The sequence below is a fragment of the Carassius carassius genome, chromosome 20, assembly GCF_963082965.1.
Source record: "Carassius carassius chromosome 20, fCarCar2.1, whole genome shotgun sequence".
NCBI classification, from domain to species: Eukaryota; Metazoa; Chordata; class Actinopteri; order Cypriniformes; family Cyprinidae; genus Carassius; species Carassius carassius.
Window position 1 is genome coordinate 10,691,763 of NC_081774.1, and position 50,575 is coordinate 10,742,337.

The 50,575-nt window shown below is 37.9% G+C and overlaps 4 protein-coding genes across 6 annotated transcripts; 1 reads left to right on the plus strand and 3 right to left on the minus strand.

Moving 5' to 3' along the window:
- The first annotated feature begins 3,967 nt into the window (after positions 1-3,967).
- Positions 3,968-10,049, plus strand: LOC132096318 (cyclin-L1-like). Of its 2 annotated transcripts, none has more exons than XM_059501612.1 (11): positions 3,968-4,303; positions 4,580-4,654; positions 4,738-4,847; positions 5,184-5,301; positions 5,408-5,472; positions 6,499-6,598; positions 6,678-6,782; positions 6,881-7,022; positions 7,405-7,504; positions 9,134-9,229; positions 9,346-10,049. In XM_059501612.1, exons 1-11 carry the CDS (start codon positions 4,064-4,066, stop codon positions 9,686-9,688), a joined length of 1,494 nt encoding a protein of 497 aa, XP_059357595.1. In that variant the 5' UTR covers positions 3,968-4,063; the 3' UTR covers positions 9,689-10,049. The 2 variants fall into 2 exon arrangements, with proteins under 2 accessions (XP_059357595.1, XP_059357594.1); XM_059501611.1 differs by having other exon boundaries at positions 3,969-4,303; positions 9,131-9,229.
- Positions 10,050-11,064: 1,015 nt separating this feature from the next.
- On the minus strand, positions 11,065-16,363 carry LOC132096319 (kelch-like protein 6). 2 transcript variants are annotated; one of them, XM_059501613.1, is made up of 7 exons: positions 15,948-16,360; positions 15,623-15,788; positions 14,251-14,700; positions 13,421-13,658; positions 13,082-13,284; positions 11,688-11,901; positions 11,065-11,577 (listed from the first exon to the last, which is right to left on the minus strand). In XM_059501613.1, the coding sequence occupies exons 1-7, from the start codon at positions 16,217-16,219 to the stop codon at positions 11,276-11,278; spliced, it is 1,845 nt and encodes a 614-aa protein (XP_059357596.1). In that variant the 5' UTR covers positions 16,220-16,360; the 3' UTR covers positions 11,065-11,275. The 2 variants fall into 2 exon arrangements, 1 of the variants encoding a protein (XP_059357596.1); XR_009422569.1 differs by having other exon boundaries at positions 11,438-11,577; positions 11,688-11,831; positions 15,948-16,363.
- A 399-nt stretch (positions 16,364-16,762) lies between these two features.
- Positions 16,763-32,788, minus strand: LOC132096321 (serine/threonine-protein kinase PAK 2-like). The gene is made up of 15 exons (XM_059501614.1): positions 32,670-32,788; positions 32,132-32,150; positions 25,436-25,662; positions 23,253-23,356; positions 22,868-23,012; positions 22,663-22,784; positions 22,405-22,537; positions 22,212-22,275; positions 22,030-22,078; positions 21,436-21,548; positions 21,178-21,295; positions 20,990-21,089; positions 20,711-20,907; positions 20,429-20,566; positions 16,763-17,843 (listed from the first exon to the last, which is right to left on the minus strand). The coding sequence occupies exons 3-15, from the start codon at positions 25,614-25,616 to the stop codon at positions 17,757-17,759; spliced, it is 1,551 nt and encodes a 516-aa protein (XP_059357597.1). The 5' UTR covers positions 25,617-25,662; positions 32,132-32,150; positions 32,670-32,788; the 3' UTR covers positions 16,763-17,756.
- ing5b (inhibitor of growth family, member 5b) lies at positions 32,670-35,266 on the minus strand. The gene is made up of 8 exons (XM_059501615.1): positions 35,058-35,266; positions 34,797-34,868; positions 34,537-34,703; positions 34,344-34,455; positions 34,135-34,228; positions 33,868-34,003; positions 33,657-33,718; positions 32,670-33,544 (listed from the first exon to the last, which is right to left on the minus strand). Exons 1-8 carry the CDS (start codon positions 35,092-35,094, stop codon positions 33,505-33,507), a joined length of 720 nt encoding a protein of 239 aa, XP_059357598.1. The 5' UTR covers positions 35,095-35,266; the 3' UTR covers positions 32,670-33,504.
- Between the last annotated feature and the right edge of the window lie 15,309 nt (positions 35,267-50,575).

The following is a 50,575-nucleotide window of genomic DNA, read 5'->3' on the forward strand; positions in this document are numbered from 1 at the left end:
CATCAGATAACCAAGGGGCAGAAGGGGTGTTACGGGCTGGTCTGGAAGATAAGGAACAAACGGTGTCTAAACAAGATGTAAGAGTGGAGCAGAAAGTATCAGTTGCACTGTTAGCATCCAACGATGCAAACAGTTTAGGGGAAGGAAGTAAAGATGAAACCATTGCAGAAAGCCGGGAGGGTGAAAGTGTGCGTAGGTTACGTCGAAAGATGACATGTGGAGGGGTAAGTGATGTGGCAGGGACCATGTTGAGGTTAAGAGTGAGGAGGAAGTGATCCGACGTGTGCAGTGGTGTGCAAATATCTGCTCATTATAATGGCCAGATCTATCTACATCAAGTCTTTTAGAAAACAGTAAACAACAAAGACAGAAATTCTGAGAAGCAATCATTAATCTGAACAATTATGAAATCTCTCCTCCAGTGGTTTATCAATACTGGCAAAGGGTTTCATTCCATTCTTGTTTTTACTATTTGTGGGGAATTTACAGACATGCCGCATACTATGTGTCACATAGAAACAGAAAAATTTGATCACATGTGATTTTGTTTTGCACTTATAGTTCAGCATTCAGTTCAGAAAACCGCACACTCTCAGTCAGAATAAAATTGAGAACATGTGGAGATGGAAATATTTACACTTCTGGGCCTTCTGGGGGGTGAGGTGGGAATTAGACCCAGCGTAAACCAGGCAACAGATCTAGCCTGTTTCTAAAAAATGCGTTTCGGATTGTGAGGTAAACAGGAACTGAACTTTCTGCAGGTGTCCTGTGATGCTTTTTTTCAATAAAGCACTGCAGCTGGTTTGTTGGCCAGCCAGGTCAATAACCGTGCAACAAGGCACCTGTAGTGTATAGGCTACCATATACCAGAGGGGATATAATATATTTACAATTGGGGAAAAAAAAACACACATTTGCTTCCCTCCACTGACATTCAATCAGGAATGGAAAATGACCTTAAGACCTGTAGGTCTTAAAAAGCAGAAAGGTGAGAGGTTGAAAATGTTTCATAGAACAGCAGTTTGTATGTTAAACCATTGGTTGCCAGGTCTCTGCTGTATGTCACTGCCACATGCTTTGGGAAATCATTAGCATTTAAAAAGAAAATGTAGCTGACTCTGCTTTCTAAAAGTAACACAGTTAGACTCACTGGCGTACAAGCAGCCAATCAGTATTACTTGGGGTAATGGCAGATGGAGATGTCTAGAAACAAAAAATTCCTCCGGTGAAAGGAACATTCACCATGAAGTCAGTCAAAGAAACATGCTGATTTATGTCACCCGTCTGTCCATGCCGAACTCACTACAGGTGACAACTTTATATTCCCAATCTTTGGGGGCTACTTCAAACCTGCCTTATAAAACACTGTATTGTTCATTTTTAACTGTGCGGTACTGCTGATGATATTTCCTTCCTGTGGACTTAAGGGTTTTAGATATTCATTTCACTCAAGGATGTTTTGTTCATAATGATGGTACCTCCCGGGTCTATGAAGCTCCTGCACTGTGAAATAAAGCACTCGTAGAAAATTGAGAGCATACACAGACATCATTTTTTGCTTTTAAACATCACATTTTCACTCCTAGCAAAAATGCAGTGTGTACTTTTCTGAACCTGTGAGATGAAACATTACAGCTCTGTAACCAGATCCCAGCAGTGCCATTGAAGGGACCAGCAGAATCTGGAGTACATTATGAATCCCCAGTCACTGACAGAAAGAATGAATAATTACCTGATTAAAATGTCTCAGTGAGTGATTTATGCAAGAAGAAGCTGCAAGATGTTCCTCCTCTGGGACATTTGGTTAATTCAGTGCTACTCAGCTGCCAGTAATACCTTGTACGTATAAGAGAATATGACGCTTTGCACTTGCATGACTGACATGCAATGTAATTTAAATGGCTTTCCAACTGAGCTAATTTTCAGTTTTTTGAAAGCCACAGCATAGTCACAAACATATTGTGTAACAAACTGAAGTAAAGGGGATGGGGCTTCCTTTTATACAACTGAAAAAGCAGCTTGTGTGCAAGGTGTTATTTGCATGGCTTATTGACATGCTGGCATGCACAGAAACTTCACTGGAGGAAACCTCATGAGAAAGGCTCCCAACAGTGAAACATTTGAAAATAATGCATATAACTGTGGTGATATAATGCATATAGTAATGCATATGCATAGGAAACAGGCTATATTAAGTAAGTTTCACAGCATATAATGGAACTGCTGCAGCAGGATATTTTGTCTATAGTAGGTCTTGTTTACTCTTTCTTTCAGTAACTTTGAATGTGCTTTTCACAAAAACAACCACAGGCCAAGAGGGCGGAATACTGTGAAAATACATGGATTTAAAAAAAAAAAGTTTTACTGTTCGCTGGCAGTGACATCAAAATGTTTTTACTTGGACTGAGAAAACAGCATTTGCACAACTTCTCTATAAAAAATAATTCCTTCCCGTAAATTTCTCTTAACTATTTAGTAATAGATTTATGTAAAGTGCAGTAATAAGAGATCAAATTGGATTTGGATCTTTTACAAAACATTTGTTTATTGAAATCAGTGGTGTTTTGGGAAAATCAACTGTGACACTAATGAATGCCTTGTGTTCTTTAATTCTTTTGGACACATCTCATAAGGATATTGGTTGATAAATGAGAGGGGCAAGGGGGTTAATGCAATTAGGTCAAAATGAGTATCAGTGACAGCTGGCATCTCTCCTACTTCTTGCTTGGTGCACAGCAAAGACAGAGGCTATCATTTACCCTCTCAGCAAATGTAGCCAATTAGTATAATCAGTGCTGATGAAAACATTAAAGAGGAAAAGTTCATCACAGTTTTCTGTTCACAAACAGTAGGCTACCAAATTATCCTGTATCTATAATCTTAAGTATAAGTATATTTTAAAACAGTATATTGAATGGGAAATTGTTATGTTAAAAAGAAAATTCAAAAATAGAAGTATCATTCTTTATTGCAGTTTAATTGTTTTTTATTATACAAGTCAATTTTTTTTCTCCTGGGTATGTAACTAATGGTGTTGTTGATATGAAGAGGGAAGCAAAAGATTTCCTTAAGTCAACAACTATCTCTATGTCTTGTTGACCAAGTGTCTAGGCATATCACATCCCCTCTGTAAGCTGTCTCATCAGTTTCAGTGATGAGCCCCTCACCGTGTAGGTCTCAAACATGATGATGTGATTACTTTGGTACTTGGCAACACAGCACATCTCTGCAAGGGACCTGGTGCACAGCATGGTATAGCAAGAAATCTGACCTTGTACTTTTTTTTTATCTGTTTGTCTGTCTGTCTGTCTGTCTATCTATCTATCTTTCTATCATGTTGTTCTATGGTGGCATAAAGTTGTTTTATTCCATTTCTTTTCATTATTACACAAACGTGTGTGTACATATATATTTTATATATATATATATATATATAAATCACAGGGGATACAAAGCAATAAGGTTAATACATAACCAGAATACAAAACAATAAATACATAAAGAATAATACAAATTAATGTAAACAGAAAAAACTAATAAATAAAAAGTTTTCAAAAAATTCTTAAATAAATTAATCGTAAATAAATGAAAATAAAAAATAAATTCAATTACAAATTGCACAAAATGTCAGCTTCAAAGAATACACAGGGGGCAACCCTTACATCAAATTCACTATTTTATTTCCATCAATACAGTAGTTTTAGCAGCTTTCTTATAAAGTGATTAGCAGAGAGATTCATAAAATAATTTCAAATCAATACAAAAAATCCTAAAGTTGGGCATACAATCGGTAACTTTACATTTGTGAAAATGAAATAGGCCACAGAGAGTTAACAGTTTTACAAACGTATATATTATTAAAAGATGTACTGTCCTTTAATAAAGAATAGCACGACCCACACGGCGCACATACACAATATCGCGGTATTCTACGGGAATTCAACCGTCCAGCAGAGTCACTGACGTCACGTCCGTTGTTCTATTGCGTCAATCACGAAACGTTGCCATTTCCGCCTGGCGGACGAAAGGTCTACATTTTGTGAAACCGATTTACCCGATCACGATGTCTCTGGGTGTTGTATCTCCTCATATAAACACTCCACCGAACAGCCAAGGCATACTAATCGGCGATAAAGTGTATTCGAAGGTGTTTCTGGCCATCGATAGCTCGTTAGTACCCGAGGAGACGCTCTCCACGACACCGTCCATGCTGGATGGCCTCGGTCGTGAGACTGAGACAGACCTAAGGATCCTGGGCTGCGAGCTCATCCAGGCCGCCGGGATTCTTCTGCGTCTGCCACAGGTTACTATATATGTGAATGTATATGTGAATTAGTCCGACAGTATGTTAGAATTTAATTTCTAATGATCTTAAGGTAACGTATAAGACACTTCAAACCGGCGGCCTTTTGTCTTCCTTCAGCTAATGTAACGTTAAGCCGTACAAATATATTTTGTAATGTTTTTAAAACAGATTATTTGTTGTATACTTTTAACTGTTTAACAACCATGTGCTGTTTTCATGTAAGTCAAGTGACATAAATGTTGTTTTTGATCTGTTCTTTGTTCATTTGAATAGGTGGCGATGGCGACCGGACAAGTCCTTTTTCAACGATTCTTTTACTCGAAGTCCTTCATCAAGCACAGCTTTGAGGTAAGTCAGACATACAAAATGGAAAAAGAAAATGATTAAAACCCCAGATGATGAAAATAATTGTGGTTGTCACTTTAAATCAGATTGTTGCCATGGCCTGCGTCAACTTGGCCTCAAAGATCGAGGAATCGCCGAGAAGAGTGAGGGATGTGATAAATGTTTTCCATCACTTAAATCAAGGAAAGGGCAAAAAGTAAGTCAATTATGGGTTTTTATTCTTAGTTAAAGGGTTAATCATTTAGCATGAAATGTAGTAGCTAAACCCCTGTAGAATTCAATAGCCATTAATTACTTACTGTGCTTAGCTTACATTTTGGATTGTGCATGTAATGATGATTTGTTTACTTAAAACCATTTAAAAAATTTGGTTAATTTTTGTATTAACTTTTTTTTTCTAACCCTGTATCATCTGTGAAAAGAATATGAAATAAATCAGAGAACATAGACCATAGAAATGTAGTTTTTCTAATAATATATCATGTCCAACATATATTTACAAAGGCCGTTTTTGCTTTTCGTGTTGAACCAGGAACACCCCTCTTGTCCTTGATCAAAACTACATTAACACCAAGAACCAACTGATCAAAGCGGAGCGCCGTGTCCTCAAGGAACTGGGCTTCTGTGTTCATGTCAAACATCCACACAAGGTAAGTTTTCAATTGCTATCCAGAATATATTTTGCTGCTGTGATCTATTTTTGTGTTTGAAAATCCTGCTAGTGTCCATAATTAATTTTCAGTTTTTAACTTTCAGATTATAGTCATGTACCTACAAGTTCTTGAATGTGAGAAGAATCAGATGCTGGTTCAAACAGCATGGTAAGTGTGTTTGTTTTTGGATGTCATAAAAATGCCATATAAATTATGACTTGGAATTTCTTCCCCTTATAGAGGAGACATTGCCTCAGGTTTATGGTTGGACTCATGCCGTGTTTCCACTAGTAACATTTGCTGATAAGACCTTGAACTTGTTTGAAAGAGCTTGGTACTTATCTACCAAGTACTATGGTACTAAGTATGAACAGGAACTAGTGCAAACACTGCATTATAAAGCATGAATTGCATTTGTAGCTTGGTATTCCTAAAGGTAAGATAGGTTCACATCATTCTGGCATCACACGTTTTTTTTTGTAATAAAAATGCAGAAGCGTTCTTTACGTCACATGTTTGTTGATTTCATGCAGATCATTGAGGTTAAGGCTTTTGGAGAGCTCTGTTTAACTTTGTCCTTTCTCTACTCTTTGATTAAAGGGTAGCCCATGGTGGTAAGTGTCACAGAAAACACCCGAACTCCTCAGGCACAAGACCCAGGAGCCCCTCCCACCTCATTGGCTGGCCTTTTCGAGACTGCCAGCCAATCCAGTGAGAGCTCTCAGCGGAGGTTCTCTGAATGGAAGGCCTTGGCTTTGCTGGGGGGTCCAGGATTTGCTTTTTTTTTTTTTTTCTCCTCACACAGTGCTTGAGTGCTAGTTCTTAGTTATGCACTTTATGCTCTCTAAATCCAAAATATTTTTTTTTTTAGCAGTGAAAACGGTATGTTCCTTTTTTCATATGAATCATGTTCATGTGAATTTTGTTACAGTAAGTTGTCCCTGATAATCCACCTTGAAGTGATTCTTGCCTCTCCTCACAACGTTTTGATATGGGGTTTGAAAGATTTCGAATTCGCAAAGATATGCTTCAGGTAGCTATTTGTCATTCAAATTTAAGAGTCTAGTTTTACCACCATCTTTGCGACATTTAAAAAGTGAGGGAAAGGACATGAAGTTAAGAGTCTCCAGAAGCCATATGAGGGAGAGCGAGAGCATGGCAGGTGTTGCATAGGTGTTTCTTTATGTGTTTCAGGAATTATATGAATGATGCCCTCAGAACCAATGTATTTGTGCGGTTTGAACCTGAGACCATTGCGTGTGCCTGTATTTACCTCGCTGCTCGAGTACTTCAGGTACATCTTTAGATTTATCTGTGTATCTTTATCGATTTCATTATTTTTATTTCATTAGGTCTTTTTCTATTGTCTTCAGATTCCTCTTCCTTCCAAGCCGTACTGGTATCTTGTTTTTGGCGCTTCTAAGGAGGACATCAAAGAAATCTGTATTAGCACGATGAAGCTTTATTCTAGAGAAAAGGTAGAGTTTGTTTATTTGCTTGGGACATTTCTTTGACAATCTGTTTCTACTAATTGTTGTTACTTCATGCTGTTGTTAATACTCCATCCATCTCTCAGCCTAACAGAGAACAGCTTGAAAAACAGGTGGAAAAGAGGAAGGTGGCCCTGGAAGAGGCAAGACTAAAAGCCAAAGGACAGAATCCCGGTGGCACACCAGCTCTCGCTGCCATTGGTGGATTTTCCCCAGCATCAAAACCCTGTACGTTTTTGTTTGTTTGCTTTTACCGTATTTTCCGCACTATAAGTCGCACTTTTTTTCATAGTTTGGCTGGTCCTGCGACTTATAGTCAGGTGCGACTTATTTATCAAAATTAATTTGAAATGAACCAATAGAAAACATTACCGTCTACAGCCGCGAGAGGGCGCTCTATGCTGCTCAGTGCTCCTGTAGTCTACACTGAAAACATAGAGCGCCCTCTCGCGGCTGTAGACGGTAATGTTTTCTCTTGGGTCTTGGTTCTAAATGAATGTGACTTATGTTTTTTTCCTCGTTTTTTCCTCGAAAAATACGGTACTTACAAGGCAAGCTGTTTGCAAGTACTTGTCAGTTCACAGGCAGCTAAAATGTTTTCCTTTTCCAGCTTCTCCACGAGAAGTGAAGGTGGAAGAAAAATCGGCAAACTCTAAACTAGTGAAGGAGTCCGAGAAGAGGCTGTTGTTTCCAAAAAGCCCCTTAAATGGGTAAGTTTTCAAATACAGCGATCAAATGTTAGTTTTGTCAAAAGTACAGACCATGATACAAGGCTGTACTGAAATTGAAAAAAATATTTTGAGCGCTGTTGAGCGGATTCTTAAATGCAGCCGATTTATGAGATATAACTGAACAGATATGACTGTGTTTGGCTACAATGATCATGCCTTCACGCTCTTCACCGAGCGCTTGCACAGAAGCACACAGGAGCGTTTGAAAGACATAAACGGATCCACTGACAGACGTGGCTTTCATTGTAAAAAATCACGATTGATACTTTTGACAACACTATACTATATATATACTGTGAAATGTCTATTACAAATAATAGATTTGTCTTTTGATAAGAGATGGTTATATCAGTTATTCTGGTATATCAACATTTTGTAAAGTTCTAAAATTATTCCGGTTTCTTTTAACTGTTGTATTAAAGCGGTTTCTGTACTGATGCCAAATTCCATCATTCACAAGTAATTTTTCATTTTGGGGTAGGGCTGTGCAATCTCCTCAGTAAAGGCACTCCTGTGATTAGTAGTATATCTACAGCAAGCGTGTTTAAATCAGGATTGCCAGGTTTTCAAAACAAAACCTGGCCAATTGCTTCTCAAAACTAGTCCAATCGCGTTAATAATACACGTTTTTGGCAGGATTGCCTTGGTAAAATTAGCATTTTAGGGGCTAAAAATCATGTTATTGGAATTGGGGTCACTTCAACCCGCGGACATGAAAAACAACCGCAGACTTGGCAACATTGGTTGGCCTTTACTACACAGAACCGTAATTCACTGACAGTCTACACAAAATCGATTTCAAAATCAAAGGCGATTCTTTGTCGATTTTGAAAGCGATTTTGTCTAGCTTGTCCGTGAACTATGGCTCTGTGTAGTAAATGCGCCTCCACCTGAACCAGTGTTGCCAAGTCCGCGGTTGTTTTTCCATGTCCACTGGTCAAAGCGACCCCAATCTCAAGTGATATTTAGCCCCTAAAATGCGAATTTTACCAAGGCAACCCTTCCAAAATGTGTGTATTGTATACCCGGGACACAATTTTTATCGGGAAACCTCATGGAAACACGATTGGGCTAGTTTTGGACTAGTTTTGAGAAGAAACTTTGGAAGAAACAGGATTTGTTGTGAAAACCTGGCAATCCTGATCTGAATGCACGTGCTGGAGATACACTACTAATTACAGGAGCGCCTTTACTGAGGAGATGCGCATTCGATTTTTTGCATTTTGGGGTAAAGAAATAAAAATAAAATGAGGTCTCTTTTCAATTTTGAATGCAATGTTGGTTATTGCAAAAAAAATTTGGTAAATTTCAAACAAAAACAACTATTATGGAATTTTTTTATCGTTATTTATTATTTTATATGGTCTTAATGCATATTTAATTTTTTATAAGTAGCTAATTTTAAAAAATTTAATACTTTTTTTAATTTATCGTTAGCACATTTTAATTTTGTACATCAGCTTAGTACTTTTTAAATCATATTAATTTTAATTGACCTAAACTATGAAATATTTTTGGGGGGTTAATAGCAACACTGCTGTTTTGTTGTTCTGTACTGTACTATATTGATTACTGTTTTTTGCTTATTTTATCTTTCTTGTATAGCAGCATGAAAAAAGAGGAGAGCAAAGTGTTTCAGAATGGCAAGAAACACAGCCGGTCTCGCTCACGATCTTGCTCGCCGTCCCGTTCTCCACACAGACAGTAAGTTTCAACATACTCTTTCACTTCAAGTGATATATTTCATACATGTACACCAGGTTGATGTTTAAAATAGATTAGTTTTTTCTGCTGCTGACATGCTGTGCTCTTATCTGTAGTCAGAGGAGCCACTCAGGAACATACAGCTCTCAGAGCAGCCACAGTCCATCGCCACGGCCACACAAAGGTCGCAGAGCTTCACCGATCAAGCAGCTGAGGACGGAGCGAGACAGACTAAGTGAGTCTAGTCGGCACAGCAACAAAAGGAGGCGATCGCAGAGCCCATCTCACAGCAATTCCCGCAAACAAGCCCGTGACCGTGACTATGTGAAACACAAGCACGATCGTGGTCACCACTGGGACCATCGTGAACATGACCGTGACAGATCACATGATCACAGACGAAGCAAGCATCAGAGCAGGTCACATTCTGGACACAGCCACAGCAGACACAGAAGATGAGACATGCGGCACTGCTGAATGAAATTGAGGGAACTGCGATGGCATTGGACAACAGGACTTGCTTACTTCATGCAATGTTTCCTCAGAGTTAACCTTGTTAAGAAGTGGATGTTCTCTTAATGTTTTTGTTCTTGCATCTGATTGGCTCAGATAGTGTTCGGTGAGGCAAGGTAGTGGTGCCTTTTATATATTTGACAATTGTGTTTTTATGTTAAACTTGAAAGTGATCAACATACTGCTAATAATCTGCCTATATCAGGGATCACAGTTGCACAGGAAAGAACAGACAAGACCTGTGTGTGATGAATATTTTCTAAATGCACAGCTGTTTTTTTGGACTGTACAAATAAAGCTTATTTTTGACAACTTCTTTGTATTCATCTCTCTTCACTAAATAAAAATGCTTTAATCAGATTATGAGATCCTTTATTTTACGGTATATGGTGTTTATTAAAGGACTAGCTCACCCAAAAATGTAAATTCTCATTACTCATGTCTTACTTGAATAAAATCATAATTTTAGTTTTTTTTTTTACACAAAGTATTCTTGTAGTTTCAGAAAATTACGGTAGAGCCAATGATGTCTTGCTGTATATAGATTTCATAAAAAAAAAAAAAAAATTGTGTTCTGAACATGATCAAAGGTCTTACGGGTTAGGAACGATGTGAGGGTTAGTAATTAATGACAATTAACATTTTTGGGTGAACATTCCCTTTAAGTTACTTCAAATTAATGAAATAAAACTGCAGAAAACCAAACACTCCTTGGATCTTTTAACAAAGCTGCTGGTGTTTTCAGTGGCTGATAGTTTTTCAGATAGCTGGTTTTATATCTTGACAACATGAGCAGAATAAATGGTAACTTGGGTTAAGTGAACTAGCATTTATTTATTTTATCTAGGTAAATGTTTATGAATGTACTAGTGTTATTCATGTTCGTTCATAACTAACACATTAAAGTCATGATTTAATGGAAGTAGTGACAAGTATATCTAGATAAAACATGATCAAAACATAAATCTAAGGCGGGAACTTTTATTTATTGTTCTATTCATAGAATAGAGCTTGCAAGAAAAAGGTGATTGGACAAATCTTGCAAATATCAGAAGTATGTCATTTTACCTAAGGATTGAGTAATATTTGTATGAAATTTACATGGTCAAAAATGACTTTAATAAATTAGATAGAATCATAAATTAATTGTTCACAATAAGCTGTAAACAGTGAATTTAGATTTTGTCCAAAATATTTTATTGTGTTCATGATACAGATTGTGTCAATATTAACAAATTTAATATTATTGTGAAGTGCTACAGAATAAATATTAATGTTGTACTGTAAATGTGTAACTTTTAATGTGCAAGCATTTTTTTTTTTGCATTGTCAAATTGAACACACCGGTAACACTTTGTGTAGTTGTGTATCCAACAGCACAGTTAAATGTAAAAAGAAAGCACTTTCAGTATCAGAGTAACAGAGGACACTGTTATAATGCTTAGACTTGATCGAATGGACCTGAAACAATTCATATATAAAGGAAAAACATGTAGTAAAATAAAATTGCAGTCTCTGAAGCGGCTGAATTTGTCATCCGGTGACTGTTCCAGGATTTATCCTGCGTATATGTGTGTAGGACTTCCTGAGAGTCACACTGCCATGGTGGGATACTCCCCGTGGAAGCACACACTCCTCAGTCAACTTGTTTTTCTCTGGGTTCCAGCAGAGAACAGTAGCAATCACTTCGTTCTTGTCATCACGACCACCAGTAATGAAGAGCTTGTTATTGCAGGCAGCAATGCCACAGCTGGCCCTCTCACAACCCAGCTGGATTATTAGCGTCCAGGAGTCTTCCAGAGGACTGTAGGAATACAAGGCCTTCATCGCACCACCTTTATTTGAGAGGAAAATACACATTTAATCATCAGAGCAAGGCAGTTATCTCTGGTGAGTGGTTTGTTTCATTTAAGCAAAAAAAAGAAAAAATTAAAAAGGCACAAACCAACAACAAAAATGGCGTCCTTAAAGGTCACTGCGTTTGTGCATTTGGCCTCGGTTGGCATCGGGCATTTTAAACTCCATTTGTTTGACAGGGAATCAAAGCACTGCATGTTGTTTGTGGCTAGTTTGCCATTGGGGCCTCCACCTATCACAAAGATGTATTTGTCATAGCTGGCAGCAGAGAAGGAGCTTACGCTCAGCATGAGCGGTGCTGCCTGAAAGGTGGATAAAAATATTAAATTGTGAATTGTTATCAAAATATATGATCAGATTAAATACTGTAAAGGCACAGAAAAGTTATTAAAGGTGCCGATTTCAGCATTTTAATGTTAGAGACAAGTGGAAAATGGAAGGACATTTTTATATCTCAGATGAGGATTGGAGTGGAATTTGTAAACCACAGCAGAAATCTACAATCATCTTTTTCCTTCAGAAGATTTGAATTGAATTGTAAAAAAAAAAATATTTGAGTATAACTTTTAGTATAAGTGTAAGGAATAGCCCCCCAGGTTCTGTGGTATATAGTTGCTGTTTAGAGGAAGAAAACAATGTTTTTAGAACATTTGAGAAATGTGTTTTCAAGAGTGAGGGCATACAAACTCAGTAAACACAATATCCATAGCAGCAATAATGTGTATGTTTGTATTTTCATTTATGTATTTTTATTTAATGTTTTTCTCCTTCTCTCTTGAGAAGTAATGTATGTCCTGATCTCCCTATTTTCCCACTTATCTAAGTGCCGATTTCTTTTATTAACCTATCTATCTATCCATCCATCTTTCATTTTGTAGGTTTTTGAAAGAATTCTCTTATGCTCAACAAAGCTGCATTTATTTGATAAAAAAAAGAGTCAGCATTATTGTGAAATAAGTTCATAATTTTAAAATATATTTTTTTATCAATATATTTTGAAATATATATTTTTTTCAACAGAAATTTCAGCAGCCATTATGCTAATCTTGACTGTCACATGATTTGGTGATCAATTATTAATAATGGTTCTCATTATTATTAATGTCAAAATCTTTTGTAACATTATAAATGTCTTTACTGTCACCTTTGACCCATTTAATGCATCGTGGCTGAATAAATGTATTATTTCGTTTTTTATTATTTTTTTTTCTTACCCCAAACTTTTAAATGGTACTGTGTCATAGTTTACAATAAATTTTTTCAATACATATTTTCATTATATACATTTTTCATACCTGTACTTCACAGATGTTTTTAGCAAACAAACACTCTTTCAGTTAGATATTTGTTAACAGAAAAAGAAAAAGGTATTTATCTCTCTCTCTCATTTTTTATTGATTTTATTTCATTTTATTTTTTACTGTTGGGACTGCAAAGGGCCCAAAGTTTCTATAGCGGATACCAGATATTTACAGGACTCACCTCTGTCCAGCAGTTGTGAAATGGATCGTAGGTTTCAACACTGTTCAATCTCTGGGTTCCATCAAAGCCACCTAAAACATACACCTTTCCTCCAACAACTGCCATCTTGTGTCTCCAGCGGCCTGTGTTGAGATACTCTATCTGGATCCATTTGTTTAGTGATGCATTATACTTCCACACATCATGCAATGTTTCCTTGCCACCTGTTTCAAAATATAAAACAGTGAGGTTTACACATTTCTTTGATCTTGCACATCAGCGTCCATGCAAATAAACAGAATACAGTTACTGTCACTTTATCTCTATCTCAGTGTGTCAGTGTGATGTACTGGTGCTCACCCGATATGTAGACTTCATTTCTGAAGGTGACACATGCAAACTCCACCCACTTCTTATTTTCATTCTCAGATTCCATGTCGGTGTTGGGCAGTTTTGCCACCTCTAAGCGACTCCTGCGTAGTGGGTCCAGACAGGTCACCTCAGAAACAAACTTCTCATCCTTTGTGCATCCTCCAATGATCATAAACACCTCAGACTGGAACTCCCGCACTCTAGGTTTGGTGCGCTCTGAGATCACCTATAAACCAGTTTCACAAAAATGTCTAAATGTCTTTGTTCTGTTGAACACAAAAGAAAACGTCTTGAAGAATATTGGTAACCAAACAGTTGATGGTAGCCATTGACTTCCACAGTATGAAAAAACAACAACAACAACAACAACAATTGAAGACAGTGGCTACCGTCAACAGTTTGGTTACCAGCATTCAAAGTCAGAATTCATTGTTAACCTTTTGAAATTCAGATCTGCAAGAAATTAACTCAAGCTGTTTGTGAGAAAAGTTGGAATTACCGACTTTTATTATTATTTATTCTGTGCCAGAAATTAGCTCCCATAGTTTAATCACTGAAGGGTTTGTGAATAATATAATTTCCATTTAATTTTTTGCAATGGTCAAAGTTGGAAGTTCCATGTATACTTTTTACAGCATTCCCTTACAGACAGTCTCTTTCAAAAGTAAGCAAAGTGGACATTATGAATACACTTGTCATGTCATTATGACGCACGGTCAAAATTCCTAAGCTTGGATTTCACTTCCTGTATTTGAATGTCTTGTGACCACTTCAACATGACATCAAGCATTAAGAAAGTTCACCTTTGTAAAACTGACCTCTTTGCCTGAGAGATGATAAACCCGGGCCTCCTGCAGCAGTGGGAACACCTCGGCACACTGGCGGATCAAAGGGTCTCCTTCCACCCTCTCTACAAAGTACCATGGGTCCAACAAGGGCAGCCTCACATGTGTGAGGACACGGGTCAGCTGAGCTAATCTTTCATCCTGTCGGGCCTTCAGCCAACGCATAACCACCTCAAACACCTGCTCCTCTTCTGTTACCCCCAAGTCATCATGCTGGAGCAGACTGACCAACACATCTGCAGGAAGCTCAAGGATCTCATCATGGTCCACCACTTGAGAGAAGTTTTGGATAATGTAGGAGTAAACTTGGGCTTTCAAAGTCTCCAGCGAATGCACATCAGCTAGATGTAAGATTCCCACACAGTTTTCCGGGTGAAGGGCTTTTGCTAAGTAACTGGCACAGGCATCCACTATACGTGGAAACTGCAAACATAGATTAGATTTGAGGTCATAACAGAGCATTCAGTTATGGCTTTGCATTTAGACATTTAGGGATTTAAAAAAAAATAAATGTATACTTTTATGCAGCAAAAATGCATTACATTGTTCAAAAGTGACAGTATTACAATATTACAAAAACTTACAATCCTAAAAAAAAAGTGTTTATAATAAATGTTTTTGAGTGCCAAATCAGCATATTAAAAATAGTGGCATGTGGTTTGCATCAAAGGAATAAGTTATATTTTAAATTGTAATAATATTTTACAATATTACTGTTGTTACTGTATTTTTATCAAATATATCAGCATTTGTGAGCACAAAAGACGTCCTCTTGAAAACTATCAATAAAGAATCTTACAGACACCAAACTTTTAAAGAGTAGTGTTTATATATAGTATATATCTCCTTAAAATTGTTTTAAAAGGTGCTATATATGCTTTAATAATGTGAAATAGCCTGATAACATATTTGGCCTTGGTAAAACATGTATTGTTATTTTGATTATACTTAAAAGTTTATGATTTGATGTAAATAAGCTACATCAACTATATTTAGCAAACACGTGACCCCAGCTACAGTACCTTAACCCAGATGTGACTACTACAACTGACTGTTATAAAAAATATCCCCACTGTAAATTACATACAGTTTCACTTCCCTGTTATGTTGAGGTGATTTTGATGTCCTTACCTCCAACAAAAATAAACAAACACAGCAAAAATACCACAGATGTACCACTGGGGAAGTGAAAGCGGTCTTGTGTACCTAGCAAAAACATCCTGCTGAAAAATGAAACTATCATAGTCGACAGAGACCGCTTTACATCATACTAGACGCTCTGCTGGTAAAAAGTCAAAATATTGCCCATAAACGAGAAGTTTGGTATAAAGCTGATATTACAAACCTGAAATAGACTGGCTGCCTCAAGCATTCTCTGAACATTGTCCTTGGTTATGATGACTTTGCTGGTGTAAGTGTATTCTAACAGGATTCCCATGGTGTCAGCATCAATGCCTTTAATATTTACGCTTTCTTCGTGTTTTTCTCTCAAGTCATTACAAAACATTGCTCTGTAAAATATATATGAATTAAAAATTATATTAATATTTATATTAACTTAAATGTTATCTAAAATTAAATCACTGCTCTTACTTTTTTTTCAATAAAAATAAATGTTACATGAAACAAGCAAGCTCATTTCTTCAGATGTGAATGTGCTACTAGCTAACCTGAAATAATGACTGGCTGCAGCAAGTACCACTCGATGGCACTGGAAGCTCTGACCCTGTACGTGGAGGCTGACGTCGGTTAAGCTGTCCTCGAGCCGGAGACTGTGTAGTCCATCCTGCAAATAACCAGCAAACACAGAGTCTTCAAACACGACCTGCCCATCTGGTCGGTTCTCCTGCACCGAGCTCTCTAGCATGCTCAGACCGCCTTCTGAAGCTTCACTCTTGGCAGATGGAGGGCACTCAGAGTTATTCTCTAAAGTGTCAGCCATGATCTGGAGACCCAAAAAGTTCCAGATTCCTACTCTGAATCAAGTTCAACACCATGTGATGTCTAGATATTGGCGAAACACTAGAGCCGAAAGCTGAACTGTTCTTTCCCAACACTCAAAGCTTCCTGTTTTCAAAGCGGACAACAAAGAGGAAGTGTGAGCGAGGCCTCTAAAATTTGGTTTTGCAACTTCTCGAGACATTTAATTTATTGCTATTCTTCTTTGCTACCTGTAAACTAAAAACTGTATTTTTAGAGGAAATAATTTCACATGCTCAGGCCATTCGTCAGACATCACAGCTTCATCAAAAATAGTGTCTTAATTATACCTTCTGATAAAAAATAAATAAAAAAATAGAAAGAGAAACAATGAAGAGACATCATTTCCAAGTATAGAGATTATTAAACACTACAGTCTGACTAAATGGGATTCACAGCGATATTAATGTGAATTTCATTTAGATTTCATCAAGTACTGTAGTCAACTATATCATTTAAGAGTCATAACAGAATGATGCAAGCTCTAGAAATGTACAGGCCAATGTTATTGGTTCAACCATGTTTGCTCCAAGTCTGTTGTAATAATATTTTACAAAACATATTTTTAAGATGGTTTCATCATTTACAAAAACTTTGTATCTCGTAAGAAACGAGCAGAAAACAGACAAAGTGTATTTACTTATCTGGAATGTCTGAAAATGTTTCTCATTGAATTGTAATGTTAAAAACAAGTTAGACTTAACATGCAAAGAATATACCAAATTATTAGTTTCTATGACTACCTTTGGAGATCCATTAAGGTCTGGTATTCTGTCAGAATGTTAGTTAAAATATAAAATATTGTATACATACACATAAATACAAAACATGTAAAAATTTCCTGATTTCCGTTTTTTTTTTTTTTTTTCATTTCGGCATGCTAATCAGAATACATAATATACACAACGATTAAATAAACTTAAGGTTTTGCAATAAAAATTTAAAAACAGGAATGGTTCATTTAATTTCATACAGCAAAATTGTTCCATTTTGTAAAGACAGGTGAAGGCAAATAGGTAGTAGGCACAAGTGACAGGTCATTAAGAGAGGATGGGACATTTCAAGTATTATAATACTTCTCTGGAATGTAAAAAAATGGGGGAAAGTTCTTTGTTAGGCCAGAGTTCAACAATACTCAAAATACAAGAGAATTTTGACAGAAATGCATGAAATTTTCAGGTACACACTGACCGATGCAACGATGTCTGAACAGCGTACATTAAACAAATACAATGAGAGACATCAGTAGAAAACAAGAGAGATCTACAGTCAGTGGCTCCTCTGGCTTTGTAGCCTTTTTAAGGCACATTAAAGGAGAGTTTGGTGTGAGGAGGCAAGACATTGTGATTGTGCAAGTTAGTCGCCCAGGTGGAGATGACTAGGGTCCTCAGGGCTGAATAGCAAAGGTCCTAGAAGGGAGACTCTGCTGGAGTTATGGAGGTTCTCACAGGAATCGGTCATGAGAAGGAATTTGGCAACTGGCACATAGTGACAAATGGCTAGCGGTTACTCTTCATTGCCTCCTTGGCAGCAAGTATAAGCGGAGTGAGGCTGGAAAGAGGCTTCGCCAGCTTCAGGAAGGGATGCTGCAAGAGACAGAGGGTCATTAGCACATTTTACAGAAAGTTACCTAGTCATGAACACCTCCACAGTCTATTCCAGAGGTTCCCAAACCTTTTTGTTCAGCAAAACCCATTAGATGTAAAACATTTACTTTAAGTATCTCCAAAAAATGTAAGTTAAAGGGGTCATATGATTTAATAAAATTTTTTCCTATCTTTTTGGAGTGTTACAAGCTCTTATTACACAAAGAAGATCTGTAAAGTTGCAAAGACTAAAGTCTCAAATCCAAAGAGATATTCTTTATAAAAGTTAAGACGCTGCAACACCCCCCTATAACGGCTCATTCAAACATGCACCCAACATGTCTATGTCACTACATGGAAATATTTGTGTAATGCCGCCCAAATGTTCATGCAAAGAAAGAAGGCGTGGTTTCAGTAAGGACATTTTTAACTGTCTTTACATTTATTTAGAAAGATGAAGCGAGTGCTTGCAGTGTACAGGTCTTCACAGTGCACCCAAGACCCGTCGACCCGGACCCGTCTATATTTTAAATGATCAGCCGGGTCCGGGTCGGGTCCTAATCTATTACTTCGGGTCCCGGTCTGTTTAACATTGTGTGTAATACCCATGCGATCGGAGTCATCGGACTCGGAGAACACCTGGCCGTGATCAGACACTGCTTGTGTTTTTTGTAACTAGCAACTTGTAAAATTAGGAAAAGAACAGAGTGAGCAAAAAAAAAGGAAAAAAAAGAAAAACAGCGATCTCTCTCTCTCTCTTTCTCTGCCGTTAGAAGCAGAGCGCACAGAATGCAAGTGCATGCACAGTAATAATTGCAGACTTGACACACTCATATTTAATATATTTCAAATCAGCAACAAAATCGGAGGTGAACTGTCACATGAATGTTTTCTATGACGCTCAAATTGCGTTAAATCATATTTTAGGATGATCCAGCTAACACGCATGTGCAGTCTCGAGCGCGTGTCATGTTTCTATGGCAACCAGTGAGGGACAAACCGCGCTTTACATTTTCTCCCATTTTTATACTAATATAAATAAACCGTTTAATCTTAAAGTTTTAGTGGTCAGATTCAGACTCGACACAGAGCAGAGAGCACAGAGATGATAGCGTAAGCGGCCATGGCACTGAAGGAGCGTTCGTTATTATAGTTCAAAAGGGCAAACAGTCGAAGTTATGCGAGTTAACTCGAGTCAGAATGTACATGTGCACAGTTGCATGTGTCATCCGTCACCGTGACATCAAGTGGAACTTTGAAGCTGAAATAATGAGTGGATTAAGCTTGGACTTAATGGACTTAATAACATGGATAACTTTCTTGTCTGAGGATTATAATGAATCACAGGCAGTCAGGTACAAGGACGAGAGACTACGGCTCCTTAAATTAAAATATAGGTTTTTTTTCTCGTAACATGTTTATTGACTTGTAATAGCAATTTAAAGTGGAATATGTGACAATCGGGTCCAGTCGGGTCTGCGTCTTCACGACGGGTTCGGGTCCAGCTTTCAAATAATATACGGGTCCGGGTCGGGTCCAGGTTGGCATTTCTCGGATCTACACGGGTCCGGGTCCAGCTTTTGAAATATTAGACGGGTCCGGGTCGGTTCGGTGTAGTACATTACGGGTCTCTTTCGGGTTCGGGCACAAATTTTTGGACCCGTGAAGACCTCTATTGCAGTGTTCGACCAATCACAATGCACTGGGGGTCAGTTGGCCAATCAGAGCAGACTGCGCTTGTCAGAAGGAGGGACTTTGTAGAAAACGATGCATTTGAGAGAGGCGGGGCATAGAGGACCTACAATAATGTACAGTATTTGAAAAATAATGTGTTTTTTGAACATTAAAGCATGTCAACAATCTGTTACTCAAAATACACAAAAGAATAATCTTTAAAAAAGCAACATATGACCCCATTAATATTACAATAAATTAAAAACACATTCATATATTCACGGCTCTCTGGTGATGGTTGATAGTCACAAGACTGGCAAATAAACAAAAATAATTTTTCTTTTTAGTGTCTTTTTTACATGAATGTAAATTATTATTTTAATGAAATATTCATTTTTATTCATTTTAACTACAAAAATTAAGGCAAAGGCAATTTAACTGTACTTCAAACTTTACTTCTGACAATAAGAAATTTTACACAACAAGCGGCATCTACTAATAAGGGTTGTGTAAAACATTCTTTATTTTCAAATGTCAAACCGTCACGCATAGAACATTTAAAACCTCAAGATTTTGGCAGAATACTGTCTAAATGCTGCAAACATTTGTCCACAAAAATGTTGGAAATTATGTGAATGTAAATAAAGAGAACCTAGTGCACATTGCAGTCCCAAATGCACTCATCTAAATAGGGATTACCAATTTATTTTGATTAATCTTGTAGCCCTATTTATTTATTGTAATTTGAAATTAAATTTGATTAATTATTCGCTTTTCATCCCCTGACAAAGCCATCGCTAATTTCCTCACAAACTGTGAGGAACACAATAACCCTGACATGTTCAAACAGAGTAATGGACTGACAAAACTCATTTGTTGAGGCATTTTTGGGATTCAGTTTTGCTCCTTACCTGCAAGAGTTCTTTTCCTCCACCTCTCTTCTCCACATCCATCTCGAGGCAGCGGTTTAGGAAGTCTCTAAAAATGGGTGACAGTTTCTCTGGGTTCTGGAGCTCTGGGGTGCCATTAGTAGCGATGAGGTACAGCGCCTGGAGATGAACATTAAGCATTAATGCCATAAATCTTTTCTTTAAAGTTAAACAGATCGCTTAAACCACCGTCATTAATTACAAAAAGACTTATCAAATGAATCAGTGACAAAGTAATAAACGTATAAGACAGGAAAGGCTCACCCTCAGAGGATTCTCGTTGAGATAAGGAGGTTCGCCCTCTACCATCTCAATGGCCATGATACCCAGGGACCATATGTCCACTTTGGGCCCATAGGCTTTACGTGTGACCACTTCAGGGGCCATCCAGTAGGGTGTTCCTACCATGGTGCTTCTCTTACTTTGCTCAGGCGTGATTTGAGCACAGAACCCAAAATCAGCTGAAAAGAGAAGAGCAAACAATTCATTCAGACTGTTCTGATATAATGAATCCAGAACTTGACAGTGGGATCATGGACTCACTTAGTTTGACAGATCCATCCATCCCTAATAGAACATTGTCACTTTTGATGTCTCGATGAATGACCTGGTTTGCATGCAGGAACTCTAGAGCTTGTAAACACTGTAGAGGAAAGAGTCAATATTCATGTGGTGATGGGAAAAAACAAACGGCTTTTGAGCTCATACCTACTATGCCAGTAATACTGTACCTCTCTGCAGACACCAGCAATTTGTGCCTCATCCATACATGTTTCTGTAACCACATCAGTCAGAGAGCCTCCAGCAAGATACTCCATTACCACAAAGAGCTCATCTCCTACCAAGAAGCTGCACATAAAAAAACAAAACAAAAAAAAAAAACAAGAAAAAATACAGAACGTAGATGTTACAGTAGATGACTGAAAACATATTATGAGATACAATGCACAAAATAATCAAGTTTAAATAGCGTTAAGGGATGTAACTACCTGTCTACGTAGTTGACGATGTTTGGGTTCTTCAGCTCCTTCATCACCAGGATCTCATTGATGATCAGCTCCTTCTTGGGCTGCTTCTGTAGGTTAATCTGCTTGATAGCTACCTACAGAAACACATCACTGTCAGCATAACCTATGACAACTAACTGTAAAAGCACAAAATAAAGCTCAAACAATTATAGTATGGAAGTCCATTTAATGTTAAGTTAATGTAATAAAAAATTTGGGGTCTGTAATATTTTTTAAAGAAGTCTCTTATGCTCAGAATTTATTTGATCAAAAATACAGCAAAATAGTAATATTATGAATTTTTCCTGCAATTTAAAACTCAGTTTTTATACAGTTTAAAATGTGTCACATGATTTGCTGATGTGGTGTTCAAGAAATATTTCTTTTTAATGTAGAAATGTGAATTTATTTGAAATAAAAAACCTATGAATGTCTTTACAATAATTCTTTATTACGTTAACAGTAGTATGCATCAAGCGATCGTCTTAGACCCATATGTAAATTACATTTTTATTCAAGGACTTTTCTCAGGAAACATGAATTAAAATTAGATTAAGAACTGAATAGAGAAAATACCTCTTGGCCAGTAGCAATGTCAATGGCTGTATACACCGTACCAGAAGCACTGTAAAGAGACAAAATTTAATTGAAGCAATCTTAGATTATAGTTAATATAAATTCAGTTTACTGGCTAACTGTTTTTGTGATACAGACTGACATATTGAAAAAAATAACCAAGAATCATAGAATATATTTACCCTTGTCCAATTTTTTCGTATCTTGTGTATTTTTTCTTGGGGTCTCCAATACTGACGATAGTTCCTGAGATTAGTCACAACAACACAGTTAGGATCTTGTCATACAGAATCACTTTCACATGTTGCAGTGCATATAATAATAGTATTGCTACAGTGAGCATCTATAATGTTTAGTAACCACCCTATGACTTACTAAGTTTCTCCATAATCTCCTCATCTGTCATCTTGCCCTTGCCCTTCTTCTGTTTATCTGCAGCTTTGCAACCATCTGTGTCTGCAACGGCAGCAGGTGCCGGAATAGGATCGATGACAGAACGAGTGTATACCTATCCAGACAACAAAGACACCAACAATATGGTGTTCACTCAAGAACCAGTATAAAAAAAAAGGAAAAAAGAACAGGTAATATACCTATTTGACATGATAAATATGAAAATAAATCTTCACTCACAGATATGGTATGCTGTGGACGTGGTGCTACAACAGGGGGCGGGGCTTCATCATCGTCATCATCATCGGGATCCTTGACTGGTGATTGCTCTGAGCCTTTTTTTGCTGGTGGTGCGTCTTTATCTGAAATCATGAGGAGGAACATAGACATTAGAGGATGACTTCAACTACAGTTGGAGTTGTGGTATGTATATGTACCCATTTACCTGTAAAACTGAGGTATTTCTGCCTGCTGTTGCCAGTAGAGTCGTAGAATTTGAGCACATCCAGTACAGCCTGAGGGTTTTTCTTCTGCTCAGATTTCGTGATGTTGGAGGTCTGCAGCAGCCGAGCCCACTGCTCTGGCATTCCCTGAGACACAGAAACGGGAATGAAAATAAGAAAGTGAGTTAGGGCCCATCTGATTATTTGATTAATTAAACTTCAGCAAATTAAATCAGTGCACTAAGACAGACGGGAGACAAATGGTCACAGAAGTCAATCTAGGCAATTGAATTGGCAATTCTTTCTACCATCTGATGGATTAGGACAGATCAGGGGCAGCATGGGTAAACTGCACCAGAGGAAAGTAGGAAAGTATGTCTGACTCACAGTGAACTCCCCCGTGACCGAATCGAAGCCCACGTGTATGGTGTGCTCAAAGTCAGAAGGATTTGAAATCTCTGGACGCTCCTTATCCTTGTCTTTTTTTCTTCCTTCAACAGAAAGAAGGATTGTGGTTACATGCTGCTGGTCACTGGCAAAATGACAGATTCCAGTGGACAATTTTACAATCAATGATCCCAAGTCTGAGATGAGCATCTGTGTCCAAAAATGTGATCAATTACAGCATACTATAGAAGGGTCAGTTAAAGGAATGCGCTGAGTTCAATTCAAGTTGAGCCTTATTGTCACCATTTGTGGTATTTGTAGCAGAAATCTGGGTTATAGTAAGTCATTAACAATGAAAGAACACAGGACAACTCAAATGTTGAAAAAACACAATTTAAATTGAACATCAAATCTTATATATTACAGTTTCATTCAAGGTGAAAGAGGAGAAAAAAGCTTTTTTTAATAGGGAAGAACAAAAGATTTTTTGCTAGGTTATATATTTAGGGCCATTCATTGATTAAAAAGTGAATCAAATCAAAATGTTACGCCAATATTTTATCAAATTAATCACAATAATATTTTTTTAAAGAAAATTAAAAAATCTTTATACCGTATTTTCCGGACTACAAGTCGCACTTCTTTTCATAGTTTGGCTGGTCCTGCGACTTATATTCAGGTGCGACTTATCAAAATTAATTTGACATGAACCATGAGAAATGAACCAAGAGAAATGAACCAAGAGAAAACATTACCATCTACAGCCGTGAGAGGGCGCTCTATGCTGCTCAATGCTCCTGTAGCCTACACCTGAAAACATTAACTGAAAACTGTTAACTGAATTATTAACTTAAAGACAACTGAGAAAGACTGAATGCAAACAAAACGCCCCCAAAAAGAAAAGCCTATTCTGCAGATTACAGTTTGCAGGTAGTAAAATATGCAGCCGAAAACGGTAATCGAGCAGCAGAAAGAAAGTTTGGAGTGAGTGAGAAACTTGTGAGGGACTGGGGTAAAACAGAGGTTACTTGAGAACGAGTCAATCTTTTGTTCGTTATCTGGCTCGGCTCGGTGTTCATCTTCAGTTCTCTCTTCACAGCAGTTCAGTCAGTGTACTGTTTGAGTACATGAATTACTCAGGGATATTTTTAACTCAGAGGGAGTGTCAGCCACATTAAAAAAGTTAACAGCTTAAGTCATTTGTGGATTAATGCTTATGCGAACCGTTTAAAATGATTCAGTTCGATTCGGTGAACTGGTTGAAGAAGATCCGGTTACATCGAATGATTTGTTCGCGAACCGGATATCACTACACTTCAGTGTTTTGAAATCTCACAACAGATCGGAAGAGAAGACAATGCCGAATAAAGTCATAGTTTTTGCTATTTTTGGACCAAAATGTATTTTCGATGCTTCAAAAAATTCTAACTGACCCTCTGTTTTTATTACCTTTCTGGACATGGACAGTATAAAGTGCACACAATTCAATGGAGGGACTGAGAGCTCTCGGACTAAATCTAAAATATCTTAAACTGTGTTCCGAAGATGAACGGAGGTCTCAAGGGTTTGGAACGACATGAGGGTGAGTTATTAATGACATAATTTTGATTATTGGGTGAACTAACCCTTTAATGTTTTCAGGGGTAGGCTACAGGAGCACTGAGCAGCAATAAGCACCCTCTCGCAGCTGTAGACGGTAATGTTTTCTCTTGGTTCTAAATAAATGCGACTTATAGTCCAGTGTGACTTATATATGTTTTTTTCCTCGTCATGACATATTTTTGGACTGATGCGACTTACAGTACAGACCAAAAGTTTGGACACACCTTCTCATTCAAAGAGTTTTCTTTATTTTCATGACTATGAAAATTGTAGAGTCACACTGAAGGCATCAAGGGCTATTTGACCAACCAGACTTTTGGTCTGTACTGTATACTTAGGTGCCACTTATAGTCCGAAAAATACGGTAAAAAAATACACCTAACCACCATACTGCCAATTGCTAAGTGCACGGATAAGTTGTTTATAATAAAGACTACAGTATTCCATTAAAAAAATAAGTCAATTTTGATATCATGCCAACTTTAAAGAAAATCCTAATTTTCTGTGGTATTCCACACAATTGGCGTTTTGTATTGACACAAAATAATGATTTGTATTCACCCTGGGTCCTCTGGCCTTACCTTTCTCTGCTGAGAAAATCGATATGATCTTGTTGCGTGGTTTGTCCCTCTTCTCCTCTGGGACGGAGGGCAGGGGTTTAGAACTGGGGTTTGTTGACATACTGTCCTTGATGCCGAAGTTGCTGCTCATTCTGACTGGTGGGGCAGGGGGTTTGTCCTCCAGCTCTCCGTTGTCAGACATGACAGGGAAACACACTCAGAAGGGTAATAGGGTTTCAGAGATCAACCTGCAGAGGGTGGCAGAGTAACAAACAACATGGCTGATAATGAATTGCTGCACTAAAGCAAATTAAGATACAACAAATGACGAGAATGACAGATAACAGGCCATTTTAGGGCATATCAGATCCATCACTAGAAGAATGCAAGCAAAATAAACAAGGTTATTCATCCAGTAAAACTTTGTTTTGAAATTACCATAAAACAATGTAACTATTTCAGTAAAATCTTAGAGGAGCAATTTCAGAATTTTATCGTACAGACCTTTTATGAAAGCTTTCCAACCACCACAACATCCACACCAAAAGTCTGTTAAAACGGTGCAAAACTTACTAACCACTTGCTACCAGCTGCTACTGTGCTACAAAACAGCCAGTCAACAGCATAGACAGAGAGACTCTGTCTCATGTTCTGCTAGCTGCCAATTCTGCTTTAAAATATGCCAACAATGTCCTCCCCTGTGCAAAAGCAACTGATACATTTTGGAGTGTTCACTGTCTATCTGTAATACAGAGAGCTGTCAGTTAGCCTAGCAATGCAGTCCTCTGAGAGTAACAGTTCTAGCAGGTCATCAATTCAACTGAAAGTGCTGAGGTGTTCAGGCCAGACTGCACAACAGGATGTCTTGCTAAAGATGGCTGTGACGTAGCTTTGCTACATTTTCTTTCTAGTGGCTATGATAGCATTTTAACCAAAAAAAGAACCTAATACGTAACTGATGCACTCTTTATAGGCAGTAACTACAAAAGACCTCTTCTCATGTGAAATATTTCAGAAACTAGACAAATAAAAATACAAGGCACATGGAAATTTTTTTTACTTTTCTGTTCTGAATTACATATATACGGTATAAATGTATATATTTTTCCTCTCTGTACATTTTTCTTGGATAAGAATATGGACTATGGGATTATATTCTTTGTAACCGGTACATGCAATGATGATTAGGTCTTCAGCGGAGCCACAAAAGAGTTTAGGGAAAATTTGAGAGTATTTCTTTTTGTTTGTTATTGTTATGTATTTTAAGAGCTGTCATATTTTATTGTAAAACTGCAATGGAACAATATTAAGCTGAAAATGCTATACAAGTATATCTGAATGGAATAGCAAATAGTTATCTTAGTAATTGAACAGTTTCAGTAACAAAGATGTGCAGTTTTGTTAAATTTTGTCCAAGAGTTTTGAACGGCCAAAAGATTTTTCACTTATGTGTTTTGAATACACATAGTGCAGATAAGCTACAACAGGTAAAAATGTCAACAATGTGTCCACATTTCACCATGGGCAAAAATTATGATAGAATAGCAACAAGTTTAGCTGAAATACTGAGATGCAGAAGAAATTTACCACATCTTGTTCATTGTGAGGTCCTCAACAGCATTTGTTGTTCAATTACCAAAACTTTATTTCAGTTTTGGCTAAAAACTATTTACTGATTGTTTGGTGGAAGCACATTTATACTGCTTCAAATTTCTATCTAAAAGTAATTTTTCCATTTTTTTTTTTAATTTAATATTGGAATATCAAATCTGGTGGCATCATGCATTTGTCTGCATCCTCTCCATCTCCGCCCCTGTCATCAACATGTCCAAATAAGGAAAAATCCTGTCTTACCTTAGTGATGTCAATTTAGCAAATCATGTGCAACTCAACCTCAACGTGACCACACTGTCTTCCTGTTTGACAGCACAGTTCAATTGTGCATTGTATTGAAACAACAAAGATGTGATGCAAAGGTGATGCAAAACTAAATATTTAGCCTGGTTGAATTGCGCCTTTCACTACATGAATTAACTTCTATAACAGAGACATAAATCCAGAATTAGTGCACCACGAAAACTTAAAAATATCCTTAAAAAGACAATAAAGTCATGTTTTACCTGAGCTATAACAAAGATATTTCTGAACAGTTGAGAAACGATCAATAAAAGATTAACTATTGCACAAGTCTTGCATGATCTTAGACTAACACTTGTGAGCCAGTTCCTGTTTCCATATATAGAAAAAAAACATGGGCAGAATAAAGATCAGAGGACTTGCTGCAAGAACATTCTCAGAAGCTAGTCTGGTTAGGAAATAGAAATAAAACTCCAATATGTATCACATGCAGTCCAATGAAAAAAAACCTACACAAAACAAAAGCACTTGTTTCTTCTTTCATTAAGTAGTCAAACAGTACAACTTTATACAATTCATTTCTTTTGAACCAAAATCACTTTAAACAGCTTTTTCAAGCCACCATACCCCCTCACTTTAGCTTGTGAAAAGGCACACAGTCAACACTAAAGGAATCAAGGAAAAAGGATGCAAAAAGATGCCAGTACCACCACTAATGCCACCTCACCCTGAAGAACCCTGATGGAAGATCCAGTGGAGGTCCCTGGCCCAGATCTGTCACACTCCTGGGACATTGAGGGTCTTCGCTATGGTGTGTCCACAGTCTCTTTCTCCCTGTGCTTCCACTGAAGAGAGCTGAGATAAAGGCGTGTTGATGCAGGCATACTTCATTCCACAGCAGGATAAAAAGCTGCGAGTGCAGTCATGCCTTTGTGCTATGCATTGCTATAGTGATGTACCAGCCCTCAGGCTAGAGATAAGGCTTTACAGCGGAGGAGACATTAGACTGGACATACCTTTACACATCACTGACTCTCGCTCTGAGGAACCACCACCGTTACACAATAATCCCACTACTAGTAATGAATCAGGGTTATGGGAAGTGTTTTGAGAGCTTGATTAGAAAGCACTTTCACCCCCACAAATCTACAAGAGAGGATCTGAAAATAAACTTTTGTTTAAAGCATGCTTTCATTCAGTATTGAATACCACTACACAGACTACCGGATCTCAGATTTTAAATAAAAAATTTAATAAAATAAAAAATGTTCCCTTAAGGAATGTTATTTGGGATCAACAAGTTGTAACTTGCTTGCTCGTAATGACCGTGATTTGGAGAGGTGTGGCTCTCGCCAGCACACAGTGTTTTATAGGCCCAAACACACTTCTGCACAGTCCATTTCATTAATTTTTTCCAATCACAGCCAGTGTTTCACAATGTTCCACTGTTAGTCTAGCGCTATCACGAATCTTACAGCCTCAAGCTACTGTTTGCACAACTATTTCTGTGAAGCCATGGATAATGTGATTCAGGACTCCAAGGAAAACATTTAGGAATCAAATTAGCCAAATTACATATTTTGTAAATAAATTACAGAATAATTTGATAAAGAGTGAGCCTTTTTCAAAAATGACTGAGATTTTTGAAATGTTCCAAAAATCTTTTTCACTAAGAACTGGATTGTAAGAACCATTTGTCTGTGAATCAGACATTAATGCTTGTGATGAGTTTACTGTTGAATGCAAGAAAAACTGGCATGCACTCTGAAGATGTACTTAACCAAAGAGTCACATGACAAAATGGATACAAAGTTTTCAAAGGTGATCAGATTTTAAATTATTGTCAAAAATAATTTTTTAGCATATTTGTGACCATTTCAATTGTAAATTCTAAAGCCCTGCTGAGGACCACATATTCGTCTGTCAATCAGCCATGGGTCTTATACTTTGCTGGTAATGTTAGGATTTAAAACAGGGTTCCTCAAACCAGGGCCCTGGAGATTTTAGCTCCAGCCCAAACACATATGAGCAAACTAATCAAGGTCTTCAGGATCACTAGAAAATCAAAGGCTGACCAATAATGGAGTTAAACTCTGCAGGGCAGCAGCCCTCCAAGACCAGGTGTAAGGAACTCTGCTTTAAAAGAAAATAACTATACGGTAGGGCTGGGCAACATGGCCAAAAATTATGATAACATTTTTCAAAGTCAATACCAAAATTTTACACAATAAATTTTAAATCTTTATTACCAAATTTTTATATGGTCAAATGTAACATTGGCATCAAAATCCTTCTGACTGTATTGTTACGCAGTGTTTCTCCTGTTTGTCAGTGATCTTTCATCTGGGTGTAAATTAGAATTAGTAATCAATGAGTCATGTGTTTTTCAATGAATTCAAGTGCTTCACACTGGATCTTACATCACTGTTTAAAATAGTTGCCATTTGAACTTTGATCCATGTGGATAAAGGGTCCGTGTAGTGTGGTTCAAATGAGTAGTGCTGTTTCATTATGCTATTGGTGCATAAACATTATATTGAACATTTATCAAACTCTTAATAGAATTTTATCAAGGAAACTTAGATCATGATAAGTATTGTTATTTCATTAGAGCTATAACGATTCACTCAACTAATGATTTGATTCATGATTTTGATTTTACAAAATGAGATTCAAGACAAATTATAAATTAATTGTGTCCTTTCATTATTGCTTGGTCAAAATGCTACACATTTCTTTGTGAAATTATTATAGAGATATAACACTATAATAATATACTAATATAGCACTTTTATATTATTGCTCTTTTGTTGGTTTTGATTGCTTTTATTGTCCTCATTTGTAAGTTGCTTTGGATAAAAAAACGAGTAAATAAGTAAATAAGTACCAAATAAAATAAATCTCTTCATATAAACAAAAATAAGGCTTTGTGCTCTTTCCATTTAAAATTAGTGGCAACCGACCACTGCATTTTAATCATGATCCAAACAAAGATGCTGCATACATGCAACAGGAGCAGTTTTAATCTAAAGTAGATTGTTTTAGCTTCAAATTTTGAAATTATACAATGTTTTGACTTCAGTTGAAACTATACATAAAAATATCTGCATGAAACAGCGGACGAGCTGAATGAGACGCAGATTCACTCTCAGAAAAGGAACGCTATTCCAGAGCGGAAGTAAATGTTCAGATTCTGATTAAATATTAACACAAACCATTTTTTAGCATCTCAAACGATTTGAATCGTCACATATTTTAATAGATTTTCAACTGGCTAGCAGTTAATCATTGCATCCCTACATTTCATCGTATTAAAAAATCTTAATGAAACGCTCATACTTATACAGACCTGAGAGAATATATTCGGTATGCTGACAAAAGTGTTTGCTAAATTAAAATGTGCAAATAAAACGATACACTGTTAAGTGAAGCCTGATCTATGCTTGACAACAACTACTGGCTATTCACTTGCCACTGCTGTGACGAGATTAAAACTCAAGAACATTTAACAGCATTGGTGAGTAAACTCAGTTTTTTCTTTTTATGTTCTCTGTTTTTACTTTTCATTTATGCATTATCAACACACAGCAACAGACTAATCGAAGACATTCATTTAGCACTAAAAAAGGACCATGACACTAGTAAGACCAAATTGATGGATTTGATTTCCAGGGAGCACATGAATCGAAAAAATAAAAATGCAAACCTAGAATGCAATATAACTTTGTGGCGGGGGTGCATGGGAAGGTGGAAAGCTGCAGCGTGAGAAGAGGTGTGGGGACGAGCGGTGATAAGGAGGCCCAGTGAATCATGACTAACACCGGTCTTTAATTCCGGTGATTGGCGGAGAGATGAGATATAAGCATCCCACAGACCTGGGAATGAAGGAAAACTGTGGAGTGAGTGGAGTTTCTCCTGGAGGCAGAGAGCTTAACAGCACTTTTTGTTTGATTTTGTGTACTGTACAGAGAGAATAAAAAGGGTTTCCTGACTACCTCTTCCTTCATCTTATTTTGAACTGCCAAGTGCATGAATGTTTAGTAAGGCAAGGTGGGGAAGTGAGATGAAAATGCCAGAGAAAGCTCATGGGAAGCAGGACTCTGGACATTCCCGTCTGCTCCCCTGAGCCTCTTTGAAACTAGCCACGCCAGGCCTAAACTAACCAGCATGAATCTATTTTTCACGGTTACAGACTGGTGGGCCAAAAGTAAACATACGGTGCCAGCCCAGTGACTCTGCATGCAATGTGGGACCTCCATATGAATGAAAAAACATCATTATACACTAATCAGCATTCAACTAATAGGCATAATACACTGAATCCCGTGGGCTGAATATTTAAAAAAATTTTGGTCCAAAATATTTGAGTTATGTTACTTCTAATAGAGCTGATTACAATCTTCAAGCTACCACTCTAGAGACAGTGAAGAAAAAAAAAAGTTCATCAGCAGAGTGCTCCCACTTCCTATTACTCACATCCCCTCCTCTTCTGATTGGTGAACAGATAACAGAAGCATTTCCGGATCCTACCAGCCACAACCTCATAGGTCACACACTTGGACTTAATCTGACCAACTGAACCAAAACAAAGATATTAGAGCACACCTCTCGTTTAAAGATGTGTGGTTGTGTAGAGGAACTGTTTACAGGAAGACAGAACAGGGGCTTTTTGTATTTGCAGCTTCTATAAAAGGAAATACTGAGCAAGGCTTCCTGAACTAAGCCTAGCTGTCGTCCTCCTTCCACGCTGTTGGAGAATGAAGGCATGTGCTTGTCCAGCAAAGAAGCAGACAACTATCTAACTGCCAAAAATGCTTCCTTATTGTCAAAGAAATGAAAATGTTGTCATCATTTACTCACCCTCATGACTTCATTTCTTCTGTGGAACACAAAATGAGATGTTAGACAGAATGCTGTGAGAACTATCCAGAGTCAGACACCATTTATTTGCTGTATAATTTATTATTGTTTTAATAAAAAGGTGAGTGGTGACTTAAATTGTGATGTATGCCAAATATCTTATTTGTTTTCCAATAAGAAAAGAAAACAATTGTCACAAGACCTACCAGCAAAAACATGAAAGAAACGTTTTGCTTCCCACACAAGTACATTTTAACACACACTAATAAAAAAAATAAATTAAGCTTAATGTAAAAGCTTTTTCTTTGCCTTAGGTTTGTTGAATATTATCTGCTTGAGCTGATTTATTTTCTTATGGAGAAAAAACAACCCAGAAAACAACTCGAAATGGCAAATAACTCTGCAGTATCAAAACAAGGGCTGTCTAAGTATTTACAATAAAAATATAAAGCGCAGTAATAAATCAATACACAACCCTCTCTGAACATCAAGAGATCTGCGCCCTGTTGGCCGAGAAAATTCAGCATTTTTAACTCACCAGAACTCCTGCAAATCTCTTCAAAGTTTTGCCTCCGTCTTTTCACTCTCATACACTGGTTTTGCTGCAAGTATAATGAGAATATTTCCCTTGCTATTATAATTTGCGACGCCGTGTCGACGTGCTTGTAAGTTATGTTTAGTTAACTTCTTCTTGGACCCCAGGATCTATCTGATATGGCGGAGGGGAAGCGGAACTGTCGACCAAGCCCAGTGTTTGGACACTAAACGTAGGTTTCACTAAACGTAGCTTTTTAGGTTGGACAGTGTTTAATCTAAACTATTATTCAGAAAAATCTGAATTGATAGGATTAAACTGCGCGAAAAACGAACGGGCATAAGAAGTTTTCTGCAACTGTTTGCAAATGGGATTCCGTCCGTGAATGCTGATGGTTCTGTTGCATGACGGGAAATGTAGTCTAATCTGATTGCACTGCACTGAAGTGGAGTACTCTTGAAATAAACTACATTTCCCTACACTGACTTGATTCTAACTTTGCCAAGTGATTTCATTCTACGATTCACTGGTATGTCAAAGTAAGTGTTTCAGTCCTATGAGAGCCAGGCGTTTAGATACACAAATACTTAATTTAGCTATTTAAACGAGACATAAAAGTAACAACATATATATATAAAAAAACTTTATTCTAAGGCAAAATGAAAAGAGATCAAAGCCCTCTGCTGGCACCAACTGGAAAATACATTGAATATTATTCCCTAATGTTACATTCATGGTCGTCTAGATATAAAAGGCACATTTACAAAAAGGTAATTGATTTCCACTGAACAGGCTGTAATAACTGGACATTTGATTTAGGATGCATTGTAGAAGAAGACTATTTTTTTCTCATCTCTTGGGTGCATCTTGGGCAGTACCTGTAAAAGGACAACACAGTACTTTAGAACTGCAATGTTAAGTACATGGAGACGTCAGTCAGTATGTGAAGTGTGCTGATAAAATAAATATTAAGTATAGAATTTTGCTCACCATTTTCCCTTTGGTTTGGTTGTTAGGCCAACACAAGCAAAGTGAAACCATTCTATTGGACACTGTTAAAAGAAAAGAAACCTTCCTTTTCATTATTTTACATATAAACTTTTATTATAATTTTATAAAACTATTTTTATTATGAAAATGTTGCTTGTTTCTGTGTGACAATTGTATATATATATATTTTAATTAAATAACTATTACTCACATCAGAATTGTCACATCCAATCATTTCTCCATATGATACTTGACTACATAAACAATAAGTGGGTTCATTAGGGTCCACTGGCATATCCAGGACATCTGATGGGTTCATGGCAAGCAGAGATTCACTTATGTTTGCACTAGTGTTTGAGAGACAAAACACACACACACACACACACACACACACACACACACACACAACATGAATACAAAGCCTTAAAATAATATACACATGCATCAATCAAATGTGTCCCTTTAATATGACAGTTACCCATTTTTCAGTTTTTTCTGCTTGGGTGAGTCTTGATCTGATCCTTTCTTGTCTCTTCCATGGGATGCCCTCTTGTCTTTTATAGTCTTATCTTCTGAAACAACAAATTAGTCTGTTTAGGCTCACCCCAAATTAAGGCAGAAGGGATACACTGGGCATTGACTGTATTAATACATGAATGAAGATAAGCTCTGAACAATAAGACTTACTTCGAGACTGCTTTTCATCTGAGCTATCCTGACTGCCTGAGTCAAGTTTCTCCTGCAGATCATTCTCAAAGCGTGCAAGATCAGCATCTAATCTCCGAATGTGTTTATCCACCTGGAAATGCAAGGAGACTTGTTTATGCTTGATGCATCACATGGTACATAAAAATATAAAACGGAGGACTCTTCATCTTACCATTTCATATATCTGCATTGCAAGCTGAACTTTGTCATCGCTGTACTCTTTGCATTTGTTGTAGGCATTTTCAATCTTCTTTAAATGCTGGACACGCTCCTCGGATGCCAGATTTCTAACTTTTGCAATATACTCAGAAGCTAGTTCACTTATCTCTGCCTTTTTCTCTGTGAAAAACAGTAAGAATATAAGTGTTCAGTAGTCATAATTAAAAAAAAAGTGTAATGGCCTCTGATAGAAAGTGGTCCAAACATTCATACCTTCAGTTCTATTATCTAAATCCTCCATTAATGAGAAGTTTCTCTGCAACTCGCAGGGAAGTCCCTCGATACCTGGAGCGAATAACGTTAATTAGAAGTTAAAATCGTGCAAACTGTATTTACATGGCAGGAAAATAAACAACATGCATGCACATGCTATAGGAAGTTAACTTTACATACTAAGCTCATCTAATTTCATATAAACTGACAGCATTTAAAATGTGGCAACGAGTTTACGAAGAATATCGCTTAAAAACTTACTGTCTAAATAATGTTCTAAGTACATTCCTTTCGCCATTTTCGTTTGTGTTGGCGTTGTACTGCAGGCGTGTAACGTTATGATGATTTATTTAGCGCGCGCTGAATTTCCCTTTCTGGAGTCGCTGTGTAGGTTATTCGATATTTATATAAAAATGATCAACTGTACTCACTAAGTAAACACATAAGACTGTCCACGTGGTTTATATATCAGGTATTGGTATTGTAGTGTAACATCTTTATCTGTAGTGCATCAAGTCACAACTTGCTCTGCATCGCCACCTGCTGCAGTGGAGTTGCAGTCTGGTGCTTTGCTCTCTGTGAAAAACCAAGACAATACAGAGAATGTCGGTTGGTGTTATACAGTTTTAAATATGTATACTCGGTCGTAGGTTTCTTAATATTAACTGCAACCTTATGTAGTTTTTGATAATGTTTATACAACGTGATACAGTCTATGATACTGTAAAATGTTCAGAACTTACCACAAGGTGACGGTGTCGTCTTAGGTATTAAAGTGACAGGTTGCGCCCTTTATACAGTCTATGGTTGCGCCTCATCGCAATACCATGTGAAATACAACAAATATCTTGACTTGATAGGCTACTGACAGTGGACATGGTGAAACGGCTGTCTAATTTTGTACATACGGAGATTAAGAAGAGATTGGCGAACAGAAGTCATCCTCAGCATCGGTGCTCTGAGACCCACTGTGACCAAATTACATTCAGTTCTCAAGCAAAAACACTAGAGATGTCGAGCTGCAACACCTTATAGATATAAAGAGACATGTCGACCCAATATTTGATTTAAAATTGTTAAATTAGAGTTAGGGCTTAAATAAAATCCCATAGGCCTATAGAAATCTTATAGCTAATATTTGCAGATCACACATTAAAGTTAATGTTTGAATTTCACAGATATGAAAATAGGCTATTTATCTGATACTTGTACATATATGCAACATTTATTTTAAAATATAGCAAAAATTTCAGTTTTTATATGTCACAAATATTTTCCCAAATACACATATATATGACACATATATCCCTATAAAATTCATGTTCATGTATAGGTAGGCTATTTCACAGATATGAAAATATATATGTCTGATACTTGTACATATATGCAACATATATGAAATGCATGTTCAAATATGGGTATTTCACAAATATGAAAATATATTTCTGATACCTATACATATATGCAACATTAAAATATAGCAAAAAGCCTGTTTTTATAGGCTATGTAACAAATATTTTCCCAAACACACATATATATGACACATAAATGCCTACATAATACATGTTCATATAGCAGATATGAAAATATATGTCTGATACCTATACATATATGCAACATTAAAATATAGCAAAATGCTTGCGTTTTTATAGGCTATGTAACACATATTTTCCCAAACACACATATATATGACATATTAATGCCTATATAATGCATGTTCGTATAGCAGATATGAAAATATATGTCTGATACCTATACATATATGCAACATTAAAATATAGCAAAAAGCCTTTTTTTATATATGTAACATATATTTTACCAAATACACATATATATGACACACATGGCTATGCCTATGAATGCATGTTTATATATGGGTATTTTACAGATATGAAAATATATGTCTGATTCCTTTACATATATGCAACATCTAAATATTGCAAAAAAGCCATTTTTATATAACAATTACAAACAAACACAAGAACATACATTAATGAGTGTAACCTGGTCTTGTTTTTGTTTTCCAGGTATGAATGAAATGGCTCAAAGAGGAGGGACTCGGTGTTCACAGATCTGACATGATGTAATGTGTAGGACAGAGACTGTGATAGAAACAATTTAATATGACTCTTCTCAGAGTCAACACATACAATGGATCTTCATTAGTTATTCTGTTCTGTGCTTCAACAGCTGTGTATTTCTTGTGAATGATTGATTTACTTGACTGATTGCATAAAATGTCTCTAAAATGCTGCACATTCCTCTTCTGTTTCAGTTGCTGCTTTGGAAATATCATCAGTCCAGACACAACATATTTTGGTCCTGATGAGGGTCAAAAAGCTATACTGTATTGCAGTTATTTCTCCTCTGGGGGTACATATGATCTCTTTTGGCACTGTCAGTATAGAACATCAAAACCTGAATTTCTTGTAGCCACATACAGTACTGCAAAAAAAGACTGAGGTATCTGGAGTAGATTCAAAATGTTCTGCAACATTCTGCAACAAATCCATGTGATTCTGGAGATCTTCTCTGCTGCTGTATCAGACTCTGCTCTGTACTACTGTGCTCTGGTGCCCACAGTGACAGGAAACACATCAACACTGTACAAAAACCTTTCCTTATTTAATCTAGTAAGAACAAACAATAGACAGAGCGTAAAAGATTAAAAGAGAATCTGTAAACTGCAGTTGTTAGTAAAAAGTTGAACAATAAGTAAATGAAAAGAAGGACATATTTAAAATAAATGTGACATAAAAAAATCTAATAAAGCATCTTAATATTGTTAATTACTTTAATCCCATATAAAATAGACTGTTGTTTAAATTTTTTTGCCAACTGCTTACACACATTTTAAAAACTTGTCAAAATGAAGCACTGCATTCAAAACTGCATTCAAAATATCACAAACACACTTTTTACGTTGTCTTACATAATACATTTACATTAGTCTTACATCATATACATTTTTGGATGTACCATATACAAACAGTTGTTCAAAACCTAAAACCATTCTTTCATGAGCTCATATTTACACAACTGTACAAGACTGAAAGTAATTTGCAGAGAGATGTTGAAAAAAAAATCACAGTATAATGAGAGTAAGATTGAAACCAAACTTTTTCTTTTCTTTTCTTTTTTCTTTTCTTTCTTAGTGGTTGTGTATACATTATTACACAGTACAGAAGAAAACAAATACATCAACCATGTGTCGTTATGTAGATGCGTATTTACAGGCCTATTCTAAAGCCATGATTGGTTGGTGTTAAATAAAGCAATAAGTGTGAGGCACTGCTGAATAAGTGTGCCATTTTGACTGGTTGTAATTTGAAAAAGGAAATCAAGATAATAATAATAATATTATAAGAAATATTCTTTGTCTCTTTTTTCATATATCACACAATTAAACATACTTTTTATGAAGGTTCAGAGCTTTCACTCATTTCACACTCACAGAGATCTGGAAGTTCCTGAATGTCTTTAAATGAACAGCAGAAAGCATGGTTGATCAGCCAGACACACGTCACTGAAACTGAAGGAAGATCAGTAATATATAAAACAGATTCAAAACTATTCGTTTTATTTTGGTACTTTTGAACAAACATTTGAAATGTGGTGGGGGGAAAGTGATCAAACACATTTAAATGATATACAATAAATAATACAGCATATGGAAGAAGGCAAACAGCAGCTTGAAGTTCAGCTTGAAGTCCAGCTCTTAATTTAATTAAAAACATGGTAACACCTGCATTGAGGCCTGTTATTAATCTTCAACGAAACATTAAGATATCATGTTCCACATGGCTCCTTTTTTGCACAAATAGTCTTCTATAAAACATAATGTGGAATTAATATGGAATTAATATGGAAAACAGAAAAAAAATGTTTATTTATTTTGAAGAAAATTTATTTTGAGTTTATTGGCAGAAAATGTCCAAAGGTAGAAATAAACTATGAGCCAAGTCAGAGGGAGGAGTCAAAGCTCATTAGAGCTAAGCAGGCCAGAGCCTGGTCAGTGCACTGGTGGGAGATTTAGCTGTGAACTAGTTTTAGTCCAGCCAGCAGGGGGTGCTAATTTCCTGGCTTGAATGGGTGCAAAAGTCCTAATATAATGACGCAGACTTTAGACTGTGAAAAGAAGCATCCTTCATCCTTCAGATGAGGCATTAAATTGGCCTCATGACATTCTGTTTTCATGAATACCCCTCTATTAGAGCAGCTTTATTAAGGCGCAGAGTAAAAATCCAGCTGTTGCATGCAGTAGGCATTGAAGAAATGGAATCCTGCTAATGCGACCTTCATAATATATATATGTTTTATCTTGAATAATTATTAATCAAAGTTACATTTATGCATGTTAGACAATAATTTGAATATGGCTTTAGTCTGCCTTTTTACTCTCTAAGATGCTGCTGTCATTGTGTATGTTGTATGTGTTTGTAGTTAAAAATATTGAGAGACCTTTTGCATCTGATCTCTGATCACTTGTCACCAAAATAATGACTAGAAGATATGCTTCGAGTTTTACGCTGATGTATGGAGATTTTATAAGTTTATCAATGTTTTGACTAACCAGAATCTTGATGACCTATGCATTGACGCAATTAGCAACCTCAGTAATAGTATAATTAATGGTGTTTCTGACATGTAAGCAAAGCGGCCTGCGAACTCCATCGCGAGTACTAAAGCTGATTTCTGCGGATTAAACTGCAAACTAGCTTTAGTAAAATTTTTCTTCAATTAATTGCATCTCTGACTCCTGGTCTTCATTCAACACCTGGTCCTTGAGTTTTAACTGTAAATTCCCCCACAGCAGAGTCTGGTCCCTCCTCACTAAAGCTAAGCAGGCCAGAGCTTGGTGAGTACACTGAAGGGAGACCCGTTTTGAAAAGCTTCAACTAGTTTAGTCCAGCCAGCAGGGAGTGCTCATTCCCTGGCTTGAATGGGTGCAAAAGTCCTAATGTAATTACTTTTGACTGTAAAAAAAAGAAGCATCCTTCAGATGAGGATTAAACTGACCCCATGGCATTCTGTTTTCATGAATTCCCCATCTCAGTTACGAATTTACCTTGCTGCTGGAGCTATTTTTATTTCGGCCAGCAGGGGTTGCAAAAAGACTGTAAAAAGAAGCAACCTTTTGAAGAAGCATAAAACCGGCCCATGTAAAAATGAGCATTATTCAAATGAGGCATTAAACTGTCCTGATGTTTTGTTGTCATTAATTCCCCTCCTTAATCATGAATTTGAGCTCATTGTTTAAGGTGGTAGCACATGGGAAGTCATGGCTTAGTGGTTAGAGAGTCTGACCCCTAACTCTAGGGTGTGGGTTTGAGTCTCGAGCAGGCAATACCACACGACTGAGGTGCCCTTGAGCAATTAAGGCACCAAACCCCCTATTGCTCCCTGGGTGCCGCAGCATAAATGGCTGCCCACTGCGTGTGTGTTAATTGTGTGCACTTTTGGTGGGTTAAATGCAGAGCATGAATTCTGAGTATGGGTCAACATATTACTACATCACTCACATCCTGATGGCCGAATTGAGCTTATCAGGATGCACTACCCCTCTATTACAGCAGCTTTATTAAGGCGCAGAGTACAAATGCAGCTGTTGCATGTAGTAGGCAGAGTCTGATTCCCCACTAAAGCTAAGCAGACCAGAGCCTGGTCAGTGCACAGGTGGGAGAGCATTTGTGAACAACTAGCTTGCTGCTGCAAGTAGTCTAAGTCCAGCCAGCAGGGGGTGCTCATTTCCTGACTTGAATGGGTCCAAAAGTCTTAGTATAATGATGCAGACTTCAGACTGTAAAAAGAAGCAACTGTTTTACGAAACATAAAACACACCCCTGTAAAAACAAGTTTAATTCAGATGAGGTATTAAACTGGACTCCTGGCATTCTGTTTTCATGAATTCCCCACCCTTAATTGCGAATTTGTCTTTGTTTGTTTTTTAATTAATAAATGTTTTGAAGGTGGTAGCACATTCTGTTGCCTGGTTGGCCTTTATGAAAAACTAGCTTACTCCTGGAGCTAGTTTTAGTCCGGCCAGCAGGTTGTGCTCATTACCTGACTTGTATGGGTCCAAAAAAAATAATAATCTTAGTTTAATGAACCGGACTTCAGAATGTAAAAAGAAGCAACTGAATAAAGCAAACTATTGTTGTTTTCATATATGTCTGGGGTAAGTAACATTTTTGTGAGTAATTATTTTCAGTACTCTTACAAGTAATTTGAATGCTCATGATATTTCTTTGCTGATTTGTTCATGATTTGATTGTACAGGAATAGAATCACAGGACTGTTAAGCAAAAAACAAAAGTTTAAACTGCTTATGAAGGTGGAACTGTAATAATCAATTGTACATTTCAAACGTCCTACTATCCGACTCTCTTTTGGGCAAAAAGTAAACAAAGTCCCTAAATATATGCTCAATAGAGTTGGTAAGACTGGAGATGAAGATAAAGAGTTCACATATCGACACATCTTCAAAATCTGTTCCGCTGACAATCAAGAATCTGAGTGTGTCTGACTCTGCTGTGTACTGAGGCCCACAATGACTGAAACACACTCATCACTCAGACAAAAACCTTCATCATTCCATCAGTTCTGACTGTTGTAACGTTTTCTAAATGTAAATGAATGGATTATTATATCTTAACTAGTTGCTCAATCATCCATTTATTTATTGTTGTTTTTTCATAGTTATTTCTCTATTTTTTTTCTTTCTGATCTGGAAATGTCTGTAACTTCTGTAACTTTTTAAATGTGGGCAGAATGTCAGTATTCCTCAGTGATATTTAATCTCCCACAGAACTGAATGTGTTAGCTTAACTTTCAAAAATTGTAGATTCACACTGAAGGCATCAAAACTATGAATTAACACGTGGAATTATATATGGATTTATATACATAACAAAAAAGTGTGAAACAACTGAAAAAAAACAACTTAGCACTTGTTGGCCCTTTTGCCTTCTGTCTGCGGTCCAGCTCACCCCTAAACCATCTCGATTGGGTTTAAGTCTGGTGACTGTGGAGGCCAGGTCATCTGGCGCAGCATGCCATTACTCTCCTTCTTGGTCAAATAGCCCTTGATGCCTTAGTGTGACTCTACAATTTTCATAGTCATTAAAATAAAAAAACTCTTTGAATGAGAAGGTGTGTCCAAACTTTTGGTCTGTACTGTATGTATCGAAACATTTTTCAGATTCAACAAGCAGTATCCCAACAGAAAACCACAGTATTTATTACTCAGAGGTGCTTGATCACTATAATAAAATCAAAATCATGGTAACAGCAATCATTATTATCATGATTTAATGTAATTGTTTCAAATTTTGATACTCTATTGTCAGTCAAGCCCAAAATAACATTCAAAATGTGACTGGAAGAAAAACACTAAATACTTTACCTCATTTAAAACAACAACCAATTTGACAAAACATTTCCAGTTAATGATGTTACATTCCCTCAAAAGCATGAAAATATTACAATAGTTCCATTCTCTCATTCTCATCTTAAATAAGGATGGCAGATCAAATTTGGTTTATTTGTTCTGTAATCATACAGCTGTAACATTAGTTCATGTGACTGGATCTTATGTCAAAAATATTATAATGTGGCTCAGAGAGGAGGGACTCAGTGTGTTCATATGATCTTGTATCTGACAGAGACTGCGGTTGAAAGCAATCAGAGGACTCTTCTCAGAGTGAAAACTTGTACAATGGATCTTCATAAGATCATTCTATTCTCGGCCTTAGCTGGTATGTTATTTGGTTAATTATTATTTTTGTTGTTAAAAATGAGTTCTATGTAAAATAAATGTCTCTTCTTTTTCAGCTGCTGTCTTTGGGAATGTCATTAAACCAAACAAAACAGATGTTTTTGCTGAGGAAGGTTCAAATGTTACATTATCCTGTAGTTTCACTGCATCTGGAAGTTCAGATTATCTCCACTGGTACCGTCAGTATGGAAGATCAAAACCTGAATTTCTTGTACTCATCTACAGCAAAGCAAAAAGAGCTGAGGTGTCTAAGATAGATTCAAGGTTCTCTGTTAACATTCCAAAAAGTGAACATGTGGATCTGGAGATCTCCTCTGCTGCTGTATCTGACTCTGCTCTGTACTACTGTGCTCTGCAGCCCACAGTGACAGGAAACACAAGAACACTGTACAAAAACCTGTTACAATGAGAGACAGGAGAAAAATACAGCAAGATATATAGCAAATAAATGTTAAATTATCTCAAATTATATACTTTATCTCAAAGTATATACTCTAAAATTAACATGTATTTCTTGCTTGTTCCAAATTCTCGTTACATTTTATATAAAAATAGCTAGAAATAGAAATAGCTATAATAAATAATAAATATTCTTTATATTTTCATCAATCAGAAATGAAAATGATAAATGCAAAGCCATTAAGAATTTAAGCCATGCCTTTGTAAAGCAGGAAGTTCCCGTGTGTGTTTCTGACAGATCTTCTGTGACTTACAGCTCAGAGCACTGAGAGACTCAACAGAGAACTGAACTGATCTGATTGAACATGGACAGATGCTTTATACTGATACTCATTGTGGGAAAAGGTAGATTATTTATGGAGTGGAAACAAATGAAAAGTGTATATTCATAAAAACCACAACCGTTCCAGCCCCCAGTGTAATAAAATATGTTGTCACCTGTGCCAGTTTGAATCAAGCATGCTAAAAAATTCTCAGTGTGTAATGTCTGCAAACAGTTTTGCGCTTGAAAACTGAAAAGACTAACATTGCCTCCTGTACATAAACTGTTTAAGTCAAGTCAAGTTTACTCCAGGTCTCTGTTCAAATACTGTGTATACAGGTTTATATATTTATATATGTGACACTGTGGTCTGTGAGGCACAATATTTTGTACTGTTGTATGCCTCAACATGTAGAAAAATAACAGTAAACTTGGCTCGACTTAAACTTGAGATACCACTTATACAATATCCTTCTAGTTAACCAGAAGAGGGCAGTAGGTGCTCAATATTACACTCAACAGTACAGCAGCTTTTATGGGTCTTCACAAACTCCTCCTTGGATCAACATTTAAATACCAAAAGCAAAACTTGTCATATTAACCGATTTATTAGTACTTCAACAGACACAGTTATGTCACACAGATTGAGGAATATATTTCTCTTCACAATATTAATTCTTGGTATGTATTCTCATTTAATGCATCTGCATAAATATGTAAGTTGATTATATGTTGTATTGTATTGTACATTAAATATTCTTAAATCTTTACAGAGTGCAGATCAGAGGACACAGTTGATCAGCCAGACAAACATGTGACTGAAGCTGAAGGAAGATCAGTAACATTACAGTGTAAATATAAAACAGATTTAGCACAAGAAGATTTATTCTGGTACATCCAGAGAGCGAATGACTTTCCTAAATACATCCTGAGGAGAAACAAATATGGAGGAGAAGATAATGATGCTCAGTTCCAGGAGAGATTTGACTCTAAAGTGTCATCAAATTCAGTTCCACTGACAATCAAAGATGTGTGTGTGTCTGACTCTGCTGTGTACTTCTGTGCTCTGAGGCCCACAGTGAGAAAACATACAAAGACACGTGAGCTGAATCTCAGCCAAGAAATTATTTAACTTGTGCTTCTGTTTAGAATATGAAATGTTGCCTTTGATTTTGAGTACTCATTTTATGCACAACACTCTAATTAATCTAACAATTAAAGAGACAACATTAAGCCACATAAAGGAGCAGAAAAAAAACCTTTAAAGAAACAGAAACTGTCAAATTGAGGTGTTTATACATGTATTTCTTGGCGACGTCATCACTGCTTGCGCACGCAACCAGGAGGCAAAAGACCCGCTCTCTTCGTACCGGAGTAAAGGGTTTAGGCTAGTAGCATAGTGGTGGTGTTGTCGCTAGTCAAAATGCCAAGGAGTTGTTGCGTGGTCAATTGTACTAACCGAGCCAGTGCTGGGTGTCAGATGTTCACAGTATGTCCGGATTTTGATTCGTAAACAGTTGGACGTTTTACATAATGTTATATTAATATGAAACACAAACAAACAGATCCAACTCTGAAATTGCAATTTATTATTGAGTCAACAAGCGAAATCTACGTTAATTACAATGTTGTCTTACTGAACTCGGCATAACAGATAGTGGTTTTCTGCCTCCTGGATGCGCGCGCATCAGGTGTTGTTTGTATACAAGAAACCTGTGTATACAGTACCAGTAATGAATCTGTTTGGCTTTACTGGTACAGACAGAATCCCAACAGATAAACAGTGTTTATTACTCAAAGGTGCCCGATCACAAAGTTCTGATCAACACACCTCAGATTGTCGATTTCAGTTGACTAAATCTCGTACATCCACTGAACTCACTATTACTGATCTACATCTATCAGATTCAGCTCACTATTATTGTGCTCTAAGAGTAGGAGCCCAGTGATACAAAACATGAAACATGTACAAAAACCTGAAGTTCATTTCACTTTGAAAATATCTAGTGAAAACCAAAATCAAAATCACAATCTCTTCAGCTCTGAGATTAATAAAATATGTGGTCACACCTGTGTAAAACAGAATTAGGCCTTTGAAGTAAGGCACAAATATAAATGAGAATCTTCAGGAAAAAACATTAACATTATGTCCAGATGTCATATATGCGACTGCTTATTTAAAATAATAATAAGTAAATTACATTTTGAATATTTTAAAACCATAATAAATCATAATGACAATAAGGCAATAATAAACTAAAGTGTATAACAATAGTAATCATTGAATCATTATTATATTGATTGCAGAATTTTGTGTAATTGAATTATTTCAATTAAATTTTAAACACTGTTTTCTTGATTTAAGGCTGTGTGAAGTAGAATTGTCTTCCCAAATGGACAGTTGGATATCATATTATTTATGCATGATAGACGGATAGATTGTTTAAAAAAATGGTACACTTTAATGAGTAAAGCCCAAAATAACATAATGGAGGAAAAACTAACACAAAATATTCTAATTTAAAAAAAAAAACTTTTCAGTTAATGATGCCCCCCCCCCCAAATGCAGGACAATTGTCACGGTTGGTAAACCGTGATCTCTGGGTTTTGCACTTTGTGGATGAAGTCTGTGTGTTACGCGTCAGCACTGATTAGTTTGTGGGCGTCTCCGTTAATAGTCATCAGCCACAGCTGTCACTCATTACTCATCCCTATATATTGGCTTGTCTAGCGTCTTGTGTTCGTGAGAGCATTGTTTCATGTTTATGACCTATGCTTGTGTGTTTCTGAGTTGGATGTCCGTCTCTCCCCGGAACCCCATCCACTCTACGCAACCCACCACCAAGCAACACCACTTACCTTCGGCTTCAGCAGGAGAGCATCATGAACACCGGATGCACAATCCAAGTGCTGGTGACACAGGTGTATGAGCTCACCCAGCGGATTCATCAACTCACCTCTCCCACTGCGCCCACCGCACCACCTGCGCCGCCCGTCCCCCGGGAGACCTCCCAGGACAACTTCCGGCCAGAGCCGCGACTTCCCGTGCCAGAGAGTTACTCCGGTGAGCCAAACTTTTGCAAGACTTTCCATAACAAATGTTCCATGCATTTTGCATTGCAGCCCCGCACCTTTGCGACAGAGGAGTCCAAGGTTGCGTTTGCTCTTACCCTACTCTCTGGTAGGGCAGCCTTATGGGGGACGGCGGTGTGGGAGAATCAACATCTGTGTTGCGCCTCGTTCCACGCCCTCTCCGAAGAGATGAAACGCGTGTTCGATCGAGCCGCAGCCAGCAGGGAGGCCGCTCACCAGCTCTCGGACCTCAAACAAGGAGAATCATTGGTGGCGGACTATTCCATTCAGTTCCGCACCCTGGCGGCCGCGTACCAGTGGAACGAGGCGGCACAGTGGGATCGATTCCTGCATGGGCTGGCCGACCGTGTTCAGAAGGAGATCTACCTCCTCGAGCTGCCCCCAACGTTCTACGGCCTAATCGACCTGGCACTCTGGGTGGACGCTCGGATTAACCGCCTGGGTAGACAAGTCAGTCCTACACGCCATTACGTCTCTCCGGAAAGGGGCCGCTCGAGTCGAGAGAACACGGTCGGTCCCGTCAACGATCACGAACCCATGCAGGTGGGTAGAGCTCGGCTTTCCTGGAGGGAGAGAGAGCGGCGGAGGGCCCAAGGACTATGCTTATATCGCGGTGGCTCGGAGCATTCCATCCATTCCTGCCTGGTAAAAAGAGCCAGCCCGGTAGTAAGTTTGAGGCTACTATCGGCTACTACCACATCATCGACTCTCCTTCCGGTGAAACTGCGGTGGGAGAACCACACTCACGACTGTCACGCCCTTCTGGACTCTGGGACCGAAGGTAATTTTATTGACTCTCTCCTTGCACATCACTTGAACCTTCCAGTCCTTCCTGTTAGAGGTGTAATCGGGCCTTAAAAGTTAGGTACGACAGGACCCGAGCCCGTCAGGTTTCGGCCCGAGCCCGACAAGTACATTTTGATTGACAGCTTTTTAAAAGCCCCGAACCCGTTTACAGCCCGACATTATTCAAATGTGCGCGCACACACAGCTCTTTTTCCTTTTGTCAAGAATGAGTCATTTATACGTGTTTTGACAATTTATTCATAACTAACGTAGACTAGACCACTTGGAAGTTGGAATAAAGAAATAAAATAAGTCCTCTGTAACATCTTAACATCACTAAATAGGCATAGGCTTATTTAGCCTATAAATAGACCAATGAACCAATAAAAATGAGTTTTTTTAAACAAGTTAAATTAAGATAAATTTTAAATTAAGACTGGTATTTGGCAATAACAAAATAAAAGAATAAAAGAATAAAATTCTTTAATAAAAGAATAATGCCAACATAGCGTAAATACTCTGTCCACATTATGCATTTAAGACTCAATGAATATATAGTTATCATTTGAAAAACCTTTACTCACAGAGATTAGGCTTAGCCTACATGTTTTTGTGGAGGAAAATGATTGAATTCACTCTAGATGTCTTCAGCGCGTTCCTGCGCTCACTGATGGTGCGTCATTATTCACTCATTATTCTCATTATAAACATGATCAAAACTTTTCAACACCTCAGACTTTGCTTTAGTTGCTGGTGCAACCAAAACGTAATCGCGAGAGGCAAGCCTCCGTTACACCTACTCAGCATCCATTTGCGCATCTTTCTCACGCTAATTGAAACGCATCACATGACCATTCGTTTACCTCGCAAACCGGAGCGCAAACCCGAGCCCGCATAAGATTATATAAATTAAGCCCGAACCCGTCAGGTCCCATTGGGTCCCGTCGGGTTCGGGCAAAGATCTTCATCTCTATTTCCTGTGTCTCATCCCATCCATGTCACCACACTCAATGGCCAGGAACTGCCACACGTCATCCACTACACTGAACCCATAACTCTGCTCACCTCAGGCAACCACAGTGAAACCACATCCTTTTACCTCATGGACTCCCCTGTAGCTCCCATTGTTTTAGGTCACCCCTGGTTAATCAAACATAATCCACGAGTGGATTGGGGTTCCAACACAGTCACCTTGTGGAGTGAAAGTTGTCATGAGTCTTGTCTGGTTTCTGCTTGTCCTGTTGTGCCTGTTTCTGTCTTTCAGAAAGAGACTGTGGTGTTATCAAACGTGCCCGCAGAGTACTTGGACCTGAAGGAGGTGTTCAGTAAGTCCCGTGCTGCTTCTCTTCCTCCGCATCGTCCCTACGACTGTGCTATAGATTTAGTGCCAGGTAAGTCTCCGCCTAAAGGCAAGCTTTACTCTCTTTCTATTCTGGAGAGGGAGGCCATGGAGAAATACATTTCTGATTCCTTGGCATCGAGATTCATCCGACCTTCCTCTTCTCCAGCGGGGGCGGGATTCTTTTTTTGTGGGTAAGAAGGATGGTTCTCTGCGACCTTGTATTGACTACCGAGAGCTGAACAACATCACGATAAAGAACACCTATCCGTTACCGTTGATGTCTTCAGCTTTCGAGAGGTTACAGGGAGCATCCGTATTCACAAAATTGGATTTACGTAACGCTTATCATTTGGTCCGCATCAGGAAGGGGGATGAATGGAAAACCGCCTTTAACACCCCTAGAGGGCACTTTGAATATTTGGTGATGCCGTTGGGGCTCTCCAACTCGCCAGGGTTTTTCCAAGCACTCGTTAACGATGACGTGTTGAGAGACATGGTAGATCAGTTTATATATGTTTACCTGGATGACATACTGATTTTTTCTTCATCTCTCCAGGAACATGTTCAACACGTCAGACGAGTGCTCCAGAGGTTACTCGAGAATGGGCTTTTTGTCAAGGCGGAGAAATGCGTATTCCATGCACAGTCTGTCCCCTTCCTAGGGTATATCGTCTCATTCGAGGGAATACGTATGGATCCTGACAAGGTTAAGGCTGTGATAGATTGGTCATCTCCAGATTCCCGTAAGGCCCTACAGTGGTTTCTGGGGTTCGCCAATTTTTATCGATGTTTTATTCGTAATTTCAGCCAACTAGTCTCACCTCTGAAGGCCTTGACCTCCCCCAGTACTCCGTTCAGGTGGTTGGATGCAGCCGAAACTGCATTAATCAACCTCAAGAGCCGCTTCGTTTCGGCTCCCATCCTTGTAGCTCCTGATCCCACATGGCAGTTCGTGGTGGAGGTCGACGCATCAGAGGTGGGGGTAGGAGCAGTTCTTTCCCAACGTGCTGCCTCGGACAATAAGAGGCATCCCTGCGCGTTTTTCTCACATTGTTTATCTCCTGCTAAACGCAATTATGACATTGGTAACAGAGAATTGTTCGATTTTGTTTTGGCTTGCTCAGTTTGCGCCAGTGGTAAGTCGTCTAACTGGCCTCCTGATGGGCTTCTTCAACCGCTGTCTGTCCCTTTGAGACCCTGGTGACATATCGCACTAGATTTTGTTACCGCCCTCTAATGGCATGACGGTCGTTTTGACCGTAGTGGACTGGTTCTCGAAGGAGGCACATTTCATTCCCTTGCCCAAATTACATACAGCCAAGGAGACAGCGGTCACTGTCCTAGATCACGTCTTTCGGTTACATGGCCTCCCGGTAGACGTGGTTTCTGACAGGGGATCCCAATTTATATCCAAATTTTGGAAGGAATTTTGTAAATTGCTAGGAGTTACGGTTAGTCTGTCTTCGGGTTATCATCCCCAGAGTAACGGGCAGTTTGAGCGAGCCAACCAAGATTTAGAGAGAATGTTGCAATGTTTGGTCTCCAAGAATCCTTCTTCCTGGAGCCAACAACTCTCTATGGTGGAGTACGCTCACAATTCGTTACCAGTGTCAGTCACGGGCTTCTCTCCGTTTCAGTGCAGTGTAGGTTACCAGCCACCAGCTTTTCCTAGTCTGCAATCTGAAGTCGCGGTCCCCACCGCTCACGCATTTGTCCAGAGGTGCCACCGCACCTGGACCAGAGCCCGCGTGACTCTGCTCCGGATGAGGGAGCGCAAGGCCAAGGCCGATTGTCACCGGTCAAAGCCTCCCGTTTACATAGTGGGTCAAAAAGTGTGGCTTTCTACTAACAATATTCCTCTCCGTTCCGTTTCTAACAAATTAGCTCCCAAATTCATTGGCCCGTTTACTGTCACCAAGATCATTAGTCCGGTGACAGTCCGCCTCAAACTACCTCCAGCGTACAGGAAAATACATCCCGCCTTCCATGTGTCCAAAATTAAACCCGTGTTTTATTCACGTATTAATCTGCCTACCCCGGTTCCCCGCCGCCGCGTCTCG

Bases quoted from the DNA above. Each gene is read 5' to 3' on its own strand.
- LOC132096318 (XM_059501611.1), top strand. From the start codon at position 4,064: ATGTCTCTGGGTGTTGTATCTCCTCATATAAACACTCCACCGAACAGC. The intron at 5,302-5,407 runs GTAAGTTTTCAA...TTTAACTTTCAG, and splicing joins ATGTCAAACATCCACACAAG to ATTATAGTCATGTACCTACA. The intron at 6,599-6,677 runs GTACATCTTTAG...TATTGTCTTCAG, and splicing joins TCGCTGCTCGAGTACTTCAG to ATTCCTCTTCCTTCCAAGCC.
- LOC132096319 (XM_059501613.1), bottom strand. From the start codon at position 16,219: ATGGCTGACACTTTAGAGAATAACTCTGAGTGCCCTCCATCTGCCAAG. The intron at 14,701-15,622 runs GTTTGTAATATC...CTATGTTTGCAG, and splicing joins AGGCAGCCAGTCTATTTCAG to TTTCCACGTATAGTGGATGC. The intron at 11,578-11,687 runs GTTTGTGCCTTT...TCTCAAATAAAG, and splicing joins GGACGCCATTTTTGTTGTTG to GTGGTGCGATGAAGGCCTTG.
- LOC132096321 (XM_059501614.1), bottom strand. From the start codon at position 25,616: ATGTCTGACAACGGAGAGCTGGAGGACAAACCCCCTGCCCCACCAGTC. The intron at 22,079-22,211 runs GTAAATATATTC...GTCTCTTTACAG, and splicing joins TACGAAAAAATTGGACAAGG to TGCTTCTGGTACGGTGTATA. The intron at 20,908-20,989 runs GTGAGTCCATGA...TTCTCTTTTCAG, and splicing joins GGATGGATCTGTCAAACTAA to CTGATTTTGGGTTCTGTGCT.
- ing5b (XM_059501615.1), bottom strand. From the start codon at position 35,094: ATGGCGAAAGGAATGTACTTAGAACATTATTTAGACA. The intron at 34,704-34,796 runs GTATGAATGTTT...TGTTTTTCACAG, and splicing joins TTTAGATAATAGAACTGAAG to AGAAAAAGGCAGAGATAAGT. The intron at 34,456-34,536 runs GTAAGATGAAGA...TTGCATTTCCAG, and splicing joins CAATGCAGATATATGAAATG to GTGGATAAACACATTCGGAG.